This window comes from Meriones unguiculatus, chromosome 5 (genome assembly GCF_030254825.1).
Source record: "Meriones unguiculatus strain TT.TT164.6M chromosome 5, Bangor_MerUng_6.1, whole genome shotgun sequence".
Classification (NCBI taxonomy): Eukaryota; Metazoa; Chordata; class Mammalia; order Rodentia; family Muridae; genus Meriones; species Meriones unguiculatus.
Window position 1 is genome coordinate 124,593,073 of NC_083353.1, and position 72,089 is coordinate 124,665,161.

Genomic DNA, 72,089 nt, shown 5'->3' on the forward strand with positions numbered 1-72,089 from the left:
CAGAAGGATGTCTCCAGCTAGAAATCACAATGATATAAAATAAGTTTTAAAAGTTACAGTCCTGAACCACAAAGTGGAAGAAGGGTCTGCCACCTGGCAGTCCACACTGCTTGTTAGAGAAAAAAGCTGAGTCCACAAGACATCAGTTTTCTCCTTAATTGTGAACTATGATTTAGAAGAAAAGATGTGTTTGAGGGGAATAAATCCTAGTTTAATTTTATTTATTCATTTATCTATCTGTCTGTCTGTCTATCTATTTATATTTTATTTTATGTGCATCGGTGGTTTGCCTGTATGTATATCTGTGGGAGGGTGTTAGATCTTGGAGTTGGTATGGAATTTGAACCCATGTCCTCTGCAAGAGCAGTCAGTGCTCTTAATGGCTGAGCCATTTCTCCAGCCCTACCCCAGTGTAATTCTTATTCCTTATGATTTTTAATAACATGCTTCATGAAACAATAATAGAATAATAAAGGGTTTGGGGTTACTTTTTTCTTAAATTTCTGTAACAGTTGGTCAGATTTTTATTTATGTTCGGGGCCAAAATTTCTTTCCCCACATATTGTACATCAACTCTATCCTCCACTAGATAAATGGCTTTTGAGAAGGTAAACAAGACTGGTTTAGTTTCCATAGTAATTAAGAACTAATGTGACATGTTTTCAGCTGTTGTGCTGATGTCCAGTTTAGTTAGTTGCATGGGTCCAATGTTCAATCAGATATGAGTCCTTTTTTGAATTTATTTTTTATTTAACAGTTTATTCACTTTATATCCCAGCTGTAGCCCCCTCTCTCATCCGCTCCCAATTCTGCTCTCCCTTTCTCTTCTCCTCCCATGCCCCTTCCCCAGTCCACTGATAGGGGAGGGCCTCCTCCCCTTCCATCTGACCCTAGCCTATCAGGTCTCATCAGGACTGGTTGCATTGTCTTCCTCTGCAGCCTGGTAAGGCTGCTCACCCTTCAGGGGGAGGTGATCAAAGAGCCAGCCACTGCGTTTTGTCAGAGACAGTCCCTGTTCCTACTAGGTAACTCACTTGGAGACTGAACTGCCATGGGCTACATCTGTGCAGGGGTTCTAGGTTATCTCCACGCATGGTCCTTGTTTGGAATATCAGTCTCAGAAAAGACTCCTGAGCCTAGATTTCTTGGTTCTGTTGCTCTCCTTGTGGAGTTCCTGTCCCCTCCAGGTCTATCTCCCCTTTCTTACATAAGATTCCCTGCACTCTGCCCAAAGTTTAGCTATGAGTCTCAGCATCTGCTGTGATACCCTGCTGGGTAGTGTCTTTCAGAGGCCCTCTGTGGTATGCTCCTGTCTTGCTCCCTGTTTTCTCCATCTTCCAAGGTCTATTCCATTTGCCTTTCTGAATGAGGATTCAGCATGTTACCCAGGATCCTCCTTCTTGCTTAGCTTCTTTAGGCATAACAAATTTTAGTATGATTATCTTATGTTATATGTCTTTTATCCACTTATAAGTGAGTATATACCATGTGTGTCTTTCTGCATTTTTTACTTTGAAAGCATAATATGTTATATTATCTCAATAATTCATCTTTGAAACATTACTTAGTAATGTTCTAGTAATAGAAATGCAAAATACCTGCTATTAAAAGCTGACACATTTGGCAGTGGCAGATACATATGTATGCTTTTGCGTGTTCATTATTTGCTAGGCTGAAAGAAAGCCCCCTCCCTTGTTTCTACAAAGGTTTAAAGAGAATTTTAAGGAAGAAACTTTTACTTTTGATTTTATATCCAAAATTTTTATATATGCAAATATTTGTATGTATACACATTATAGTGAAACTTTAAAAACTGAGGCTAAAAGAAACAGATATTTATTGATAATGAGAAATGTTACCTTGACAGCAGTTTAGCAGTCTCTGCTCTGCTATTTGTTACTATAGTAATGGTGTTCACCCGATATAAACAGAAAGCAACTTTTCTTTGTTATCATGAGATTTTCCCTTGGAAGAACTTTGCTGTGACTTAACTATTTTTTATTTATTCACTAACTATGTATTCATTTATATTTATGCTTTAATATCTATTTTATATTTTATTATATTAAAATATATGAATGCATGCATATAAAAATTGGAATTCGACCTTGTCTGTGGCCCATAGTATTCATAAGACACTGGAAAGGTTGTCCAATCCCTGCATGGATTAGAAAAGATGTTTTCTTTTCCCTTTGGCAAAACCATTGTTGGTTTTCAGGGAGAGGGACGCATCTCTGAAGAACTAAATGTATATGATCTTCCTTTGCTTTTCATTTTCTTCCTTTTATCTCAGCTCTTCTGCTCTTAGCTTCTTCCTGGGTCAGTGGGAATTTTGTCTTAATGAAGCTCTGTTTGGTGGAAATTCAGGTTCAATAGGTAATTAACTTGGCATCATGCAGCCCTTGCCACATATAGCTCTTGGCTTGGAGATACAGATCTAGAGCCCTGGGCAGAGATTAAATTCTTTGTCAACTTAACCTGTGACTGTGTGTCTGTCAGCAAAATGTGCACTCTCCTTCCTTAGGTTACTTTGTTTGGTCAGTGATGGATATAATGACAGTAATTTGAATGGTAACTTCATTTGTGAAGGCCACAGAAGACTAAATATCTGGACATTAGAACGTACTTTTTTTTTTTTTTCCAGAGCTGAGGACCGAACCCAGGGCTTTGCGCTAGGCAAGCGCTCTACTACTAAGCTAAATTCCAACCCCTAGAATGTACTTCTTAAATAAAGGCTGAATAATAATTCGTGTTCCTCTATTTTAAATTTGGTCTGGAGAATGTACTTGACTAAGGAGTATTTTTCTTCCCTCGTTTTGCTTTGAGCAAGATAACATGCAGTTATACACTATTAAATTAATCTACATTCCCAAAGAATTTATTTGAAATACACTAGATTTTAAAGTGCATTAAGAATTGTAGGAGAGACAGAAGAGAGGATAGTATGTGTCAGAAACAGCCAAAACATTCTCATTTTTTCACAGGGATGTAGCAATGCTTCCATCTTGTTAAATGCAGGCCTAGGCTAGCCTTCACCTGCAGCAGCCCACCTGAATGCCCCTGGGAAAATTCAGTTCTCTCCTTTTTACTTACAATTCCTTGCCACTGCATTTTGGCAAGTCTTTAGTTTTAACAGACATTCATACGATAAACTGCCCAGCTGGAGGCATAGATGACTCTTGAAGTCTTTTTTCCTAAGCTCTTTTTTAAGACACTAAGTGTGCTTGCTGACTTTTCCTCGTACTCTTAGTGCCCCTGTGTCCCTGAGAAACTCAACAGTCAAAAACCAGATGGCTACTAGGAGTTCTCATTACGGTGAACATACCCGCACTGGTCTCTTTGCCATCAAAATTTGCTTCTCCCCTCTAAGTTAAGAGGAGATTGCCTTTGTTTCTAATGATAATGCCCTTCCTCCTCTGTGCCTAGATCCTCTCATGTTAAAATGAGCTTCTTTCAACCATCACTTAAAAATCCCTTAACTTCATCAACACACAAAGGATAGGAACGCATAAGAAATGCATCAGTCTATATTACAGTACTTGAAGTTCTCTGTTCATCTCAATGCAAAAATGTGGTTAAGTAAGTGGTCTAACCTAAGCCCTAGGGAGTCGCTTTATGTCTTCCGACTTCTCTGGGGGAGATAGAAAGAACTGTGTTTTACCTTAGACTGAAAGGGTGATGACAGACAGAAGAAAAGTTTCCATCCAGGTATTAACTGAGCTTACACAAAGGAGCATGTGTGACTCAAAGGTAGTTGTATCACGAGGAACGCATTGGGAGACTTTTGGTCAGTTACATCAATAGCATCCCCTGTGCAGAAAGTACTTATGAGATGCTATGTCACTGATTAATATTCTTGGTTGACTTCCAGGCAGAGTTGAGTCTCCTCAGTGATCTCTAACTATTTATACACCAGTGAGAAGGAGAATGGCCACATGAGCTCATTCCTCTCTCTGAGAGGGGATGAAGGGGATGGTAATGGGCTCGGTTAAATGGCATCTTATTTGGGTTATCTCAAGATGTCAGTGATAATGTTCAGTCAGATGAATCAACTACAAAGTAGAGCATGTAGAACGAGTCGTGTATAATCAGATGTCCTCCTAACGCAATAAACTAGTCTCAGTCATGTCAAACTGAGCACTTGGCAGCTCATGAGACAAAGGTTCTCCTTTTTTCTCTGTCAAAGTGCAGGTTTGTGTAAGGCAGAATGAGTGTGTGCAGTCGTGTACGTGTGGAGGAAGGTAGAGGAAAACTTTCGGTGTCCCTCTTCAGGCATCATGTATTTGTCTGTTTGTGTGTTTGTTTGTTTAGTTAGTTGTCTATTTATTATTTATTTATGAGAGACATGTTGTTTCACTGACCTGGAATTGTCAAGTAAGCAAGACTGGCTCACTGGTTCGCTTCAAGAGATCCATTTAGCTCTGCTTCTCTGGTGCTACGGTTACAGTTATGTCCCACCACTGATGAATGTTGTTGTTGTTTGTTTGTTTGTGTTTTTAATGTGTTCTGAGGATTGAATGGAGGTCCCCATGATCACATGGCAAGCACTTTAATTAATGCCCTGTCTCTCAGGCATGAGTTTCTTCTCTTTCTTTGCTTTTTTTGATGTTGTTCTCTTCTTCTATCCCTCGCAATCTCTTCCCCTCCCTCCCAGATCCCCTCTCTCTTTCTTTTATGCGATTTTCACTGTCACTGAAGACATTACACTGCTTTGTAGATTATACCTTCCACAAGTGTCTTTAGGTCACCATCAATCTCTTTATGTATCTATTTTATCCTGACCTTTTCCTATTGTACAGGTGTGCAGCATTGCTCACTTTTTAAACCTGTTCATTCCCTAAGTTCACATAAGATTTATTCTTACGCATCTCATTGCATTAAGTTTCAACCATAAACTGAAAACTGCTAGATTTATATCATACCATGGAGTCATTTTGCTTCACTGTAGATTATCATATAATCTTTAAGCTACAATGAGATATCTAACAATTAGAAAAAAATTGAAGATTTTCAGTGTACACACACATTTGATTTCCAGCAATCTTCCTCACTGATGTAACTAGACACTTTCATTTTCTAGTTACCCAGCAAAAGCTTCTCAGTATGAGCTGTGACTCCTTTTTGTCACAGACAGAATAATATAAGCAGCATTTCCATTTTTCTCTTCAAATTATTGAATCCTATCACTTTTCATTGACTTGACTTCATCAAACCAGTTCAAGTGACCACCATTTATCTTTCTGTATTATTTTACTTTACTTTTTACTACTATGCTCTCTTCTGCACTGTGATCTGCAGTACTTAGAACACCAAATAAATTTTGGAAAACTTAATTTATTCCATCCATCTTATCAAACTCATCCAATAATGTTCAATCCCAAAGCCAGAGCCCTCTCCAGCGTTTCCAAGACTGTATCCACTTCAATGATCTGCTGATTTTATCATCTAATATCCTTCAAATGATCCTTTCTACCTCCATGCTACCTTTTAAATGGTCTATCCATGCTTTTTCCCTGCAGGACATCTCTCCTGCTTCTTCTTCAGACTTTAATGCCTTCATTCCAATTGTGGTATCCAGCTCTTGGCCTCAATACTAATATATATTTGTCAGACTCAGTAAAAGTCATTACAAGGGCTTAATCTTCCCAGCTTTAGGGGCAACCATAATATCTCAACCATACTGTTGATGTCAGTGTTACACCATTTCTAAAAATTGCTTTCACAGATTTGTAGTTCTGACTCCGTGTCCTTTATTTGCAGGTCTCTACCTGGAACATTAGGCTGAGATCATCTTAGTCCTGAGCGTCTGATAAGAACTCCTCAGGAAAGAGCAGGAAAAATAATTTTCCATCACTATGTTTTGCCTATTCTAATACCATACCCCCCAATACCATCTATTCTTCCTTTCCTTCACCCCAGATTTCATACACTTGAAGGGATGCTGTGGAAATATGGACTCCTTCAACAGCAGGATGACCCCTGTGATGGTCTGAATGAGAAATATCCTTTAGACTCCTTTCTGAACACATGGCCCTGGGTGTGGTGCTGTTTTGGGGGAGTCCTGGGTCCTTTCAGATGTGCAACTTTGCTGGAAAAAATATGGCATGATAAGAAGGCTTTGAGGGTGTATGTCATCATTCCACTTTCTGCTCTTCCTTTGCTTCCTGTATTTCAGTGAGATGTCACAAGCCACCTTCCTGCTCATGAGGTCATACCATGCATTTCTTGACATTATGATTTCTAGTCCTCTGGACAGGTGTTTCATCATAGCAACAACAAAGTAAACAAGACAAGACCCAATTCTCATACTTGGCAACACTCTGCAGGTATAGTACGACATTTGGAAATTGATAAAGGACATTCTTACATTATGATATAAAAATATTGTACTTTACTAATATAAAAACTTTTATGAAAATGAAGGTTTTTCTTACATCATATCTGTCTTATTATTTTCATTAGTGTTTATCAATGTTAAGAGCCTGGATCTTCTAAGGATAAAATATTATATATACAAGGATAGATCTATTCCCTCCTTATTTGTAACCTCTCTTTTAACATCTTGCCTTTTCACCTTCTCTAAACTCACAAGCACTATATTGTATCTGATTTTAAATGAAATGCTTTCAGTTCCCATTTTCTCATTCAGTACATTATTGATTCTAAGTTTGTTATACTTAGGATTTATTGCATTAAACATGATATTTTTCCTATGTTTTTCAGTTTTTTTTTATCATGAATCTCCCCACCAAAAAGTTCTCAAATGAGCAAATGAGCACAACCGAGCATATCCATCTCTGCTTTTGATTGTTAATGTGATGTGACAATGCTTCTTCAAGCTCTTAACTGTGTCTGATAAAATAAAATTTCGCTCAAGTTAAGTTGCTTTTCCCCAAGTATTTGATGACAGATACAGAAAGAACTACAACGTATGCTATGTTGTATTTAATGATGTGCATCGGTTAAACCATCATCTGTGGTCTATGGTTCACTGTTTAAGAGCACCAGTTGCTCTTGTCAAGAACCTGAACATGACTTCTAACACACATGGTAGCTCACAGCTGACTGTAACTCTTGTCCCATGGAATACAATGTCTTTTTTGACATCCTTGGGAACCGGGCACACATGTTCTATACATACACATACTAGAGCAAATGCTTTTAAACATAACACACACAGAGAAATCTTTAAACTATCCTTGCATTTCTAGATGAAACCAATTTCATCATTCTATGTGACCTTCTTAGTGTGTTTTTAACTGTGATTTACAAAACTTGGTAGGGGAGTTTTCACCCATGTTCATCAAGTAAGTTTCTCCCTACGTTCATTTTTAATTATTGCCTTTTTGGGCTATTTTGATACCTGAGTAATATCTTTATACTTTCTCAGATAGACTGAGAAACAATGGTATCAGTTCTTCATGGAACAGCTTACATCTGTCCACACCTAGGGTTATCTGAATTTGCTTGTTATTGGTACTCTTGTGTATTGCTTTACATGTCTAAAAATTTGTTAATTGCATTGAAATTTTTTAGTGTTTTGGCACAAACATTTTTGAATTATCTCCAATGATTCTGTAAGGCAATGATTTCTAATATTCCTCTTCCTTTTTTCAGATTTTATTAATTATTTTTATTTTGGTGCATTCATTTTGGTTGTCAACTAGAAGATTGACTTTGTTGGTCTTCTGCATTGTTCTTTTAGTTTCTATTTATTTTCAGCTCAAACCTTCATTTTGTTTCTTTTTATGTTAGAATTTGTTTCTCCTGTTTCAAAACATTTAATTTGTTTGTGTTTAGTGTTCTTTTAAATATCCACCTTTAATATAGGCACTCACAACTGTAAACTTGCATTTAATGACTGCTTTTGATGAATATGAGACTCTAATGTTTGATTGTGAAACATTTCATCTTCTGTCTTCTCTAATAAGCTTTTGTTCCTTCATCATGTACTGTTAAATCCCCATGTTTTTCTAGCTCTCGCATTCCACTTCCCTTTAATTTTGATTTGACAAAATAGAAATATATATTAATATTTACATAATCCATCATGTTTTAAGCTCTAAATTATGATCATTTTGGAGTTATAAGTCATGTATTGAGACTGTTTATAGTGTTTTTTTATAATTACATTGTAATCCCAGACAGTTCTTTTTTTTTCTTTTTTTATTATTAGTTACATTTTATTAACTCTGTATCCCAACTGTATTCCCTTCCAAACCCTCCCTCACTCACTCATCTCCTCCCTGCCCCTTTCCAAGTACACTGATTGGGGAGGACCTCCTCCCCTTTCATCTGACCCTGTTTTATCAGGTATCTTCAGGACGGGCTAAAAGTCCTCCTCTGTGGCTTAGCAGGACTGCTCCTCCCTTGGTGGGTGGGAAGGTCAAAGAGCCTGCCATTGAGTTCCAGTCAGAAATAGTCCCAGTTCCCCTTACTATGGGAAACCAATTGGTTACTGAGCTACCACGGGCTTCGTCCAAGCAGAGGTTCTAGGTTATATCCATACATGGTCCTTGGTGGAGTGTGAGTCTCAGAAAAGACCCCTGTGCCCAGATATATTTGGTCCTTGTGGAGCTCCTATCCTTTCCATGTCATACTAATTCCCCCTTCTTTCATATGAGTCCCTGCACTCTGCTGAAGGTTTGGTTATGAGTCTTAGTATCTGCTTTGATATACTGCTAGGTAGAGTCTTTCAGGGGCCCTCTGTGGTAGGCTCCTGTCCTGTTATTTGTTTTCTCCTACTTTCAATGCACCTCCCATTTGTCTTTCTAAGTGAGGATTGATCATCTTACCCCAGGTCTTCCTTTCTTGTTTATCTTCTTTAGGTGTATAGATTTCATTATGTTTATCATATCTTATAGGTCTGTATGAATGAGTATATACCATGTGTGTCTTTTTCCTTTTGGGATACCTCACTCAGAATAATCTTTTCTAGATCCCACCATTTGCCTGCAAATTTCATGATTTCCTCATTTTTTTTTTAGGATTTTTTTATTTATTCTTTATTAATTACACTTTATTCACTTTGTATCCCCCCTGTGGTTCCCTTCCTCCTCCCATCCCAATCCCTCCCTTCCCTCACCCTCTGTATGCATGCCTCTCCCCAATTCCACTGATAGGGGAGGTCTTTTTCTTCTTTCTGATCCTAGTGAATTAGGTCTCATCAGGAGTGGCTGCATTGTCTTCCTCTGTGGCCTGGTAATGGTGCTTCCCCCTCAGGGGGAGGTAACTAAAGAGCAGGCCAATCAGTTCATGTCAGAGGCAGTCCCTGTTCCTATTCCAATGGAACCCACTTGGACACTGAACTGCCATGGGCTACATCTGTGCAGGGGTCTTAGGTTATCTCCATGCATACATAGTCCTTGGTTGGAGTATCAGTCTCTATCAGTCTCAAGAAAGACCTCTGTGTGCAGATTTTTTGGTTCTGTTGCTCTCCTTGTGGAGTTCCTGTCCTCTCCAGATCTTACTGTTTCCCACTTCTTTCCTAAGATTCCCTGATTTCCTCATTTTTGATTGCTGAGTAGTATTTCATTGTGTAAAAATACCCAATTTCTATATCCATTCCTCCATTGATGGACATCTGAGTTGTTTCCAGTTATTTCTGGCTATTACAAATAAACCTGCTACAAACATGGTTGAGCAAATAACCTTATTGTGTATTTGAGCAAATTTTGGATATATGCCTAGAAGTGGTATACCTGGATCTTGAGGAAGTGCTATTCCTAATTGCCCAGACAGTTCTTAATTATTTTTATTTTGTGTTTTGCAGGCATGTTTCTGTACACCACAACATTTCCTGGTGCTCACTGAGGTCAGAAGACGCTGGTGGATCCCTGGGACTGAACTTACAGACAATTGTGAGCCTCCATGCGGATGCTGAAAACTGAACTCAGATTATTTACAAGGCTGACACCTGCTCTTAACAGTTGAGCCATTATTTCTAGCCCCTGATTTGTTTTGTTATTGTTGCTTTTTTGTTTATTTATTAAAATTTTAACACCATCTTATATATTGCATTTGGGTATGTTCCTAAGTGTCTATAGATAATTATGCCCTTGAACTTCTGATTTTGTCTCCACTCCCACACGGTAGGTTCACAAGGCATGCAACATTGCTCTCAGTTCTACACAGAGTTTGGTCTGGGCAGCTTCAACTCTAACATGATAGACAGACTATTCCCTTTTAACGTCTGTTTGTCTTCCAGTTACCCACTTAGTCAGGAAAGTGAATTGTATATAAACTCATCTCACACTTCTCCAGTTCCAGATAATGGTATGCTGGAGTGAATATTTTTACATGAACCTGGAGCTGCATCTAACACCAAGAAACTTCAGCAGCATGTAGACCAGACATGTGCTCCATGAAATAGAGTCAGCAGTCATCTCCCATTATTCTGCCCTATCTAAGGCATGCCAAAATTCTGGTTTTGACACCAAAATTAATAAAAAGAAGCCCCCCCACCAAGTAAAACTATTCTTACTCTTCTTTGCTTCAGATGTTTTGAGCTCATAACTTTTCATGATCCAAAGAAACAAATCTTTAAGTATGTAAGGAAAAAAGAGAAAAAAGGAAGTTAACATCAAGAAGAGCAACAGAAACAAAAAAATGTAGGCACAAGCTTCTTTTCTGCAATTGAGATTCCAAACAAGGACCAGGCATGGAGATAACCTGCACAAATATAGCCCATGGCTGGTCAGTGTCCAGGTGGATTTCCTAGTAAGGAGAACAGGGACTGTTTCTGACATAAACTCAGTGGCTGGTTCTTTGATCACCTCCTCCTGGGATGCAGCTTTGCCAGGCCACAGAGGAAGATGATGAAGCCAGTCCTAATGAGACCTGATAGACTAGGATCAGATGGAAGGTAAGGAGGACCTCCCTTAACAGTGGACTGGAGGGAGGGGCATGGGAGGAGAAAAGGGAGGAAGGGCGGGATTGGGAGGGAAGAAGGGAGGAGATTACAGCTGGGGTATAAAGTGAAAAAAATTGTATTAAATTTAAAAAATAAATTAATTAAGAAAATAAGTTAACATCAGAGACTACCGTCACTATACAAAAGCATTGAAGGGAAGCAATGCAAATTAAGGCCTTAATAGGTATGGTAAACTAGAGCCCATTTCATGCCAGCGTGATATGCAAATTGCCATTCAGCATGAGGTACAGTTGTTATATAATGCTGAAACTGGCGGTCAAAGAAAATACATAGTATAAGCAAATGAATTTGATTCTTATAAAAAATAAAACACCTTTTCCCAACATAATTATACTCTCCTTCTGTGTCTGTCTGTCTGTCTGTTTGTCTCTCTGTGTGTGTGTGTGTGTGTGTATTGCTAGAATATAACATGTCATATATGTGGAGGTTCAGGGACCACTTGTGGAAGTCTGTTCTCTCTACTGTGTGGGATGGAACTCCCAGTTCACCATGGTTGTCATCCACCTGAATGCAATTCTTGGCATAAAAATTCCACTTGTTTTGTCAAAGGCACTGATATCTTAAGACTTCTATCCTTTTATTAAAAAGTCAACATGGCTAACCACATTTTGGTTCACATGCCAATTTGTACTGTTTTCCAATTCTCTATGTCTGCACATGGTGGACACTCGCCTTTTCAACATTGTGATGATCTGTTCTCAGATGGCTACCGTAGTTAAATGTCCAGCTGTGGACTCAGGTTTCAAATTACTGCAAAAATGGAGTGAGATGATTTAGAAGGTACATTCTTTCCTCTGTATACTGTGGCTAATACCCTTCTAAAGACTGGCCTTGTCATGCTCCATATCTTGAATGTTGGAATTTACAGATAATCTTGAAGTAATTCCCTTTGCAAGTTACTTACATATACTGGAAAACTGAGAAACATCTGAAAATTGAATTTGTTTTGTTTGCTGTTAGTATCTTTAAATTATTTGAATATGCTATTAATGTATTTCATTTGCCAGCTTTTAAAGCCGCCAACTGAGTTTTTTTTTTTTAAATAATAATTGTTTTCTTTTGGCAACACAGCTGAACAAACATACAGACTGCTTGCTAATTAAAGCCTACTTACATTTTGTTTATCTTTTTAAATCATGTGTCCATCTTTAGGAAGAAATCTTTCTAATTTAGGGTGGAGGAGTAACTGCCATTAATTTCATGAAGACGGCTTCCCCCTCCCCCCATATATCAATCCCAAATTAATACAATAGGGGCTCTGCACCCTGAGTGGTTGCACATTGATCCTGACCAGCTTGTTTACAGTGTTTTGGCAAGTTGCTGATGTACTTCTCCCTGGAGACAGAGCAGGGGTTAATTGCTGTTAAACTCTCAGTGCCAAGTGATGGTTCAGCCTCTCTGCTACATTAAAGATGACACTAATAAGGAAAGAGGGCCGTGGATTGCTCTATGTTGAAAATTGGACCAGCAGTGGCAGAATCTTGGAGCAGAGCTGATGTAATAGGAAGGCCATAATGTAATTATAACCGCTGAACATGTGTCATAGCAAGTTAAACGATACATTAATGAATCAAAACAGGTGATGAAGTGTGGCTCTTTCTGCAGATAGAGGTGCTTTCAAGGTGAGATCGCCATTAATTTAATCATCTGTAATATGGACATTCTTCAAAGCACAAATGAAATCCACCTTGATGCTTTCTCACAAGCAGATTCTTGAGTTTCAAACAGATAAGATAAAGGAAACAAAGCAAAAGTGAACTGAGCTCAGTGAAAACTCATTCTTTGCTTAATTTTGAACAACAGGTTTTACATTATAAGGTGAACGCTTGCCCAAGGCCTCCTTCTTGTCCCAGTAGACAACCTGATCATTTTAATACAGAGGGCCAGCCAGGAACTCACATGGGAGCACAGAAATGTAAAGCCAAACAAAATAATCGCTTCTTTCAAATGGGCCATTGCATCTTATATAAAATATTAGGGCCACGATTGTTGCAATGTCACAATGTTTCTGAAATCTATCTTATTATGACACAATTGATTTTGTTAGTTTTTTAAAGCATTTGAAATGCTTTGAAAATTTATTTTCCAATTTAATTTTTATGTTATTTTTAAAATTCATAAACAATACTAGAGTTGACTTATTGTCCAAAAATTTGGAATTTTATGCCTTGTTCTTTACAAATAAAATATTATTGTGATGGTTTTTAAATTTTAAAAACATTCTAGAAATCTAATAATGAAATGATTTTATTCTCATTTGACATTTAAGGTCTCAAGATTATTTTCTAAGAGTAAATAAAGTCATTCTAGCTTTAAAAGATCCTGTGAAAGTGAAATGATAAACATTAAACAATCTGTAAGAAGAATCATTTTCAAATGTTGAGGCTAATTTATGTTAATTTCTAACATGAAATATAAACTTCAATTTTTGTTTTCACATGTGCTATTTTCTTTAATTGATTACTGTTGTATGATATTTACTAAGTTAATATATGCAATAATTAAAAAATGCTTAATTCTTTATTTAGAGAATACTATTATCATGAGAAGCAAAAAGATAAATGAACAAATTAAAAAAAATCAAATGAAATAATCAATTCGCACCTGAATTTTGAATGCTGTTAGTCACCACTCCGCTTTCCCTCTGGTGCTCCAGTTTTGCTTAACATTCATGTATATCCTCAAGAGAGTCAAGCAGATTTGGGTAGCAGCTGTTGATGATCACCAACGGCATTAATAACAATAAAAACTACCCGTTGCAGCAGAGTTCATCAACAAGCAAAAGTTAGCTTCATAATAGTCATTTGTGACACATGTTGGCTGCTTTATATCTGACACCGAAACCCAGAAATTAAAAGCGTGGCTTGAAAACTGCTAAAAACAATTAGCATTTGTATCAGGCAGGCAAGATTGCTCAGTGGATAGAGGCCTCAGCACAGAGGCCTGAAGGGCTGTGTTCTATCCCAGAATCCCACCAGGTGGCAGGAGACCTTCACATGAATGCTTTGCACATGAACACCTGTGCACTTGTCCAATAAGTATTTTTAGAAAGGATCCCAAGCAAATATAAAAATATCCTGTTATTTTTTTCATGCAGTCACTGTGTTTTTATCTGTTTACTCTTTCCTAGTTAGAGACAAACAAAAGTCTTATTTGTGTTGGCTGGGTTTATCTCCCAAGATCCCTGACTTCATGTAAGAGATAGCTCTTTTTAGTGTTGAGTGGTACTGTGGAAGTCTGTAAAAGCTAGTCTTACACTTGACTAAAGGGACGAGGGTGAGAGTCACTGAGGACCAGTTCCCTGTGACTTCATGTTCCACTGTGTTCAAGTGTGGACAGCTCTTAGAAAGCCTATGCATTCTTCCACTAAGGCTCGCCTAGAGCAGAGATTGAACTCAATCTTGACATTCATCGAAATCAACATATACTTTTTAAACTGTGTGCAGTGTTTGGAAAATAAGAGCTCCAGATAACAAATATCTCTTATGCATTAAGGCACATGTCTAAAATCCTAGTAAAAACAAACAAACAAACAAACTGAAGCAGGTGTTTCTGAATTCTAGTCTAGTTTAGCTATACAGTAGACTCAGCACTAGCCTGGGCCAGGCAGTGTGTTATTAGATTGAAAAACTCCTTTTTCTTTTTTAATTTTTAGGTTCCTACGAGACAAGGTTTCTCTGTGTAACTCTGGAACTTTCTGTAAAACAGGCTGGCCTCAAACTGGAGAGATCTTCCTGCTTCTGCTTCCCAAGCACTGAAACAAAAGATATGCATCACAACTGCCACGGGGCAAGATTCCAAAGAGGTTCTGTTAATATAATATTTTTAATATTATTTTTAATAATATTTTTAAAAATCTTTAAGAAATGTATGTGTTTTGTGGTTTGTTGTTATTTATATGGGTGATATCAGAGAAATTTATTAAATTAAGCAAATATAAGAATGCTTATTGGACTCAAATTCTACGGGATAAAGTTCACTCCCATTACCTATTGTCCTGTGTAGCCAATGTTCCTGTCTATTGGATACATATTATCTTCTTTGATTGTTAAATTTGAGCATGAAACTGCAGGCCACTGGAATTAAATATATTGCAAACATTTGCACCACTAGTTAAACTGAGGAAGGAGGGTTGGACCTCAGTCTGTGATTCCAGAGCAAGCCTGCATTCAAAAGAAAAAAAAAAAAAAATAACAAGAAGCACACGCAATTAAAGCTGCAGGACTCACAGTTATTGACACAGTTCGTGCGTAAGTTCTTCTTGGTACAATGGCCCTTGGAACTTCAAATGAACAGAAATTACAGTGTGCACACTTCTGAGACATAAGAACTGGAAGTCCGCAGTGACCCTGTCCTATTTCTAGGTAACTGTCCCGTTATCTAACCAAAAGCAACCTCCAGGGTCTGATTATTTTAAAGTTTGGCACTATGCTCACCTATTTTTCATCCTATTAAGCATTAATTATGCAAGCATTTTATGCTGTTAAAAAGTATGCTTGCTGTGAATATTCACAATTAACTCTTCAAATGTTCAGTTAACTTTTGAAGTCCCTAGTGGAAAGGTAACAAAAAAATATTAATGGGAAATGAAGAATTCTCTAATAAACAAACAAAGTTCTGGTTGACATATGAACAATGCGTCAAGCGAATTTCTTTTCTTCAGGGCAAGATTTGGTTTGAGGAGATGGACAAAGACTGGAGGGAAAAAAGAGATCAAAGAGACAGAGATAAAGATAAATATAACATGTAGAGGGACAGTTTTAAGTAAAATACTAGAGCTTGCCTTTAAAGAACTGGCTACATGATAAACAGCAGGAGAGCATGAACATAGTAATGCTGAATAATATCATTGATAGTGGTAGAATTTAGAATGCTGTTGATAAACGGAAATAAAAACTGAGTTGAGAGATTGCAGGCCATCATCAAAACTTATATCTTATCTTGAAAAGATAAAAGCCAACAAAAGATTATTTATAAAAGAAGGACGTGCTAGGTTTTGAATTCCAGTTAGAGATAACCTTCAATGAAGAGGAGAATGGGAAATTGTTCCTCAGGAATAGGGAGGATCATACTAGGGAGATGAGAAGTTAAGAAATATGGGATATGACTAAGAAGTCAAACATGGATCTGACAAAGAAACTGCCTTAGAAGATACTAAAGGTATTAAAGGCAGAACTTATATGATATGCTTGATTAGTTGTAGGGGAACAGAAAATAAAGAATCATATTTGACTCTTATGCCTTCCCCTCCCCCCCATAGGAAATTTTTTATTCTTTCTCGAGGATAAGGAAACATGCAAATTAGAAACAAAAAGGGAGACACAATGGAAGTGGCATAGGTATCCAAAAGCCTTTTCTGGTATATATTGAGGCCTCACAGGCAAGCTTTTCCTAGTGTTCACTGGCAGCTTTGGGTGAGTCAGGTATCTATGACTGTTAGAGATAGGACTAACACCCAAAGATATTAGCACCATCGGACAGATAGGCAGCTGAAACTATGACTGTATAGAGAATTAATGTCAAATGACAGGATGCAACATATTACTTAAAATTATCAGCTGTGTGTGCTGGTGCACTCCTTTAATCCCAGCACTCAGGAGTTAGAGGCAGGTGGATCTTGTTTGAGATCAAAGCCAGCCTTGACTACAAAGTGAGTCCAAGACAACCAAGGCTACATGGAAAAACCCTGCCTTGAAATACCAGCCCATCCTGAAAAAAGAAAAATATCCTAGATTTTAATGATAAATTTTAAAATACAACAGAATAGCTCTAGAAGCAGCTCAATAGTGAGTGGTGAGGCACATTGGATTTGGTGAAAAATATTCTGTATTAGTTGTAATAGGATTTGAACTTTATGACCATTAGAATTAGGATACAGTGGTTCTAATATGGGATTAACAGAATGGAGAAGATTGTTTCAAATAGTAATGCAAGTATAAAAGATAAGAACTAATGGAATAGATTATTACTAAGTGAGATTATTACTAGGGTCTCTTCTCATGTGTTGATTTAGTTTAACGCATCCCTCAACCTCATCATAGAAGATTCTTTTCATAGTAGGTAGAGATTAAGACGGAGATCTAGAGATGTGAGCATGAAGACAGCAAGAGAATTCTCAACTCTAAATGGGACATGTGTTTAGATCCCTTCATCTGCTGCTTAGGGATCATCATGGAAAAGTATTAAGAACCATGTTCAGTGATGCAGTATTTCTAGACCTGATAATTCCACTGCACAAACAAACTCTCAGCAACCACCACTGGTTGCACAAGATCTGTACAAAGTCAAGCCATTAGTAGTCATAGGATAACCATACAAAAATCTACAGACCTCAAGAAGCTAAACAACAGGAGAGCCCTAGGGAGAATGCTTAAAACTCCTTCATTACGGCAAACAGGATAGACCAGAAGCAGTGGAAGAGAGGGAAGAGGATGGGAGCCTACCCTAGAGGTCCTATGAGAGGCTCTACTCAACAGGGGATAGAAGCAGATTCTGAGACTCTTAGTTACACCTTGGGCAGGGATCGGGAGTTTTAATGGAAGAAGAGGGGAGTGAGAGATAGAAGGACCTGGAAAGGACAGGGGCTCCACAACGCTAAAATATCTGAGACCAATAAAGCTAAAATATCTGATCCAAGTGGGCCCTACAAAGACTGATGCATCAACCAGGGACCATGCATAGAGAGGACCTAGACCCCTGCTCAGATGTAGCCAAAAGACAGTTCAACTCCTTGTGGGTTTCTGAGTAAGGGGAGCAGGAGTTGCCTCTGTCATTCTTCACTTGCCCCTGGTGCTGAGGCCTTGCCAAACCACAGAGGGAGAGAATCCAAGCAGTCCTGATGAGACTTGATACCTGGGGTCAGATGGCAGGGGAGGAGGATTTTCCCATTAGGTGGACTATCCTATGTCACCCTGTGCATTTATGTAAGTTGCCTTAACTTATAAGGGTTGCTCCAAAATAAAGTTGGTAGGTGTAATAGGTCACTTAAACCAACTCCTGAACTATTGCTTATTACTGCTGACTGTAAAGATAACCATATCTCAAAAAAAAATCCATTGAACAACTTAGTGTTAATATCATTTGCTTCATTTTTTTTTACTGACTTGTTTTTTTTTTTTTTTTTTTTGGATGATATTCAGAGTGCTATTAAAGTTTTCAGAATTTTACTGCAGATTAATGATTCACATATATATATATATATATATATATTGTTCTTGGTGTTACTGTGTAAATAAGTTGTTAAGAAGTTACGTATAGGGATAATATTAAAGGAAAGCAAAGATTAATCTAAAATAGAAATTGTATCCATGCATTTTCTTTTTTCATGCATTTCTCCAGATGTTGACATTTGACTAATAGCTTGATTGCAGCTGCACCAGTTCTGCCTCTTCCTATATATTTAAATATTTAAATATTTAAATATTCCCCATTGTTTCCCCCTAAATATTTTCATTTCTCTAATTGGGCTTTGTTGTCTGACCATGCTTTAAGACAGAATAGGTGGTTTTACCCAGAGAAGTCTTTTAAAATGTATAGAACTCTCTGATAAAGAAAATTGATACTCTTGGAAGACAACTGACATGCTAATATTTCATTCATCAGCTATTTCAGGATTAAGGAATTTATAATTTTTGAGCAAGGCTCCACATCAGCTGCCTCTAGAATAAGACAATATGCTTTCTCTCCTTACTGGGCCTAATTCCCTAGTAACCTTATTGAAAATGTGCATGGGCTACAAAACTAAAGATTAACTGTCCAGGGACCTGCTTCCTGGAGCTTATTTGAAGATTAAATCAAATGGCAGGCGATATATATTTGGTAATACGGCTTTGATGCAGCCTTTTCCCACCTAGTGTAAGTGTAATAAAGGGCACTGGCACGTTATAGCCACTTAAAAAAGAAAAGATTTTTTTCTAAATGTGAAATAGTTTGGTACTATGCTGAGATGAGATTGAATAATTTATTTCTCTGTAACTGAAAGTATCTTCTGCATTTGAAACACACAATGAAGGCTCTCTAATTACACATTTTCCATAATTTCAAACGGTTCGGCCTTTTAAAAGGTGATTATTATCCATTATCTATTTATTTCATAACAAATGACAGAGATGGTGTTAAAGATGAGTTTAAAATGCCAACTGAGAGGCTGCAACATTTTAATTAAATGGAAGGCAGTCAAATATATATTTAACCACATAGCTTTTAGATTGAGCATTAGTAAATGGATTTTTCTTTAAGAAATTAGAGGAAGATAAATGAAGATGTTCTGTGCTTAAAAATACTATATTTAGAATTCTGCCACAGAGACCATGAAGCACCGTTTGTCCCCACAGTAGACATGTGAGGAACAAGTGACATTCTTACATAAAATCCATATTGGTGATGTATTTAATTACAGAGCTGATTGAAATTGACAGCCTCCGTGACCCGCGTTTGCACTTGTGACTGATGGGTGACTCCACACTGGCTACTTTTAAACCAATTCACATAGTGCTCAATACCATAACATCATCCTGTCAAATAGAAGGCTACATTTTTATAAGGATGGCGATCCCAGGGTGTGAATGCTTAATTAAAGTGAGATGGAGATGAATGGTATAAAAACACCTGTACAACTGTTAAACAGGGACAGTATTGCTAGACAGCAATGCTAACAGCAATCAATATGTTCGCCCAGACATTTCCTCTCAGAGAGTCCTCTTTCCTGAAGAAATCTCATCCTTGAATAGTCTTCGTGGTTTAAAAGGAAAAAGCATCCTCAGAACCTGGAATTGTGACCTCTAAAGCATTTTTATTTTTATTTTATTTTATTTTTTGCTATGATGACTATCTTTACAAGAATCAAGGAAAATTAGATCAAAGTGGAATCCCAATGGTCTGGGACCTTTGAACCTCTGTTTTTTGTGACTTTGTATGCTTCTTTATTATTGAGCTACAGGCATGTTCATCAAGGTGACGTTTTGTGGAAGAGTATTAATCTGTCTTTATTATAGAACAGTGACATGTCTTTCCATCCCAAGTATGGTGTACTTTTACAGACATTGAGTTCTGGTGTCTAGACATCTGTTATTACATAGCTCAAGTCCTTGTCAATGGAGGAATTAAGATCAGAGCTCTTATTATGGAAAGCTACATTAGACACTTTCAGAGCTGCATTTGATACCAATAAAAATATAATGACAAGAGCTATTGTTTTCTTGTTGTTACTGCTGCTGCTGTTTTATTTTCTTTTGTGTTTTGGACTCTGGCTACAAGCCACACTCTAAAAAACAACCTTAGAATCAGTGATTTAGAGCATATATATGTAACGACATATTCTTGTATTTGATTGAAGCATGTTGACACTAACCAAGACACGGTGATGATATCAAAAATCTCATACACTTTTGAGGGACTAAAGTAAATGGTATTACTTGACTCCAACCCCAACTTGAGTAACTCTCTAAAATAAAAACCCAGAGTTTGCTTCTCAAAATAATGTTTACCTCATTAGAGCAGCAATTCAGAAAACACTGAGTTGATTTTGGACTTGCATCTTCTAAAAAAACAGTAATTTTCTGTAATATTCTCTCACTCTTTGTTTAAGGTAAAAACCCATACCAAAACCAAATATCTCATTTTAATGAATAGTTCTGTGGCAAAATATGTAGGAATTATGTAATTTTTACTAAACATAAAAATAAAAAAATTTTTGTACCAGCTTCTTATGTACTCAGAAATAGTCCACTAATAGATGTTTTATGTATACAAATCCCTTCCTGCAAATGTTTTTATATATAAACTTTTATTTTTATTCTAGTATATTCCTAACAAATTCTGATATCATAAACATAATTCAAAAATAAAATTTATTAAATTTTTAAATTGCATTTCTAATTATTCAACAAATTTCTTTCATGTAAATAATAAAATATACACAGTGAATAGAAAAATTAGTAGAATTCACCAGAGGATTAAAGAGTTAAATTCACAATAAAATTTTTCAGAAGTAAATGGAAAAAAAAAGTTAAAACACTTTAAGAGTCTAACAAAGTTAGAACCAAAAAATTATTTCAAGAATATAAAATACCTCCAGCTGTTTACTTTTTAGTTTGTTTTTTCTTTGTTTCAAGAGTCTACACAGCAGGGGATTGAAGCAGATGCAGACACTCACAGCCAACCTTTGGACAGAGAACCAGGAATCTTCTGGAAGAAGGAGGAGATAGAAGGACCCAGGGAGGAAAGGAGCCACACGAGGAGACCCACAAAGCCGGAAACAAGCTGGGCCCAGGGCCCACTGAAGAGATTGATGAATCAAACAAGGACCATACATGGAGAGGACCTAGACCCCCCGTTCAGATATAGCCTATAGACAGTCTCCACATGGTCACCTAGTAAGGGGAGAAGAGACAGTCTCGGACATGAACTAGGATACCTGATCCTTGATCACTTCTCGCTGGTGGGGTGACAGAGCCAGCCCACAGAAAAAGAGGATCCAGGAAGTCCTGCTGGGACCTGACAGCCTAGGGTCAGTCAGTAGGGGAGGAGGACTTCCCCAATCAGTGGACCAGGGAAGAGGGATAGGGGAGGAAGAAGGAGGAAGGGTGGGACCAAGAGGAGATGAGGGAGGGGGCAACAACTGGGGTTCAGAGTAAGTAAACTGTAACAAAACAACAACAATTTAAAAAGAATCTAAAATACGTTAATATTGAAGTATATCATAACCGTATAATTATACATATGTAATATATTTAGTATAATATTGTTTTCATGAATAATTTTTGATTGTAAGATAAAAACTTACATTTTATCATTAAAGATAATTGTTATAAATTAATTTTATGTAGCAGTTGTAATAATTGTTTGGAGCAATACAAATTTGAAAAATAAGATTGTATTTAATTCCATGGTTGCTGGGAATTTTAATTCAGATAGACAGTAAAATTTTAATTTGTCTTTTTACTGTGAATTGAAGTTGTGACTTTTATTTTGACTTTAATATTGCAACTATATTTAATTTTCTCTCAATAGTTAAACTTGAATCTCTGAAATAAACTCAAATTAGTAACAGCATATGATTTTTTATGCTATTGGATGAATAGGAAAGGTTAGATAATTTTTTTTTGTTAATATAGTTGTCAGGGTATTTTTTTTTATCAAGATAATCTTCATCTTATAGAATGAGTCTTGTTTTCTCTTCTGTTCTCTTGAAAAATTTAAGGCAGAGTGAAATGATTTCTCTGAAAAATCAATTGGATCTGAAGATTATATTAATGGGGAATTACATTTTCTCCATTTATCATCTTAATATTCCCTGACTGGATAGTTAAAAGTCCCTTTTCTCAGAATTCTTTGCTGTTGGGCCCATAGTTTGTACATTCTCTAAGTTTTCTAGGTAATTAGACATAAAATCTGTTATCTTTTCATTGTTCATTTCATATCCATAAATTTTATATTACTCTCTCTTCTCTTGATAAAATTGTTTCTCTTTTCATTATTTTTGTGTGGTAAGTCTTAAAATTTCATATGACTTTTTCACCTTTACAACACACACTTTTATCATCACTGCTTTGTATTTATGAATACCTTAAATGAGAGTATTAATTTTTATTCACTTCTCTGTCTCTCTGTCTCTCTGTCTCTCTCTCTCTCTCTCTCTCTCTCTCTCTCTCTCTCTGGTTAAATTGCTGGCTCTGTTTCATCTGTTATGAAAGACGCTATAGTAGCAATGTTTTAAGACATGGTTTCTATGTAGACAAGGTTATCCTTGAACCCACAAAAATAAACCTTACCTCTCCTTTGAGTGTTGGATCTGGAGGCATGTGCTAGAAACACCTGTATTTATAAGTTTAGTTATAAAGTGTTAAACACTTCCAAATAGCTTTACTTAAAGATTTGAGAACCTATGTTTAATTTTGTTTTCTTCAGTGCTTGGTATGAAAGCCAAGACCTGCAGAGGATGGAGGTCCTCTGCAGAAAAGGGAGCACTACACTATTGTCAGAATCATTTATATATAACTATCTTATTACTTTGAGTTCACATATTTTAGTTACATATACTTTTATTTTGACCTTTGAATTAAAAAAATTCTTCATTTCAGACATTCAGTAATTATTCATTTAACTTTTATTTATTGATATCTCACCTTATGTTACTGTGATGTGGTATATAGTTTCTGTTATCTCTCTTAGAGATTGCTGAATTATAGATACTGACAATTCAGTGCAATGATCCATGGGAGAAATAATTATGTTATCTAAGCCGTAGAGATGTCCAAACTGAAAGACAACACAAGCAAAGATGGATGAGGGAGGATTACAAATGCATCCTATTAATTTTCAGTAGTTAGTCAGGTTTAGATTTCGGGGTTGGTGTTCTGAGTCTCATAGAGGAAGAGCTATGAAGAAAGAGCACTCAAGCCTGGGAGGTCTATGCAGATTGTCCCTCCCGCATGACTGCTGTACATTCAAGCACAGCCACCCTACCAAGTGAGCAGCAGGACAGCCAGGGCTGCAAAACAAAGTCCAGGCTTAAGAACAGATGAAACAGATGAAACTCTAGTAAGGGAGCGGGCTTTCTCTGACATGAACTCAGTGGCTGGCTCTTAGATCACCTACCCCTGGGAGGGTGCAGCCTTGCTAGGCCACAAAGGAAGACAAGTCCTGATGAGACCTGATAGGCTAGGGTCAGATGGAAGGGGAGGAGGTTCGCCCTTATCAATAGACTAGGGGAGGAGCATAGGGTGAGAAGAAAGATGGATAGTGGAATTGGGAGGAGACAAGGGAGGAGGCCACAGCCAGGATACAAATTGGATAAATTATAATAAATGATAATAAAAAAAACAAACACACATACACACACAAGACACATGTGTACATGCATGTGTGCACACACATGACACACATACCTTTACACAAATGCACACACATATGTGTGAGAGAGAGACAGAGTAAGTGATACAAAGAGAGAGAGAGAGAGAGAGAGAGAGAGAGAGAGATGTTTCTAGAAATCTTAGGAATTTTTCCGTAAGGTAAGAGACTCCCAGGAACAGAGGATATTTTACAAAGTAATAGCTGTCACAATTCTGACAAAGAATTCACAAATTCTCAAGGACAAAGAGAATTGTGTGCTCATCAGTCAGAGAACAAGCACCTACTAATAGGTAAACTGTCCATGGTGGACTGGACATATGTCCTCAGAAGTAAGAAGAGGTGGGAATCAGCCCTGGATTGAAGCTATGATGAATGTCTCCAAGTGAGTTTAAAAGAAAAAGAAAAAACAAAACAAAACAACAAAAAAAAACCTCAAAATTTTAAGTGGAGTTAGTAAAATCAAGACTTCTAAAAATAATGTAAAATGATATCTTGCATCAGCCAGAACTTCCAAAAATCAGTAGAAAATTTGAGCTTATCAATTAAGGAAAAACAGGCAAAAAGCTTCGCAAGTGGTAGTATAACTACAAAAGTCAATAAAAACTAAAAAGTCAATAAAGTCAAGAATTGTAAACATAATTATAATTGTTTATGTAAGACATAAAAAAACATTTATGTATTTACAGTTACTCTATGTGCCAAAAATTACAGGGTTAGAGGCATGTGACTTAAAATGTAAAATACCTAAACTCAATGCAAATACATTAAGGAGGTTAAACAATTATTAAATAGGTAATTAATAAGTTAATAACTTTAATACAGACTTATAATTACTTAAATTTTTATACTTCCAATATTTAATTAATATGTCTCAGTTTCCTTGGCATGCAAGCATGAATTTAAATTTATGTTCACATCTGTAGTCCATCTTTAACATTTTTTCTGAACTCAACCACTTATTTGACAGGTATCTAAATGCTGTTACAATGCCTTCTCTGAATAGATGAATAAAAATGGTGAAGTTGGACTGTCAAATAGAAATTATTTTACAAAGTGTATTCAAAAAAATTGTTCTTGCAGGAGAGGTTTGTCTTGATTGGAACAGAGAGTTTTGTTGGAAGATCTCTTTGTAATAGAACACTGCGAGGATAGTTCTTAATTTTCCAGGTAAGACTCTAAAGACAGTCACTAGATTCATGTCTGTGAGGCACCGAGACAAAATAGAGTAGAAGGATATGGGTATCGCAGCAGATGCTGAGACTCATAGTCAAGCTCTGGACAGAGTGCAGAGAGTCTTTTGGAAGAAGGTGGGTATAAAAGGATCCGGAGGCGACAGGATTCCCACAAAGAGACCAACAAAGCTAAAAAATGCTGGGCCCAGGGAGGACTGCAGAGACTGCAACAATTAAGGACTGTGCATAGAGATGACCTAGATCCCCTGCTCAGTTGTAGCCTATAGACAGCTCAGTCCCCATGTGGGTTCCCTAGTAAGAGGGGAAAAGATAGTCTCTAACAAGAACTGGGTTGCCTGCTCCTTGATCACTTCTCCCTGGTGGGGTGGCCGAGCCAGCCGACAGAGAAAGAGGATCCAGGCAGTCCTGATGGGACCCGATAGACCAGGGTCAGAGAGTAGATGAGGACTTCTGCTATCAGTGGACTAGAGAAGAGGGATAGGGAAGATGAGGGAGACAGGTTGGGACCAGGAGCAGATGAGGGAGGAGGCTACAACTTAGATACAAAGTGAATAAATTGTTAGTAATAATAGAATAATATATAATATATAATTATATATAATTTAATATATAATTATATATAATTGCATTATATTATAATTATTATAAATAAAATTCTATAAAATTATAATTACAATTATTATGTTGTTATTATTATGAAAAGAAAATGAAGATGAGGATAAGAAGAAGAAAATTTCTCTTGGTTCATATCCATTTCTCTGTTTTCTCCGCTTGTTTTATTGCTGGGAGTCAATGAACCTATGCTAGGCACAGTTTGAGATCAATGTCTTTTTTAAGAATGAGTCTCTGCTCTATTCTTTCTTCAGATGTTGGTCTGCAGTGTTTTAGAACAAACCTAATTTGGATATCGTTATTATTTTTAATAAGTTTCTATTCTGACCTAAACTCCGCATGTAGTCAAGATTTCCAGTTGAGTAGCACAGTCCTGATAGTTGTTGATCCCGACATTAATCATCCTCTATACTCTTCCTTTACCCTTTGGTTTTGCTTTCTAAGATCAACAGCAGTTTTTCCTATACAGTTTCTTCTTCACTTCCATAATCTCCCTGACTTTGCAAGTGTATTAAAGAGTTGTCAATGGCAACTATCCTAAAGTGCACACATATGCTTCCTATTGCCCACCTAGCCACAAATGTCTTTACATGTTCAAATTCCAAAGAAAATAGAAACCCAACTGTCTTCTTCCATCAAGTCCAACTGTCTCCTGTTGTTGTACATTAGGGATCAACTAAAATTACTCTTCTTATGATAAAAACTACTTAAATAAATATTTCATTATATGAATTTCAATTTTATCATTTTTTTACCCATTTTACTGTAACTTTAACTACTTTAATTTTCTTTAATTAGCTATTGGGTTCCTCATATCCTGGTTTTGTTGCTTCTCAAATAATAATTTATTTTTGAATACATATATATAAAAGCTATTATCTTCAGGGTCTCTTATGATTTCTAAATCTTCAACTGCCTAATTATCAGGCCTTTTTTTCCCCTGTCAAGACAGAGTTTTTCTGTGTGGTTCCAGTTGTCCTGGAACTTATTAAATAGAATAGAATGTCCTTGAACTATGAAATCCATCCATCTCTGACTCCCAAATTCTGGGACTAAAAGTATGTACCACAAAGCCCAGCTTAATCACACTGTTTAAAGTACCTATGTGCTCTGAACTTTATATCTATACACTGAGTAAATTAATATATCTCAAAGACACAGGTCTCATTCCAAAAGTCTAGTTAGATCATAGTGAACAAGCGCAGTAACCAGAGCCAACATATATGATTACTAACAAAATCAGAGGTTATATTAATCGTTCGGCAACCAGAGGGGGAGGAAAAACAGAGGAAGGATAAGGAAGCACAACCCAGAGAAGTTTAAGAAGTAATATTTCAGTTCAAGAATAAGCGGGGGGGGGGGGTAAATATAATTCCCATATTTGGTGTGTTGCTGATTGTCTTCAGGCCAAGAAAATCTATCTGTACTATTTTTTTATTATTATTATTATTATATAGAAACATCCTGTCCTTAGACATACTCCAAAGCTAACCATAAGCATTGAGCCTTCTGCTCAGTCTTCATGCACTAAAGTAATTGAGTTAAGTCTTTGAGTCATTACTGGGCTAGTTTCAGGACGCCTGGGGTTCCACAGACCATCAGCAATGCTCTTGTTACTAGCCCTGGAGTCACCAGTCAGCTGACTGCTACTACATTTCTCTTTTAACATCTGCATCTTGGAGCACAGACTCAAAGCTCCCGCATGGTTGCTGCAAATATTGGTCTTCACTGGAAGTGATAGTGAATGGGAAGCACGAGGAAGAATAACTTTAAAATGTAAGTAATGAGTAAACATGTTCTACACATCATTTTTGATGATCCATATTGTAGCTAAAACAGGACTTGTATTCTTTTTATTTTATTTTATTTTTTATTAATTACAGTTTATTCACTTTGTATTCCCCCATAAGCCCCTCCCTCCTCCCCTCCTGATCCCACCCTCCTACCCCCATCTTTACACATGCCCCTCCCAAGTCCACTGATAGGGGAGGTCCTCCTGTCCTACCTTCTGATCTTAGTCTATCAGAACCCATCAGGAATGGCTGCATTGTCATCTTCTGTGGCCTGGTAAGGCTGCTGTCCCCTCAGGGGGAGGTGATCAAAGAGCAGGCCAATCAGATTATGTCAGAGGCAGTCACTCTTCCCATTACTATGTAACCCACTTGGCTGCTAAGCTTTCATGGGCCACATCTGTGCAGGGGTTCTAGGTTATCTCCATGCATGTTCCTTGGTTGGAATATGAGTCCCTGGGGAGACCCCTGTGTTCAAATTTTCTGGTTCTGTTGTTCTCCTTGTGGGATTCCTGTCCTCTGAAAGGCTCTGCCCTATAGACTATCAAAGCAGACACTGAAACTTAAGGCCAAGTGATGGGCAAAGTGCATGTAATCTTAAGTAAGAAGTGGGAAAAAGTAAGATCTGGAGAAGACAAGACTTGTATTCTTAATTCAACCTTTCCTCAAGTTATCAACTTCTTTGACTATTAGAAAATATAACAAAAAATCTAATAGAACCCTTTCCACCGTATGGTGGCTTTCACTGCAACTTTGTAGTAATGGCTTAAGTCAGCTCATCTCCCTCCTTCGTTTATTTAATTATTTAATTACTTCATTATTTATTTTATTTGTGTCTGATGTTTTGAGGTAGTCAAATCCGTGTTACAGAACATAACTTTAGGTCAGAAGTCAAATTTGGAAATTTGTTTCTCCTTCTGACTTGGGGTATGATGATAGAAATCAGGTTGCCAGGCCTGTGTAAAGGGCAATGCATGTATTTCATTTTAGTTAAACAACGAGTACATGGGTGAATAATGGCTATTTCACCTTTAGTTTGAGGCAGTCGCTTTGTCATTATGTGGGTGTTGCTGTGCAAACAATCTTGACCCAAATGCTGTTAGGGTACTGTGGATAATCATGATAAAAAGGGCGACACCGGACAGCACTCTGAGGGTGCCCCTCCTTTTCTTTCCTACTAAGAATTATGAGTTCAGCACGAACACTAGCCATTCCAGAATCCCTGAGGACCTTTTTTCTGATGTGTTTAAAATTTTCCCGACACCGGAAAAACAACAGTTGAATGACGACCAGATGGCAATTTGGCTGGAAGCGAGAGGAGCAGTGAAGCATTACTGGCAAATTAGAGATTTAAATATTTCCTCCAAGCAGATCAACCTAACGGTCTGGGACAGGATCACTCGATGACTCTATATCAAGCTTATTTATCTCTTTATAAGGAAGTTTTGGGCTCCTTGATATCCCGATTTGGGATAGATATGACTGGTAGATTAAACAGTACTATTTTCTTTTCAGGTATTATATCTCAGAAGTACCAGGGTGAATCCTTCGTAATCTTCGCGTCTCAGGAGCAAGAAGGGTAACGCCGAAGCGCATACTGCAACCTTGGAAACAAGCTTGTACTCTCTCTTCAGGAGAGTAAAAGACGTTGAAAATCCCCCAATTGTTCCTTACCTTGTCATCTTTTTTCTTTTCTTTCTTTTCTTTTTTTTTAAGGATTATGGGATCAAGGGAGTTTTCATGTCCTGAGACATAATTCTGGTCTTAAAAATTTCTGAAAAGACTCTTTGATGTTAGAGATAATTGCCACAATCAGGTTTTATAAGAATTGATGGGAAATGTGTCAGCACCTGAGGCTTTTCCAGGGTTTATGGCTTAGATTTGGGTTTTCACACTTTTAATGATATTGTATTGTCCAAATGATTGACTTAATGGAGGGAGTGAATTGAGAGTAAGGCCCATCATTCTTTTTCCTGCATGGCATAGAACTAAAAAATATGTTGACTAGATTCAAACTACTTTGTAAGAAATTGAATGCTTTAGTTCACCTCTCTGAGTTATTGGCTTAGTTAAATTAATACATACTTTGCGGGCATCGTAGCATTTTATAGGCCATATAAAACTGATGAGAAAATACCAATTAAGCACTATCGAAATTATTAAAAGTGAGTATTGTATTTACTTTGTGATATTGATACAAATAAATGAATAAATTTGCATGTAGTATGTACATTTTATTCCGTGTAAAATTCTAGAGGTGGTAACTATTTTTAATTAAAGGGACTACAAAATAAAAACTACACACAAAATTAATTAATTAATTACCCCAAAATTATGTCTTTACATTATGTGTCTAAAATCTATTTCAAAAACAAGCATCTTGGAAACAAATGTAATTCTGTTCCTCATGCTATGTTGGCAGTTATCATTGCTTAAATTCTGATTCAATCATGATTACAAAAACCGACTACTTGAATATGGATAACCGCACAATAATATGTAGTCAAGTCTGAAAGTTATCTTTATTATTAAAATGTTCTAAAAGTTATTTCCTAATTCATTGCATGTATATGTATATACAGTGATTTATGGAAGAATACACACCTCATTATATTGCAAAACTATTGGCTACATTTATTGAGATATGAATTACGTTAAACTCATTTCGTTCTCATGCCCTGCATTTTTATGGTTGAGAATGTCTCTATTAATTATGCAGGTCTGGGGTGGTGAACACCGTGTCCATGTCTACCTTGCAGAATATTTAACTTGGACCACTGAAAACAGAATAAGACTCTAGACTGGCCTAGCCTATAACATGACTGGTAATGCACAAGAAATGTTTTATGCAACTTATTATAAGGATGCAAAGACAACTGGCCTTAGTTGTTGATAGTTGATATACTGCAACCATCAAGGCTGTGTTTTTTGATATCCATCTGATTATCTAATGAAAGAAACTCTAGCAACAAATATAATATGGAGGACTTTAAAATGACAGGGGGTGGGCGTCGTTATTACTTGTCATTTGCATCTCTTTACTCATAATATGTAAATCCAATGTTATCATATTATCTTCCAGGTACTTTGACCAACACATTCCTTATTACTTCAGCATGTCAGTGTGGTATTCGCCACTTCCATGGGAGAGTTGGAACTCACATATTCGCCTAGTAGTTGAATGAGAAAAAAATAAGAGTAAGCACCTTAGGAAAACTGGAAACTGAACATTGTACCACTCATCTATAGAATATTTAACTTTAGCCACTTGGGTCAAGATGTAGAAAAACACAGACTTCCATATGTATAAACACGGTTTGATCTGGGACTCGTGGGGATTAATTTTTTTTTTTTTCTCTCACCACAGTCTTGAAAGAGATGAGGCATTATCCACTGGAGACATTTCATGTCTGGTGCTGTAAACATGGTCAAAGTCCACAACCAGGAACATCATAGATCTTATGAAAAAAAAATGATGTTTGCTCAATGGTAATGCTATCTGCACTTTCTTCCAAATACCTATGTTGTATCCATGGATTTCTGCTGATGCTCACCGTAGTTAAAGGAGGTGTCTCATCGGAACCACAAAACAACTGAAGCTCTCTCTTATTACAAAAAAAGTGTTTCATGTAGAGACGCATTACTAGTCAAAGTGAGAAGAATAGGCAATTGTGATTGTTCAGCCATAAATGGTACATCTATTCCACACAAATACAAAACCATCCCACTGAAGCTCAGAGAACTTTAAAGAAGAAGGGTAAGAGTAATAAAGGAGCCAAAGTTTATGGAGAAGTTCTGTGAAAGGCAGGCCTCTAGACACGACATTCCTGTTCCTGAATGAATACACATTGCCATGCTGCCTGCACAAAACCCGCACAGGACCAAGGCAGCAAGAACATGTGGGAAGGTGCCCACAAAATAGTGGGGGCTATTGGCATGACTGGATTCTTCAAGAATAAATAAAAAATAGATTTAAAAAAGAAATGGTAGAAGGGTTGGAGCTATGGGAATGTCTTGTGTATAGCATGAGCCTGATTTCAGATCCTCAGCACCCAGATTGTCACGTTAAACCTTGATTGTCACCTTCACACACCTGAGAAGATGGAATCTCCATTGAAGAATTGGAACCATTAGATTGACCTATTTGAATGTATGTGGTCTATTTTCTTGGTTGGTAACTTATGTAGAAGGGCTTAATCTTAGGTGGTACCATCTTTAAGAAAGTGGTCTGTGCTGTAGAAGAAAGCTAGCTGACCCTAAGATAAAGATGGCCAACACGCCACTAAGCAATATTCCTCCATAGCTTCTGTTTCAATTTACATTTGAGCTCCCATTCTAAATTCCTCACTGATATGTCCTGTCTTAGAAATGTAAGCCTTCTGAACTTTTACCTTGAAAAGGTATTGAGTACTTAGTCCTTAATGAGCTGTTCTGTGATAGCTAGGAAGATAAAAATGTTGGGTGAAAATGAAGAGAATAGATATTTAGCAGATGATATCTGCAACAGTGTTGGTATGTGTCTTGAAGTATGTCAGGGCCCTTCATATAAATAGTTGAGCTAAGAATCTATGAAAATGAAACCTTGTGTGCCTCGTGGACTGATGAATGAAAATCAGGTTGTGCTGAAAATCAGTTATAATCAGTAGAGGCCACACACCAATCATTTGAGATAGAGTTATTCTAAGAACTATTTTCTTATTGCTGGACAAGGGAGGCAAACCTACACATCAAGACTGAAGCAGAACTTCTCATACAATGTATAAGAATCTCCCACAAGGTCCTTATTTTGGGGGCATGAAGAGGTTTTGAGGGAACATCTGAGGTTTGGTACAATTTGGCAAGGTTTTGTCATAAGGAGTCGTTTGTTGCTGTGTTCTCTGAGCAGCATAGTAGCCTTTGGTTTTACACTAAGTCCCAGACCTGTCTATTGTCAGGTTTTTGGCCACGTGAGCAGTGTTTGGAAAGGGTTCCATCTCATGGAGTTGGCCCTACATATAAGCAATAAAACAATAATTTGTTATCCCCAGAAGTTTTGTGCCACTATTGTCCTAGTATTTCTGGAATTTAGAGCACCATTGTAGATCTAAGGGTTCACAGCTGGGTTGATATTCACAGTTCTGTTTTGGTAACATGCAGAGTATCGTACATGCCAAAAACACTAGTCAGTATGGGTAAAGGATCTCGGTAGATACCAGCTCAAGTTTTCTGTGTTCAGTATGTTATAAAGATGCTGTCTTCAGCAATAGGGCCTTAACATCAGTTTGTGTAGGGCAACAGGCTTGGCAATAGGCTGGGTGGTTTAATGGTTCCCATGAGGCACCTTTGGCCAGCAACTCAATTATATGTAGCTTATTCCCAGAAATAGAGGATAGAGGCTTCATTTGGTGTTGAGAGATCCAGCATGTGTGTGTGTGTGTGTGGGGGGGCTCTGTCTCCCTTGTTATTTTTTTTTTTAGAATTAGATTTTTTATGTATTTTTATTTATTACACTTTATTCAATTTGCATCCCCATACCTCCCTTCCTCCTCCCCTCAAAATCCCACCCTCCCTCTTCCCCACCCATGTCCCTTCCCCAGTCCACTAAAAAGGGAGGTCCTCCTCCCCTTGCCTCTGATCCTTGTTTATCAGGTATCATCAGGAGTGGCTGCATTATCTTCTTCTGTGGCCTGGTAAGGCTGCTCCCCCCTCAGGGGGAGACGTAATTAAAGAGCAGGCCAATAAGTTCATATCAGAGACAGTCCCTGTCCCCATTACTATAGAGGTCACTTGGATACTGAACTGCCATAGGCTACTTCTGTGCAGGGGTTCCAGGCCATCTCCAAGAGTGGTCCTTGGCTGGAGTATCAGTTTCAGAAAAGACCCCTGTGCCCAGACTTTTAGGATCTGTTGCTGTCCTTGTGGAGCTCCTGTTCTCTCCAGCTCTTACTATCTCCCACCTCTTTCATAAAATTCTCTGTACTCTGCCCCAAGTTTGGCTATGAGTCTCAGCATCTGCCTCAATACCTTGCAGGGTAGAGCCTTTCAGAGGGACTCTGTGGTAGGCTCCTGTCCTGTTCCCTCTTTTCTGCCTCCTCCGATGTCCATCCTCTTTGTCTTTCTGAATGGGGATTGAGCATCTTAGCCAGAGTCCTCCTTCCTGATTAGCTTCCTTAGGTGTACAGATTTTAGTATGTTTATCCTATAATATATGTCTAGTATCCACTTATGAGTGAGTATATACCCTGTGTGTCTTTCTGCTTCTGGGATACCTTACTCAGTATGATCTTTTCCAGTTCCCACCATTTACCTCCAAATACTTGCAAACCGAATACAAGAACACATCAATGACATCATCAACTATGACTAAGTAGGCTCCCTTGTTATTTGATGATTCCATTTAGATATCTTCAGTTAAAACTAGATATACATATATTATATGTAATATAAATATAATATATATATTATATATAATATATATATATAATCTTTCTCATATAGCTCTTCAAATGGCCCTTAGTATTGATGCCCCTTCTGTATTCTCTCTCACACCTCAATTAAAACAACCTCCACATTTAATCACCTCATTCTGGTGACATCCCTCCCCCACATAACAATCTATTCTATTACACCTTCCTATGTCTCTAATCTGCAATATTCAGATTCAGACTCAATATAATCTCCATCAAAATACCAACATAATTCTTAACAGAAATTAAAAGGACAATTTTAAACTTCATATGAAAACACACACACACACACACACACACACACATACACACACAATGAAGAAGAGTAAAATAGCTTAAACCAGTGGTTATCGAACTTTCTAATGACTCTTTAACAGAGAACCTCATGTTGAGGTGACTTCCAACAATGAAATTATTTTCGTTCCTATTTCAAGTCTGTAATTAAGCTGCTGTATGTAAATACCTGTATTTTGTGATGGTCTTAGTTGACACCTGTGAAAAGTACCTCCAAGGTTGAAGAGGTCACCACCCACAGGTTAAGAACTTCTGGCTTTAACAATCGTGAATAATAAAAGAACTGCTTCTAGCTTGTTTCCTGTTTTCTTCTTTTGATGTCCTTCCTCTTTGCCTTTTGGGATGGGGATTGAGCATTTTAGTCGAGGTCCTCTCTCTTGATTAGTTTCTTTAGATGTACAGATTTTAGTAGGTTTATCCTATATAGAAACCCACCACAGAGGACCTCTGAAAGGCTCTGCCCTGCAGACTATCAAAGCAGAAGCTGAGACTTATGGCCAACTGTTGGGCAGAGTGCATGGAATCTTATGTAAGAAGTAGGAAATAGTAAGATCTGGAGAGGACAGGAACTCTACAAGGAGAGCAACAGAACCAGAAATTTGAACACAGGGGTCTTCCCAGAGACTCATACTCCAACCAAGTACCAGGCATGGGGATAACCTAGAACCCCTGAACGGATGTAGCCCATGGCAATTTAGTGTCCAAGTGGGTTACATAGTAATGGGAAGAGGGACTGCCTCTGACATAATCTGTTTGGCTTGTTCTTTGATCACCTCCCCCTGAGGGGGTAGCAGCCTTACCAGGCCACAGAAGATGATAATGCAGCCACTCCCGATGAGATCTGATAGACTAAGATCAGAAGGAAGGAGAGGAGGACCCCTCATATCAGTGGACTTGGGGAGGGGCATGTGTAAAGAAAGGGGTAGGAGGGTGGGATCAGGAGGAGGGAGGGGCTGATGGGGGAATATAAAGTGAATAAAGTGTAATTAATAAAAATAAAAAAATGACTTTAAAAAATAAAAGAACTGCTGGAGGTATCATCATTCCTTATCTGAAATTGTACTGCAGAGCTATAGTAATAAAAACAACATTATATTAAAATGAAATATACATGTCAATAAATGGAATCCCATTGAGGACCCAGACCCAAGTCTGCACACACCTAGGCAGACTTTAATTTTTATAAAGATGCCAGAAATCCACACTAGGAAAAAGAAAAGACAGATCCATACTTATCACCCTGTACAAGAGTCAACTCTAAATCAATCAAAGATCTCAGCATAAGACCAAATACATTGAATCTCACAAAAAAAGAAAATGAGGAATAATTCTGAAGTCATTAGCACAGTAAAAGACCTCCTGAACAGAAAGCAGATAGCACAGGCAATAGAGCAACAAAATAACAACTAATAAATGGAACCTTGTGATATATAAAGGCTTCCGTATGAGAATGGACAACACCTTTCAGACAAAGCAGTAAGCTACCGAATGGGAAAAGATTTTCACCAAGTATATATCCAACAGATGGCTATTATATAAAATATATAAAGATCTCAAAAACTGAGTACAAAAACAAACAAATAAACAACCCATCAAATAACCCAATTAAGAATGGAGTACATCTTATCCATGGTCCTTCTTCTTGTTTAGCTTCTTTAGGTATATATTACAGTATGTTTATCCTATGTTTATATGTATGTTTATCCTATATTTTATGTGTAATATCCATTTGTGAGTGAATATGAACCATGTGTGCATTCCTGCTTCTGGGATACCTCATTAATCCTCACTCAGAAAGGCAAACAGGATGGACATCCAAAGAGAGAGAAAACAGGGAACAGGACAGGAGCCTACAAGAAAGGGCCTTTGACTCTACCTAGTGGGGTATCAGAGCAAATGCAGAGACTCATAGCCAAATTTTGGGCAGAATGCAGCGAATCTTTGAAAGAAAGGGAAGATAGAAAGAGCTAGAGAGGACAGGAGCACTACAAGGAGAGCAACAGAAACGAAAAATCTGGGCCCTGGGGTCTTTTGTGACACTGATACTCCAACCTTGTATAGAGATAACCTAGAACCCCTGCACAGATGTAGCCTATAGCAGCTCAGACTCGAAGTGGGTTCCTGAGTAATGAAAACAGGGACTGTCTCTGACATGAACTCAGTGGCTGGATCTTTGATTATCTCCCCGTGAAGGGGGAGCAGCCTTACCAGGCCACAAAGGAAGACAATGCAGCCAATCCTGATGAGACCTTATAGACTAGGTCCAGAGATAAGGAGAGGAGGAAGTCCCTTATCAGTGGACTAGAGAAGGTACATGGGAGGAGATAAGAAAGTGAGAGTGGGACAGTGATGGGATGAGGAAAGGGGCTACAGCTGGGATACAAAGTGAATGAACTTTTGAAGTTTTTTTTTTGGTTTTTTTTTTTTGTTTGTTTGTTTGTTTTTTCAAACAATTCTTTCACTTGCTTGGTTAGAGTCACACTAAGGTATTTGATGTTATTAGTGGCTATTTGAAAGGGTGTTGTTTCCCTAATTTCTTTATCAGCCTTTGATATACAAGAGGGCTTCTGATTTTTTTTTTTTTTTTTAGTTAATTTTGCATCCAGTCATTTTGCTGAATATATTTATCAGCTGAAGGAGTTCTCTGGTTGAATTTCTGGGGTCACTCATCTATACTATCATATCATCTGCGAACAGTCATAGTTTGACTATGGGCTTGTCTATCTTGTTGATTTTATCAAAGAACCAGCTCTTGGTTTCATTGATTCTTTGAACTGTTTTGTTTCTAATTTATTGATTACTGCCCTGAGCTTGAATATTTACAGCCATCTACTCCTCTGGGTGTATCTGCTTCTTTTTTTTACTAGGGCTTTCAGGTGAACTATTAAGTAGCTTGTATGTGATGTTTCAAATGTCTTCTTGAAGGCACTTAGTGCTATGAAATTTTCTCTTAGCACTGCTTTCATTGTGTCCCATAAGTTTGGGAATTGTACCTTTATTTTCAATGAATTCTAGGAAGTCTTTAATTTTTTTCTTTATTTCTTCCCTAATCCAGATGTCATTTAGTAGCAAGTTGTTCATTTTCCATGGATGTTTAGGCTTTTTGCTATTCTTGTTATTGTTGAGGTCCAGCTTTAGATCATGGTGGTCAGATAGGATACAAGGGATTATTTCAATCTTCTTGTATCTGCTGAGAAATTGAAGAAGATATCAGAAAATGGAAAGATCTCCCATGTTCATGGATTGGTAGGATTAACATAGTGAAAATGGCCATCATGCCAAAAGCAATCTACAGATTCATTGCAATTCCCATCAAATACCAACACAATTCTTTTCAGACCTTGAAAGAAAAATTCTCAACTTCATATGGAAAAAGAAAAACCCTAGAATTGCTAAAATGATTCTTTACATCAAGAGATCAACTGGAGGTATCTCCATCCCTGATTTCAAGCTGTACTAGACAGCAATAGTAAAAAAAAAAAAAACAAAAAACAAAAAACAAAAAACAACTGCATGGTATTGGCATAGAAACAGAATGGTGGATCAATGGAACCAAATAGAAGACCCAGATATAAACCCACACACCTATGGATACTTGATTTTTTAACAAAGAAACCAAAACCATTCAATGGAAAAAAGACAGCATCTTCAACAAATGGTGCTGGTCCAACTAGATGTCTTCATGCAGAAAAATGCAATTAGAACCATATTTATCACCCTGCATAAAACTAAAGTTCAAGTTAATCAAAGACCTCAACATAAAACCAGATACACTAAATCACTTAGAAGAAAAAGTGTGGAAAAGCCTAGAATAAATTGGCACAGGAGACAACTTCCTGAACAGAACACCAACAGCATAGGCTCTAAGATCAACAATCAATAAATGGGACCTCATAAAACTGAAAAGCTTCTGTAAAGCATAAGACAATGTTGTCAGAACAAAACGACAGTCTACAGACTGGGAAAGGATCTTCACCAACCATATATCTGACAGAGGGCTAATATCCCAGATATCTAAAGAACTAAAGTAGTAAATAGCAACAAACCAAGTAATCCAATTAAAAATGGGTTACAGAGCTAAACAGAGAATTCTCTGTAGAGGAATAGAGAATGGCAGAAAAACACTTAGAAATGCTCAACGTCCTTAGCCATCAGGGAGATTCAAATCAAAATGACCCTGGCATTTCACCTTACGGCCATCAGAATGTCTAAGATCAAAAACTCAAGTGACATCACAGAGGTTGTGGAGAAAGCAGAACCTTGATCCATTGCTGGTAGGAATGTAAACTCATACAACCATTTTGGAAATCAATCTGGCATTTTCACAGACAATTAAGAATACTTCCTCCTCACGATCTAGCTATACTACTCCTAGATATATATCCAAATGATGCTCAAGTGTACAACAAGGACATTTGTTCATCCCTGGTCATAGCAGCTTTATTCATAACAGCCAGAACCTGGAAACAACACAGATGTCCCTCAACAGAGGAATGGATAGAGAAATTGTGGTACTTTTACACAATGGGATACTACTCAACAATTAAAAAACAAGGAAATCATGAAATTTGCAGGTAAATGTTGGGATCTAGAAAAGATCATCCTGAGTGAGGTATCCCAGAAGCAGAAAGATACATATGGTATATATCACTCATAAGTGGATACTAGACCTAAAAGATAAGATAAACCTACCAAAATCTGCACACCTAAAGAAGCTAAACAAGAACGAGGACCCAGGGTAAGATGATCAGTCCTCACTTTGAAAGACAAATGGGATGGACATTGGATGTAGGAGCAAGTAACAGGACAGGAGCCTACCACAGAAGGGTCTGAAAGACTCTACCTAGCAGTGTATCAAAGCAGATATTAAGACTCATAACCAAACCTTCGGCAGAGTGCATGGAATCAAAGGCGGGGGGGGTAGTTACTATGACCTGGAGAGGACAAGAGTTCCACAAGGACCAAATATATCTGGGCACAGGGGTCTTTTATGAGACTGATTCACCAACCAAGGACCATTCATGGGTATAACCTAGAACCTCTGCTAGATATAGCCCATGGCGTCTCAGTATCAAAGTGGGTACCCTAGTAAGGGGAACAGGGACTGTGTCTGACATGAACTCAGTGGCTTTGACCACCACTCTGCCCACGAGGGAGGAACTGCCTTGCTAAGCCTCAGAGGAGGACATTGTAGCCAGTCCTGATGAGACCTGATAAGCTAGGTCAGATGGAAATGGAGGAGAACTTCCCCTATCAGTGGACTTGGAAAGGGGCAGGGAGGAGATGAGAGATGAAGGGAGGGATTAGGAGGGAATGGGGGAGAGGTCCACAGCTGGGATACAAAGTAAATAAACTGTAAATAATATAAAAAATAAAATTATTAGAAAAACAAAGTGAATAAACTGTATTTAATAAAAAATAAATAAATAATAAAAAAGAATGAAGTACAGGTTCTCAAAAGTAGGAGATAAAAGTTGTTATTGTTCAACTCCTTAGTCACCAGGCACATGAAAGCCAAAACTACCTTCCTTGAGATTCCATCTTATACTTGTTGCCTGCCAGAATGACCATTCTCAATAAAAAAAATTATAGCTCATGCTGTCAAGCATTTGGCATAAAAGGATCACTCATCTATTGCTAAGAGGAGTACACATTTATCAGCCACTATGGAAATCCTTGTGGTGTTTCTTCAGAAAGCTTGGAATAGATCCACCTCAAGTTCAAGAATTACCACTCTTGGAGAAATACCCCAAAGGACACTACATAATAATACAGAGCCACTTGCTCAAACATGTTAATTCCTGCTTTAATCAAAATAGGAAGAAATTTAAAACAGCCTAGATATCTATCAATAGATGAATGGATAAAGAGAATGCTACATTTATACAATGGACAATATCCACCTGTTAAGAATTAAATTCTGAAATTCACAGGTAAATACATGGGCCTAGGGGAAAAAACAAAACAAAACAAAACAAAAAACCAAAACATCCTGACCCAATACCCAAAAGGCAAATATGATATTTGTTGGTTTTTTTTTTTTTTGTGGTTTAAAATGTTGAATTTTATTTTATGTTATTTTTTTGTTTTGTTTTGTTTTTATATGTGAATGTTATCTCTTAATTTTTTAGGAAACAGTCTACAACCCATTTAACCACAGAAACCAGGTTTTTTTTTATACAAGACCTTCAAAGTAAAGCAATCCTCAGGCTCTCATATTCTATTAATTAATTAATTAATTAATTAAACTATCTATCTTATTTATTTACTAGTTTTTATTTTTTATTATTTATTACAATTTATTCACTTTGTATGCCAGCCACAGCCCCCTCCCTCGTCTTCTCCCAATCCCTCCTTCCCTCCAACGTCCATCCCCTATGCCCATTTCATATTAATATAGGCTTGAGCAATGAAATTCTACCTATACTGACAGTAATATGATGGCACTAGCTACTGTTTCTGAAATATAACTGAGAAATCCAGTTAAGAGAGAAATTTATATTAAAAATCTATTCTCATAATAGATCATGAAAACATCTACTATTTAATAGAAGGTCAGTCCACATGTCAATGAGAAGAAATACTTAGGAGCAACTGAGAAATTAGCAGATACTATTATCAAGATAAACATAATGTACAGAAAGCATTTGTTGAGCTGAACAGCTGAGATTTATCATAGGATTCAAGGCTATAAAGAGCTAAGTATTGATCAATGCAATCCAATCTATTAACAGGCTACAGAAGAAAACAAAAATCACTGGAAGCAATCAAGAAGCAATGAAAAATCATTTTGCAAAAATGAACAATTATGATATTTTGAGAAAAGTAGAAAATAGAAGAACTGTGTCAATTTTATAGAGAATTTCTGAACATAGGTTGATGGTTAATATACAATATACCTAATGATAAAGGACTGGATGCCTCTTTCTTGTCCTTTAGGGTCGGGAATAACAAAGGATGTCAACTTTCATGACCATTATTTAATATAGTCCCGAAAACTCTAGTCAACAAAGCAATGCAAGACAAAGAAATTAATAGGCATATACCAGAAAGGGGGAAAAATAAAAGCAGCTCTCTTTATTAACATGTGACAGTATTATACATTCATAAAGTCCCAAAGAATCTACCAATAAAATTAACAATCAGCTGAGTTCAGCAAGGTCAAGGAATAAAAGATGTATAAAAATATTTTAAAAATGATAAAATGTTTTTATAACCTACTGATAAACACAGAAACAGCAACATTAAACTGCTATGCCATCGTAACCACTAAAAATGAGCCAGGTATAAAGTCAACAAAAATGCATTCTGCAAATGACCCAGAGATGATGAAAGCTAAGATCTCAGCTAATTCCTGGTTACTTGAGAGTCATATGGATGAAGAAAAAGGTACAACATTGATAAGCAATTTAGTCAGGATAAAGTATTTCTAGACCTGGAGCTGATTCCTTGGTTAGGAGTGAGTCCTGCCCTTGAGAGGAGCCTAGCTTGCATCCCAGGTCCCAACACAGGTGGCTCCCAAAGTCCTGGAACTTCAGCTCCATGTTCTGGCCTCTTCAAGTGCTTGCACTCACGTGAACGTTGCCCTCCAGCGCACAAATGTGCACAGTTGTCCAAATAAGATACATCTTTAAAGATTATATTTAAAAGTAAATATATTAATTGTATTTTAAAAAATATGTTAAAATAAAAAATTTAGAACAGTAAAAAACTGGAAAAGGAAAAAAAATGCTAGAAAGAAAATATATTTCATGCAGAAGTTAAACAAAGTGTCTTTGTCAGATGCAATTAGGCATAAAAGTGAAACAGAAAAGGCTGTCCTTAAGTAGGCCCACACAGGTGGGCCTGACTAAATTTCAGGAAATCCAGAACACCTTGTTCCAGAATATTTTAATAAAAGGTAGTGTTAGAACATTTGGGGGAAATTATCTCTGACGTACAAATTCTATTTTATGTAACATTTAACTCAAAATAGGTCATAGACTTAAGTATAGATTTAAAACCTATAAAATATTTTGAACAGAGTAGAGAAAAATATTAATGCTCTAGAGTGAAGCAACCTGCTTAGTTTTACATGAAAAATATGTTCCTTAAAAGAAAATGAATGCTTTGGAATCCATAGAAATCAAAACTTTAATAGTTTAAGGTTAATTATAAAACTTTCCATATGAGGTAATTGTTATTGTCACTTGGGGTAACATTACAATGAATCTACACGAAGTTTGGGACAGATGAACATTTTGGTAAAAATACTTCTAGTCAAGTAACAATTGGTATTTTTCTATTTGTTGTGTTAACATTCTTCATTTGTACATTGCCTTTTTAGTTGTACAAATGTGTTTTGTTTCTTAATCAAATTAATTGCAAATATTTTGAGATACTCTAAATAGGTCTCTTGAAAAAATAGTTAATTGTTAGTGTACAAAAGCAACACTTAATTTGTGTTGATTTTCACATGCAAAGTGTTACATTGTTAAATCTACTACTATGAATTGTTGTGAAAACACATTTTTTTTTTGTGCACATGTGTTGAATGTCTTAATTTAGCCACACATGGAATGGTTTGAACTTCAATCAATCACCAAATCTCTGCACAGAAAGGGTCACAACTCCCTACGTGTATTTATGGAGCTCCCAAGTGGCTCTGATATATTGGATTATGGATGTTCCCTAAAACGGCTTTAAATAATTTTCAAACAGTTGAATGGGATTTTCCACTCATACTAAAACGTCCACAGTTTATAATAAACCATAAAAATCAGATTTTGTTTGTTCTTTGTTTTGGCTCATCAAGCATAAAAACAAATGAATAACTCCAGGAATTTTTATAGGCTCACCATGCAGAGTATTTAGTGCAATTTGTGTCAAAAAGTACAAACAGAAGTCAAAACCCTCAAATTTAAATAACGAGACACAAATTGTGTGTTCTGACTTGTCACTTGCACATTTTTTAGGTAGATGACAGGAGCTCTGTGGGTGGAAAATGATGTTATTTTTAGAAAATTGAAAGCTTTTCACTAGTTTGTTGAGAAGTTGAGAACCATTTATCTTGTATTACTTGATGCTTCTTTCTGTTTTGGGCCAGGCTGATGTACCTAAAAAAAGAAGGATGACTCTAAGTCCTGCAAAGGCTGGAAAATATAACTGTTTATGGATAATAAAGTCCTTCCATTAACTGACAACTACAGGTTTTGATAAGAGAGTATTAGTTACGTTGGGCTGATTTCAGAATCAATACTTATCATTATTGCTATGTTTGAGGTTCTTGTGAGGATGGAGAAAGGATGATTTAGTAAGAAGTGCCCTGGAGAAGAGAACAAATGATCATCTTCAATCAAACCTTGGACTTTCAGGGTGGTCCTCTCCTCAGCAGCTCAGAATGGTAAAAACTAGGAAACACAGAGCAATAGAAGCATCCATCTTCCTGCTTTTCGATTTCACCAGTTCTCCTCTGCACCCATGCCTTCAGATTGCCATTAATGGCTCCATTGATAAACCCAGGAAAAAACAATGTGTTGGGAATGAGTGCAAGTTGGGGGTTGAATAAATAACAGAATTGTAAGGAGTGAGGGACAGAAAGGCTCAGTTTGACTGACAGAAGTTTTGCTTTTGCAAATGAACGGTAATGACACACATAATCTGTAGGAAGGTTTCAGCAATAGAAAGAATGGTAACAGGATTTCTCCTTCCTTTAACCAATACAGCTGTTAGGGAAGGGAGCAAAGTGAATATAAACCCCCTTCCAAAACAGCAAATGAGGTACAAAAAATAAATTACTGAAACTACTAGGTAGTACAGATTAGATAGAAGGAAAAAAAGAGAATACTTTAAAAAGATCAGAGAGTGATGGACTACTCCACATTCTTGGGAGATTTTAATTAAATAAACAAAGGGAAATTTTAAAAAGTAAGTTTAGATGAGAAAACTCTTTGTGTTGGGACACACCTTCATTATCATCACAGCAATCATCTTGACTCAGCTTATCCGTAGGTTTTCTTTTATTTTCTCTTTTGTTTTCCTCACCTTTCTTTTTCATATTAATTTTCAGAGAATGCTATTGCCATATAGTGTGCATTCTTTTCACAACTGGGTGTCTCTCAGGACATTCTTTAGAATTAAGTGCTATTTGCATTCACGGATTTTTGGATGCTGTGACAGAATATCAGACCTCTTCAACCAGTTCATAAAACACATCAATTTTTTTTTCTCACTGTTCTGGAAGGTGACGTGTCCTAGATGAAGTTCCCAGTATATTTATTGGCTGTGTAAAGAGACCACGAGTACCCACGCTTAGACAGTCATGATGCCATATGTATACAGAAAGGGTCTGGGGTCCTTTCCCAAGGGGAAAATCTCCTTCTTAAAAATACATAAATAAATAATAAATAAATAAAAAAATAAATAAATAAATAAGACACAGACTGTGTAAACATATAATTCTAACTTATTTTTCTGTAGTTTACAAAGTAACATGTTTACTTATGCATGTGTGTGATTGTGATTGTGTGTGTGTGTGTTTATGGTGTGTGTGGGTACTCTATAGTCACACAAGTACAAACCCATGCAGGCACAATGGAGGCTAAAGGACATTGTCACATCAGTGTTCCCATTCTATTATTCCCCTCTCCTCTCTTTTTGATATAATTTCTCTCATGGAACTGGGCTGGCAGCCAGCAGCATCAATGGTACTCTTCTCTCTATCCCCTACAGAACTGGGGTTACAAACAGGCATGAGGCCATACCCAGTTCAGTGCATGGATATTGAATATTTAACTTAAATCTTTTTGCTTGCACAGTCAAAGCACTTACTGGATCAGCCATCTTGTCATCCTTAATAACTGCATTCATATACTTATTCATTTTTGGTTCATATTCCCATTTGTCAAGCCCAATACAACTCCTCCCTTCTTTTTGTGATGCATTCTTTCATCCCCATAATTTCTCATATCGTATGTTATATTATCTTCTCAATGTCCATCCATTATAGCCTCCTTCAATTTATTAATTCTCCTATATTCTGGGTTCTTTTCAATAGTTACCATAACCTACATAATATGTATTTAATAGTTGAAAGCCATGGTGCAAATGAAGCTCCTACTTGAGTTCCAGGCCAGTGGCAAACCACTACCTCAAAAACCAGCTTTGGGCAGAGTGCAGGGTATCTTATTAAAGAAGAGGAAGCTAAAAAGACCCTGGAGGGAACAGGAGCTCCACAAGGAGAGAAAAAAAAAATCTATGCACAGGGAACTTTTCTGAAACTGATACTCCAAAGAAGGACCATCCATGGAGATAACCTAGAACCCCTTCACAGATGTAGTCAGAGCAGCTCAGCCTCCAAGTAGGCTCCCTAGTAATGGGAACAGGGACTGTCTCTGACATGAACTCAATGGCCTGCTCTTTGATCACCTCCCCATGAGGTGGGGTGCAGCCTTACCAGGAACGCAGAGGAAAACAATGAATCCATTCCTGATGAGACTTGATAGACAAGGAACAGATGGAAAGGGAGGAAGACCTCCCCTATCAGTGGACTGGGGGAGGGACAAGGGTGGAGAAGAGGGAAGGAGGATGGGATTGGGAAGGGAGGAGGCAGTGGGCTACAGTTGGGATACAAAGTGAATAAACTGTAATTGATAATAAATAAATAAATTTAAAAATATCAGCTACAGGCAAGACCCAGAATCAAATACTTTCAAGTAAGAGAAAAAGAGGCAGGAAGAAGAAAAACAGACAGAAGAGAGGCAACAATTCACACTCTCTCTATATATCAGGGGATCTAGTCCCCTGATAGGGGAGGACCTCCTCTCCTTCTATCTGATCCTAGCATATCAGGTCTCATTAGGGCTGGCTTCATCATCTTCCTCTGTGGCCTGGCAGGACTGCAACCCACAAGGGGAGGTGATCAAAGAGCTGGCCACTGAGTTCATGTCAGAGACCGCCCCTGTACCCCTTACTAGGGAACAAACTTGGAAACTGAGCTGCCATGGGCTTCCGCTGAACAGGGGTCTATGTCCTCTCCATGCATGGTCCTTGGTTGGAGTATAAATTCCTTCAGGTCCCCCTAGGCCCCAGTTTTTTGGTTCTGTTTTTTTCACTGTGGAGTTTCTATCCCCTCCAGGTCTTTCTAACTCCCTTTCCTTCCATACAAATTCTGGAATTCCGGCATTCTGCCCCAAATTTGGCTATGAGTCTCAGTATCTCCTTCGATACCCAGGTGGATAGAGTCTTTCAGAGGTCCTCTGTGGAAAGCTCCTGAAATGTTCTTTTTCTTCTCTTACTTCAGGTGTCTATCCTGTTTGCCCTTCCGAATGAGGGTTAAGCATCTTCCCTACAGTCTTCCTTGTTGTTTAGCTTCTTTAGGACTATAGATTTTAGTATGTTTATCCTATATTTATATGAGCATTATCCACTTATAAGTGAGTGGATCGATGAAATTGAAACAAAGACCCAGAAATAAACTCCCACACCTATGGAAACTTAATTATTGACAAAGAAGAGAAAACCTTCAATGGAGAAAAGATAGCATCTTCAACAAATGGTGCTGGTCTAACTGGATATCTACACATAGAAAAATGCAAATAGAGACATATTTATAACCCTTCACAGAGTTAAAGTCTAAGTGGATCAAAGACCTCAACATAAAACCAGACACACTACATCTTTTAAAAGAAAAAGTGGGGAAGAGCTTTGAATTCATTGGCACAGGAGACAACTTCCTGAACAGAACACCAACAGTTCAGGCTCTAAGATAAACAATTAATAAATGGGACCTTGTAAAACTGAAAAGAAAAGGACACTGTCATTAGCTATATTTTTTTTAAAGGAAAGAATACAATTAAAAAATTTGAAATGATAAATACATTGTTTAACAAAGAAGTTTCACTCCTGTATATATGGTAAAGATGAGAAATCTATGGCCATACAGAAACAGGTACATGCATGTTTATAATAATGTTATTCATAATTAACAAAAGGTAGAATCAGATTTATAAATATTTTATTTAACGTTTTAAGACAGGTCTCACTAAGCAGCCCTTGCTAGGCTGGAACTCCCTATGTAGACAGGGCTGACTTTGAGCTCATAGAGCTCTGCCTGCTTCTGCCTCCTTAATTTAATGGATTGTTACCATATCCCGAGAGACTGAATTTTGATCAATGGAAAAATGACTATAAAAATTGTCATGGATCTATACCACACTTTTATCTATAAAAATGAATAAATTATTATTATGCATTACTGTCTGGGTAAATCCGTGAAACATTTCAGTAAATGAAATAAAATAATGAGAAGACAGTCCATTATATGATACTTTTTCATATAAATGTTTTGTAAAGCAGGGAAATCTACACTGGCAGGATGTCATTAATGAGTGACCATGCTTCATGTGGGTGCCACAGTGCAGGAAGAAAATAGGTTTGGGATTTCCTTTGAGGAGGTAAAATATTTCTATGACTGACTATGGTGAATGTTTCATATTTCTATGGAATACACCAAAACATGAACCATAGGAAAGGAACAGGTTAAGGGTATAGAATATGAATTATTCAACTGAAATAATTTCATAGATTTAAAGTTGAAAATCATTTACTTTTCAACCAGCATGGATAGCTCAAGGCACTGCAAAAGTACTTTCCTTATCTTGATAAAACATCAGACAAATTCATTTTAAAATGTTAACCTTTACACCAGCCACAGCATAATCTGAAATTATGAATCTGTCCATACTGAAAGATATAAAATATTTGTCAGTAGTTATAAACATTTTTAGAGGCAAATACATTATCTCTCTCAAAGTTAAAAAGTTGATACAAAAGTTCAAATAATTTCAGTGGGTTAGATGTCATTATGTGAACATCCCTGTCAGCAATTACTGGGTATAAAAATATGAAAACAAGTATAATTTGTCTAAAACAGACATTCTTCCTTTGAAAGGTACTGTAAATGCTTCTTTAGTTGTCTTCATTCCGGGAGAGTTTGGAAGTAGAATCAGCCAGGAGAGTGTCAAACATTCCCTTCTCTCTCTGAAGCTAAAAGTTAATTGAGCTTTAATATCAAATAAACAGCTTTTACCTTCAACATTAATAAACCCCAAAGACAGTTTCTATTCATTTTGTATGATTAAAGTCCCATTAGGAATATAAATGTATTAATTTATAGATACAGATACTAATTGCTTAAATACTGAGTTGAAAACCAGGCGCTAATATGCATGGAATAATTGATTCTTGCTGCAGAAGGAAGCCATAATAAAGAATTTGAAATTACTGTCACATTTCACCTAACTAGCAAAACCTTAGAATATTTTTAAAATATTCTGAAATAAAATGTCTTGGGGCTTTCTTTCTGAGAATGAATGTGGTTTGAAAAGATCAAATAATATGTCAAATACAGGTTTCAATATCAGAGATAATGAATAAAATTAAAGTAGGTCAATTTAAGTCATTTATTTTTCAGGAGAAAAACCCCATCATAATCACTACTGGTTATGATATAATTAAAAGCAAAAATTGATATTTACCCTAGAAAGCACAGTTGCTAAATATTAAAAAATCATTAAAACAAGGGGATGTGATCATCTTTTAATTTTAATGTTCAGTTTTTTATTAGGATACCAGCCATTTCTAGTTAATTACCATGTAAATATGATAATATGATTATCATTGCAATAAGGCAAAGTACCATAGACAGGAAAATGGAGTTCCTTTGTTTTTCTATTGAGGTTTTGGCTGTCTGGTCTTCTGTAGGCTTAGTCCAGTGGTTTCTAGCATGCATTGAAAGCCTTGGTGGAATACTTGTTTCCTCTGTAGTAATATATAACTTCAAAAAGATGCTATGCATTCCATGATTTATCTAAAGTACTTTCAAAATAGCTGAACAGATAAGGGCAGAACATTTCACAAAAAGCATTCACAAGGCTCTGCTTTTGATCCCAGCACAGGGCCCTATGGAAAGCATAAATTAATGTTAAGTAGAGCTAGGCCTCTTTATTGGTGCAGTGCTATGATCCAACCACTCAGAACCTGAGACAGGAGGATTACAAGTTTAAGATATGCCTTTGCAATTTTCCAAGATTCTGTCTGAAAAATAAAAAGTGATTAAAGTGGGTCTGGAAAGCTCACTTTGTGTGTGAAGTACTGGCTGTGCAAGCATGAAGTCCTGAGCTTGTATCCAATGTATCCGTACTTAGCTCTTTGCAGTACTGCGAATCTGTGACTCCAGTTCTATTGTGGTGGATACAGGGAAATGCTGAGGGCTTGCAATCCAGCTGGTCTTAGCCAAGCTGGTGTGCCTCAGGCTCACTGAGTGACTGTGTCTCAAACAACAAGGTGGGGAGTAGCAGAGAATTCTGACATCACTTTTGGCTTTTACATAGGCATATATCCACAGGAGAGCACTCCTGCATATCCACGCATACAATGCACACACACACACACACACACACACACAGAGGAGGAGGAGGAAATGATTAAAAGGTTGAGATACAGTTCAGTGATAGGACATAACTTAGCTCTAGGTTTGACACCTATCCCCAACGGAAAATAATTTCATACAATAATTTTAAATATATAATATTCTTAAAATATAATATCTGCTTATAAGTGAATACAAACCATGTGTGTCTTTCTGGGTCTGGGTTACCTCACTCAGGATGATATTTTCTAACTCTATCCATTTGCCTGCAAATTTCGTGATTCCCTTCTTCTTGATGTCTGAGTAGTATTCCATAGATCCGCAGGGATAAAGATAGAGCAGAGATGGGGGAAATGTCCAACCAGCCTGACCCACCCTGAGTTCCACTCTATGGGAGGAAATCAACCCCAGACACTATTAATGACACTCTGCTGTGCTTGTATACAGGCGCCTACCATGGCTGTCTTCTGATAAGCTACACCAGACAATAGAACGAAACGAAGGCTGAAACTCACAGTCCAACACTGTGCAGAGCGCAGGGAGCCTTGTGGAAGAATGTGTGTGTTTGGAGAAGGGAAGCATAAAAGGAACCTTGGGACAGGAGATCCACAACAGCATCAACTAACCTAGGCCCAGTGGGGAGCTTGTAGAGACTGAAGCCTCAACCAAAGACCATGCATGGATTGGTCCTAGGCCCCTCCACATATGGACCAGATGGGCAGCTCTGGTTTTGTGTGGGCTGTTTAATAAGGGGAGTGTTGGCTGGTTTTGACATGGATTCTGCTGAATGATTTTCAATCTCTTCACCCCGGTATGGCTGCCTTGCCAGGTCACAAGGGAAGAGAATGCATTAAGTCCTTATTCAACCTGATGTGCTGGGGTAGGTTAGTAGGGTGGCTACCCTTTTCTGAGGGGGAGGTGAAGGGAGAATGGGGGAAGAAGCAGGGATGGTGAGACTGGAGGACAGGAGGGATGGGGCTACATTTGGGATGGAAAGTGAATCACTAAATAATTTTTTTAAGAAGAAATAACTTTTAAGAAGAACTTTTTTTTTTTTTTTTTTTCAATGCAGTTTATTCAGGAACATTGAACAATCCTCGGACCCCGGGGAAAGCCAGCCCACAGCTTAAATAGCCTCTGGGTAGCCAACCCAGGCGTGCCACGGGGGCAATGCAGATAGGTCCACATACATGGAAGCAAGCCAGATCCTCGGCCTTAGCCAAATGTGGAGTTGTTCGTGACAGAGAGCACTCACCATCGGGAAGGTGGAAGGCGGAAACCAGCTCCATCTTTAAGGCATAGCATTCCGCATCTCTCTACAGTTCCCCCTTTTTGTTTTAGACGCATCAGGCAAGAGTAGAGGTCTGATCTCTGATATTAGAAATAAATTGGGACTTTGTACCGATGTTCATTTAGGTGTCATCCACCCAAGGAGCATCAGACCCGTCCGATACCTTTTTCTCAGAGGCGGGACCTGGGGCATCAACCCGCATGCAATCAGACATGCTCTTCTCTGGGTCCAAAGCGGCTGACCCTGAGTGCAGTGCTTAGCCTCGCATCCTGAGCGTATCATTTTAGCTTTTTATGGTATCCAACCATGCTTGGGGAGAATGTCCTGCTTCAATGGCTGTAAAGGCCTGAATGATCATGGCTGCATCACACTGTTGTGAGACTCTAATCTTGCATATATACCACAGGCAAACCAAGGAGACCAACACCAGAAGGCCTGCTAACACTCCCATGCCCGCCCATTCCTTCAGATGATTCATGGCTGCAGCAATCCATGTTGATAATCCTGTGGCTAGTCCTGCGTCCACTCCGGTAGAATTTACTGTGACAATGGCCACAAGTAAGAGCTGGAGAGGACAGGGTCTCCACAAGGAGAGCAACAGAACAAGAAAATTTGAACATAGGGAACTTCCCAGAGACTCATACTCCAACCAAGGACTATTCATGGAGATAACCTAGAACCCCTGCACAGATGTAGCTCAGGGCAGTTCAGAGTCCAATTGGGTTACATAGTAATGTGAAGAGGGACTGCCTCTGACATAATCTGATTGGCCTGCTCTTTGATCACCTCCCTCTGGGGGGGGGGGGGAGCAGCCTTACCAGGCCACAGTAGAGGACAATACAGCCACTTTTGATGTGAACTGACAGACTAAGATCAGAAAGGAGAGGAGAACCTCCCCTATTAGTGGACTTGGGGAGTGGCATGCAAGCAGAGGGAGGAGGGAGGGTGGGATTGGGATGGGAGGAGGGAGGGGCTTATGGGGGGATGCAGAATGAATAAAGTGTAATTGATAAAAAATTTAAGAAAAAAGGGAAAAAAATAATTTAAGAACCTTAAATGACTTTCAAAATTGGAGGAAAACATGGAGTTAGTCAATTGGCATGGAGCACGTCTCGCCCCTGGGGGCAATGGTCTCCTGAACCTACTCAGACCTCGGACACCACCACTGCTAGTTCTAGAACTGACGCAGGATGTTCCAACGAGGGGTTAAGGCTTCTCATAATATTTCCTATAAGCCCACACCTGTTTGTCTATATCCCCCATTTTTATTCATTATTAGCCAGATAGAGCCAAGTAATTGTGGTAATGATACTTGCTTTTTTGCCCAATGCTGGAATGCTAGTGAATTTAGGTATGCCCTGGTTACTCGCATGCCTCACTGGGTGCCTATGCCCATTGATGCCCCTCACGCTATGACTCTCTTCAGACAGAAAAGGGATCTTGGAACTAAGAAGAACTTTTTTAAGAAGTTTACAGATATGTAAGACGTTTTCACTCCTTCTAATCAACATGTGCTTTCTTCCAAAAAAGTAACTATCAGGATGATTCTTTTCCTTGTGGATGTTTTACTTTTCTGTTTCACTTGTTCAAAAAACAAAAAACAAAACAAACAAACAAACAAAAAACAAAGCCAAAAACCACATATATGACACTGCTTGGGTGATCAAGAACCAGAGAGGAAGATAACTCAGAGAGCTGGGGTAAAATCAAATAACATTCATCAAAAATAAATAAACAAACAAATAAAATGAATAAATAAATGGACAATAAAATGACTCCTAATGATAGTTTGTTGTACTCATATATCAGGTCTTTATTCAGCCACCATCAGAGAAGATTCCTCCTGTCAGAGATGGAAACAAATAAAGAGACCAATAGCCAGACATTACAGAGAAAGAGAGAGAGAGTATTGGCACACAGAGCTCTAAATGACATGAAATTCCCTCTCAGAACACAGGGAACCTTAGAGCTCAGGAAACCTCTTGAAGAAGGAGGTTGGAAGTCTGTGAAATACTAAGGAGATGGAGAATAACAGAAGAATAATTTCTTAATTAACAGAAAGCTCATTATGTACTCACAGAGACTCTAAAAGCAAGCACAGGGCTGATGTGGGTCCATACCAGGTCGACTGCATATAATGCTTTATGTCACATATATAATATATATGTGTGTGTGTGTGTATAATATATATTATGTCACATATATTATATATATGTGTGTATAATATATATATATAATATATATTATTATATTATATTTATAAAATAACTTTCAATTTCTTATTTTTTATGTGACTCCTGAATGTGTGAACAAGCAGATTGGATCTTTTATTCTTGAGCCTTCTCTTGGGGCTCATTTACTTCTATTGGTTTGTGCAGGGTGGTAAGTACAGGCCTATTTGCATTTTTCTATATGCAAACATCCAATTAGACCAGCACCATTTGTTGAAGATGCTATCTTTTTTCCATTGTATGGTTTTGACTTCTTTGTTGAAAATCAAGTGCCCATAGAATTGTGGGTTTATTTCTCAGTCTTCAATTATGCTCCATTGAACAACCTTTCTGTTAATATTACACTACCATGCAGTTTTTATTACGATTGCTCTGTAGTATAGCTTGAGATCAGGGATAGTGATACTACTACAAGTTCTTTTATTGTATAGAAGTGTTTTGGCTATCCTGAGTCTTTTATTTTTCCATATTAGGTTGATAGTTGCTCCTTCTAGGTCTGTAAAGAATTGTGTTGAAATTTTGATAGAGTTTTGGCTGGGGCCATTTTTACTACTATCTCAATCCTACTGATCCACGAGCATGGGAAATCTTTCCACCTTCTAAAATCTTCTTCAACGTCTTTCTTCAAAGATTTGAAATTCTTGTCGTACAGGTCTTTCAATTACTTGGTTAGTAACACCCAGATATTTTAAATTATTTGTTGCTATTTTGAAGGGTGTTGTTTCCCTAATTTCTTTCTTAGCCCTTTTGTCGTTTGTATAAAGGAGGACTACTGACTTTTTTGAGTTAATTTTGTATTCCGACACTAAGCTGAAGGTGTTAATCAGCTGTCAGAGTTCTCTGATAGAATCTTGGGGATCACTTACACATACTATCATATCATCTGTGAATAGTGATACTTTGATTTCTTTTCTTCCAATTTCTGTCCCCTTGATCTCTTTCACTTGTAACCAATCAATAACTTAGAAACCCACAGTCTCCACTGGTTTCCAGTGTGCACGGGGCTGGCTGCAGGCAGCACCATTAGGAAGCATCCTCCATGTCCACATCCTCCTGTAACTGCTGTACCATTTTCTCCTCCAGCTGCTTTCCTTTGCCTGCAAGAGGAGCCCATACCTCCAGCTAGAACTTCAAGTACTGTATTGAAGAGATAAGGTGAGAGTGGGCAGCCTTGCCTTGTCCCTGATTTTATGGGGAGAACTCATTGGCATAGGAGGCAACTTCCTTAATAGAACACGAATGGCTGAAGGGAGGGTGCCAGACTGTCACTCAACAGGGGAAATAGAATAGACAGCAGAAGTTGATGAAGAGAGGGAACTGGACAGGAGGTGGAATGGGGATGGAAACAAGGGTGGAGATCAGATGTGGGAGAACTGGGATTGGAGGTGAGAGGGCTAGGAACAAGAAGAGAAACTGAGGGGAGACATCTCTTTGTCAACAACCCACCCACAAAACCTTTGATCCAAAAATTGCCTGCCTACAAAAAGTGCAGGGATAATTGAGGGAAAGTCCAACCAATAATTGGTCCAACCTGAGACTCACCCCATGGTAGAGACCCAGCCCCTGACACTTATTAATGATACTGTGTTATGGTTGTAGACAGGAGCCTAACTTGACTGTAGTCAGGAAGACTCCCACCAGCAGGTGATTGGGACAGATGCTGGGAATTTTAGCCAAGCATGGGGCAGAGCTCCAAAGGTCCCGTGGAAGTGTTGGGTAAAAGGTAAAGGGCCTGGAAGGGACCTGAATCTCAAAAGAAGACCAACAGAGACACCTAACCCAGTCCCATGGGGACTTTCAGAGACTGAGACATCAACTAAGGAGCATGCATGATCTCTGAACAGGAGCCCTGAACACATGTAGGGGATGAGCAGGGGAGGGAGGAGCTGTTTCTAGCATGGACTCTCTTGCCTGCTTTTGGATAACTTCATCTGGTAGGGCCGCCTTGCCTGGCCTCAGGAGATGAAGGTATGCTCAGTCATTATGTGACTTGATTTGCTTGGGAAAGTTGATATGGGAGCTCTCCTTTTCTTGGGGGGAAAAAGGAGGAAAAGAGGGGAAGGAGGTGATTGGGTGAAGAGGAGGGATGGAGCAACCTTCCAGTGTAAAATAGATAAAAAATAAAGAAAGCAATGTGTATGGAGGCAGTTGCATAAATAACTGAGAAATGAAAATGAATAAACACTGTGTTAGAAATCTATGGCCTTGGGAGATGGCTGGGCAGGTAAACACTCATTTGCCAAATCCAATAATCTGATTTACATGGTGAAAAGAGAAAAAAAATATTCCTCCAGATTGTTTGTGGCAGCCTTTTTGGAGTTAATGGCAAATTTGGAGTTAATGGCATCTAAGCAGTGGAATTCGGCCTCTTGGCTTTGGCTATTTTCCAAAGTCCAGTTTCTCATGGACTGACCTTGGTGGTCCTATGGCAGACTGCTCTGACCCTGAGAAACTCTGTGCAACCATAGTAACCAGACAGCAGGCTCTGTGTAACCTTGAGTGATCTCTCCTAATGTTTTGACCAAGTAAAGCTCCTACGTGAGAAACTGCTTGTACTTTTTTGCCTACTTAAGTGTTAACCTGACGTCCATTAAATTGACACCTGGATCAGCATGTAGACTTGGTGTCCTTCTCTGTGTCGCCCTGTCTCTCTCTCTCTCTCTCTCTCTCTCTCTCTCTCAGCCCTCTCAGGTGGTATTCAGGTGTCTCTGCTGGCCGGTGACAATTGTTCTTTGACCTCCACATACATTGTGGCATGGACACATTCACCACATACATAAATAAGTAGTAAAAATTTACATTTAATTATTTTGATCCCATGACCATCTTCCATTTGGATATAAAATTATGAGTTTATTTCTGTTCATCAGCAAAAGGCTGAACTTCAGCTAACAGGGGAACGCTGAGGGTTGTAGCCACTGATGAAACAGTGGCTTTGCTGTAGACAGTGACACATACTTTGCGGTAAATGTGTTGCTGAGGCGGTGTGCAACAAGTGTTTTGTTTAATCTGTTAGAATCACCCCAGAAGAGAATATTGCCATCCCACATACAATGGTCTTTGAATAGAGCTTGAGGGAGTTCACCTGATTTCTTGAATGTGTCTGCAAGGCATCTGTGCTAATAAAATTTTGTCAGCTTGACACAAGCCAGAGACACCTGGAAAGAGTGAGCCTCAATTGAGGCATTTACCTCCATAGGGTTGGACTTTGGGCATGTGTTTTCTTGTCTGCTGATTGATGGAGGAGTGCCCAGCTCACTTTGAGTGTTTCTATTCCTGGGCAAGTGGCACTTGGCCACATAAGAATGGTTGTTTTAAGCTCCCGGGACGTAATCTGTAAGTACCATTTCTCCACGGTCTCTGCTTCTGTCCTTGCGTCTAGGTTCCTGCTTTGAGTTCCTGTCCTGGTTCACCTCAGCACTGGGCAGTGGCCTGGGAGTGCAAGATGAAACAAACACTTTCTTCCACAAGTTAGTTTTAGCCAGGGCTTCTATCACAACAAAGGAAATTAAATTAATTCAGCAGTTCTTTATTAGGCTCCGACACCACATGGATAATAATCGATTGCAGCTGCTTCTTCTAGATGATGTGTGGCAGAAATATGAGTTGCTCAAACTTAGATCCCTTTCTGCTAATGCTACATGATATTTTTTAATCAACTTCTATTACTGTAGCATGGTCAAGCAATTTATTATACTGAAAATGACTTTAATGGATCAGGTTATATCAAGCATTATGTGAAGTTTTATTTATTATAATAATGCAAGCTGATTGCAGAAGAGAATAAGTTCTACTCTACCTGTTTACTTCAATTATTTTGTAGTAAATAGAAACCCACTTCTTTAAACTCTCCTTAACAGGTAATATTGGATTCTATCTGAAAGTTAAGTAAATTAAGTCTAACTGCTGTGATTATGTTTTTTTTTTTTTTTTAATTATTTACTTATTCTTTGGAGTGTTGTTCTCAGCATCCCAGTTTGGCCTGGGGCACACTGCATATTCTAGGATGGCCTCAACAATGCTCCCAGCAATCCTCCTGTTTCTCTGTTGCTGGAATTGCTAGCCTGTACCACACCTGACCTGGTTTAATTTCCCATCATTGCATCAGGTGTCTGTTTGTTGATTTATCCTGATGAGAGTGGTCATGGGGTGTCTCCTCACATTTCACTGCCATGCTGCCTTTGTTGCCTATTTTGCTTTGAGCAATTTTATTCATTTACTCTGTGAAACACCCAGAGGATGACAGACTGTTTAAATGTAAAATTTCTACTTTGCTGGTGAACAATATTAAGTTATTTTATGAGATGGTTGTGCACATTATTTCTGACCAGCATTGTGTGTCCTGTCCACTCACTAAAATGTGTCCCCCATTTGAATTGTTAGTAAAGAACTATGCTTCAAGTGAAGTGAATATTTGTACTAGGCAGCAATGCTTTGCTACTTGAATTTTTATTTATCATTCACTGATCTCTTACTTAGAAACTTCCTACTTTGTCTACTTTGGTAAGGTACAGATTTAGTTAATTTACCTATTTTCTGTTGAGATAATTTCTCCTAATAGAAATTAATATGTATATGTGTATTTTCATACAGAAAAGGAAAAAGAGAGGAGGTAGACAGTACTTCAGGGAGGAGAGACAGTAAAAAGAGAAAAAGGAAAGTAAAAGAGAAGGGTATGGAAAAGAAGGGAGAGAAAGGGATCAGGGGCAGAGAGAAAGAAAGGGGACGAAAGGGAAATGATTGGAGGAAAAGGAAGTTAGATTAAAAACGAAGAAGGGGAGGAGACACAGAGAGGAAGAGAAGGAGCAGTAAGAGAAGACAGGGGAAGGGAGAAAAAGGAAATACAAACGATCAATGAAAGACAGAAGGAGAAAAAGGAAAGAACTGGGATTACAAAATCCAAATTATTTTGAGGGAAAAGTTTTATCCCCATTTGGTTTTTAACTTATGGATTTTTGTTTCATCAAATTTTAGGCTATTTCATTAGAATTTTAAATAAATATCCTTAGACAAATGACATGTTTCTTACATATTTAGTTTCTTCTTATCGGAAATAATTTCCATTAATGTTATTGCCTTTTGCTGATCAGATAAGAATGTACATTTTAGTATGCTTGCTTTGTATAAATGAATTTAACAAGTTATCCTATTGCTTTCAATAATTTAGCTCAAATTACAGATACTTGGTAAAATCTGATTCCAAATATATGAATAATAAATTTGACTAAATTCAGTTTTTAATTTTGACAACCAGTTTGCTGACATATACAAATGGTTTCCTTTAGAACTAAAGTAAATTCTTTAACAAAAAAAAAATTTAAAAATTAAATTGTCTTAATAAGATTTTCAAAAAATTAAATGACTCTGGCATTTATTTTATTAAAGAAAAACACACTTATTTGATTAGGAAAGTTCTTTCTTGTAACTAGTGTCCACTTACAAATATGTATGAGAAACAATGTGCTTTTTTACTTGGATGTATGGAAAAGTGATTAGCAGAGTCTTAAAATATGGCAGCTGCAGAAATACATCTAAAATTCTGCCTAATGTTTTCTAATTATTTTTAATTTACATTATTAGTCATTTTTCTCCTTCAAGAGAGTAGTTCCTCTTGAATGCTAATGTTAAACAATTTGATTCTGAAGTTATTAATTTAATAAAAATGTATTATTATTATTATTTCACTAGTTGTACTCAGTTTATTAATACATATTTTTCATTCCAAGAACAGTAATTTTCCTTATTACTGACCTATGTCTACATGTCTTTTATTATCAACACTTCTCGGATCAGTCTAGGTGAAAATTCCTTTCTTCCTTGCATAAAAAGAAAATGTACAAAAATTAAATTTAACAGAGACAATTGATGAAGTAATGATCCTTGAATAGGAAAAACTCCAGAACCAGACAAGGGCTGGAAAGTTTGATTCCATCATGCAGGCATGTAATCCTTATGAACAGAAAATGAAAATGAGCCACAGGAACACATGATTGATTATGGGTCTGCCTTTTCCTCATTTGGACATGCTTTGGTCAGTTGACTGCTTGCAAATGACTGAAGCTCAGATAAAGTAACTGGCTGAATCTCAGCCAGCTGAAAGAGGAGTATATTCCCATGTTGGCTGTGGTTCTTTTTATAGGAACTCAAGTATGGAGGCATGATTAGGAAAAGCCTTTTTTTTCACATCACTCTTCCATTCATTTATTATTTTTATTCTGTTTAATGTCAGTGGATTTCTTCAATGTTTCTGTTGAAGTCTATCATCAAGGTATATTGGCCCCATCACAAGAATGGGAAGAAAGTTATATCCATTTCACTGTAGCATCCAAAACATATGGTAAGCTAAAGGAATTAGGTAGGGTCTCCTTGCTTAACCTTGATCTTGAATTCTTTTTTATTTCAACCATCAAATTTTAGCCTTCCTATGGATTGATAATATATACAAAACAAATGCAATTTCATATTCTGGCTTATCCTGAAATAATTACAAAATAAAGCATTGTCTAATAACTTCTTACTACTTTATGTACTTGTTTAATTTTCAAAATATTAATTTATAATTTTAACATAGTTCATGAAAATACCCAATGCTGAGTATTACAAAACATGTGAATAGGTTCTAAGCTCTCCCACATCTGCTTTTATAAGGCTCTTGGAAATTTGAACTCAGTCCTTACACCTGGGTCTAACACCCTGTGTCTCTCTAATTATTTTTAAACAAACATACTCAGGGCAAATGGCTCTAGACTCATAGGCTTTTCAGTCTGCTTTATTTTCCAGTTTTAGGTTAAAATGCAAGCAGGCCTATAGGCAGCTAGAGAGCCATCTATGAGAAAATACACAAGGACTATAGTTTCCAAAGTATAAAGAAGAGGTTTGTATACTTTGCTATTTTGATTTGAATTGATAGATTATTACCAGACATTAAAGTTACTACATTCCCTTATTCATAATATCATTTATTGGTTAATGTATATTGGAAAATGTCATTGATATTTAGCCATTGAAATATAAATTTGGAATATGATGATGAGTTTTCCTTTAAAATATTTTGTTTTCCCAACCTAAACTCCTTTTATCAAGGATCATACATCCTTTTCTTTTCTTCTATGGAGGTATGATGAGACAAAATTAAATATTTTCATTTTCAGAATTTAATTTTCTCTATCAACCCTTGCTTTCAAATTGGCTTTCCTCTGTCTTTCTGGTGTTATTTTCTTCACAAAAGTATTTAAGCTGATTTGTTGTTATTCCTTGGTGAGGCCAGGCATTTTCTATTCTCCAGTTCTTTTCCACTAAAATTGATTTTTAACCACCCAAAGATAAACTGTGACATCCTACCATTCGGCTCTTCCAGTTGTTCCAATTTCTTCTTCTGAATGGCTGAGTGGGCAAGAGAGATGATTCAGATCATGAGGGGGAAGAAAATGATTCAGTCTCTCATGAATCTTTAACTTGGAATTTGTCCAATTCTAGAGGTGAAGGCATTTCTTCCCACCTAATTGTTCTGCTTTCCCCAGATAGTTTCATCCTTTATCTACTGGAAAAAACTCAACTCATTGCAAACAAAGAAAAGTTTAAAAGCTTGTAAGATTTTTTGAGTCATAGTCTTGATGTCAACCTAAAAGAAAATGCCCCTCAAGGTGATCTAAGATATTTTTTAAATAAATTTTTATTTTTTATATTAATTACAGTTTATTTACTTTGTATCCCAGCTGTAGCCCCCTCCCTTATTCCCTCCCAACTCTACCCTCTCTCTCTTATATCCTCCCTGCCCCTCTCTAAGTCTACTGATAGGGGATGTCCTTCTCCCTTTCCATCTGAACCTAGCTTATCAGGTCTCCTCAGGACTAGCGGCAATGTCCTCCTCTGTGGCCTAGCTAGGCTGCTCCTCCCACAGGGAGTGTGGAGGTCAAAGAGCTAGCCACAGAGTTCATGCCAGGGACAGTCCCTGTTCCCCTTACTAGGGAATCCCACATGGATACTGAACTGCCATGGGCTACATCTGAGCAGCCTAGGCATATACCACACCTAGGCATATATCCAAAAGATGCTCAAGTACATAACAATGATATCTGTTCAACCATGTTTGTAGCATCTTTATTCGTAATAGCCAGAACCTGGAAACAAACCCATATGTCCTTCAACAGAGGAATGGATACAGAAATTGAGGTACATTTACACAATGGAATACTTCTCAGCAATAAAAACAAGGAAATCATGAAATTTGCAGGCAAGTGGTGGGATCTTGCAAAGATCATCCTGAGTGAGGCATCCCAGAAACAGAAAGACACACATGGTACATACTCACTTATGAGTGGACACTAGACCTGTAAGATATTTTTATGTTTTATTTTCAATTTATATATTCACTTTATGCCACAATTGTAACCCTTCCTACTCTCATCCCATTCCTATCCTCCCCCCTTTCCCCCCTCTCCCTTCCCCTTTCCTCAAAAAAGGTAACTTGTATTTTAACTTAAAGATTTTCTGATAACCTATTATTTACAACATACATTCTGTTTTTCACTATCCAAAGTGACATAGTGTAAGAAAAAAAAAAAATTGGCCCAGTGTCAGAAAGCTTCAGGCTTTTTCCAACATCAATAATTAATCAGAATTTTAGAAACTGTCATGGATCTAGTCTTGTAGCAATGAATGTGTTTAGATAAAAAGTGTGTAGCTTTGCCTTTAAAATTGCTCATATTTAAAGGAATGGATTAAGTTTGATACCTTGTAAATTCTTTTGGTGAGTCACTTGATAAAACCACCAGCTTGCTCTTCCCCAACATGTAAACTTTACCCTTGTAAACTTTATTGCCTATAGGCAGTGCACCTTGGTCACTCCAGAGCATCACCCTCCTCCCTCAGTCTTCATACCCTGTCCTCAACAAGAACGATTTACTATCTGTGAGCATCATTTTGTCTGTTACAGTCATCTGCTTTGTTGAATTCTAAAGAAAAGAACGTTTGGGGGAATGTTTCTCACTCACAGCATGATGCTCATGAGACTCATCCAAGTTGCTATGTGAAACTAGCTTATTTCTCAGGAACATACTATACGTTTGGATGCAGCAACCTCTCTACTCATTCACCAGATGTAGCCCATGGCAGCTCAGTCTCCAAGTAGATTGCCTAGTAAGGGGAACAGGGGCTGTCTCTGACATGAACTCAGTGGCTGGCTCTTTGACCACCTCAACCTGAGCTGGGGGCAGCCTTGCCCGGCCACAATGGAGGACAATGCAGCCAGTCCTGATGAGACATGATAACCTAAGGTCAGAGGGAAGGGGAAGAGGCCCCCATCTGTGGACTTGGAGAGGGGCATAGGAGGAGATGAGGAAGGGAGCGTGGGATTGGGAGGGAATGAGGGAGGGGGCTACAGCTGGGACACAGAGTGAATAAACTGTAATTAATAAAAAAATTAAAAATTAATTAAAAAGACAGTTTAAGTTCAGCATAACTGTTAGTAAGCAATGCTTGTCAAATTTTCTGTTAAAATTTACTTTTAATTTCTTTATGGTAAGTCTGTAAAAATGAAATTTCTGCGTCATTTGGTACACATATAGTTTTAAACTTCCTAAAACACTGTAAATAATATCTACGGGTAGCTAAATAGTTTTTCTTTCCTGTAAGAACATGCACATGTTTAGATGCATAACAACTTCTCTTACATTCAGTACAGCCAGTATTTTTTTTGCCTCCAAAAGGCTTATTTTTATTTTTTAATACAGGTATGAACATTCATATTTGTGCTGATACCACTGGAGTTGGACAAGCAACTTGTATTCCTTGGATCTCAAGTTACAGGTTGTTATTTTGTTGTGAGACACCTGATGTGGGTGCTGGGCTATGAGCGCCAATCCTTTGAAAGAGCAGCAAGTACTGTTAACACCTGAGCCATGGTTTCAGCCCCCATCACCAGGATTCTAGTGTTCTACATACTGACAGGCCTATAATGGTTCCTCATTAGATGTCCATCTACATTTTTTTATTTCTTTTTTTAATATTTTTTTATTTATTACACTTAATTCACTTTGTATCCCAGCTGTAAGCCCACCCTTGTTCCCTCCCACCCTCCCTCGCTCCCTCATCTCCTCCTATGCTCCTCCCCAGTCCACTGACAGTAGAGATCCTCCTCCCATTCCATCTGACCCTAGCCTATCAGGTCTCATCAGGACTATGTTTCATAGTGTTCCTTAAGGAACAAGACAGGAGCCTTCCACAGAGGGCCTCTGAATGTCTCTACCCAGCAGGGTATTAAAGCCAATGCTGAGACTCATAACCAAACTTTGGGCAGAGTACAGAAAATCTTATGAAAGAAGGGGGAGATAGAAAGGCCTGGAAGGGTCTGGAGCTCCACAAGAACAACAGAAGCAAAATATCTGGGTTTAGAGGTCTTTTCTGAAACTGATACTCCAACCAAAGACCATTCATGGAGATAACCTGGACCTCCTGTCCATATTCATTTTTATGATGTGCTTGCAACTTTTATGTCTTCAGTGACATGTTTGCATCTTGATTTGAACATTTTCTCTTTGTAATTGGAAAATTGAACACTTTGCCTTTCTATAATTGTGTGTTATTTGAAATGTACCTTTCCATTCAATATGTTCCTTTTAAAATTATTTTCACAGTACCTAGCAAGCTGGATTAGTGAGAAAAATCCTTCCCACCGAGTTTCATTGTTGCAACTTCCCTGAGCCCCACATGGTAGAAGGAGAGAACTGACTTCTGTGATTTGTTCTCTGACTTTCATACACAACACACACACACACACACAAATACACACACACACACACACACGAGATACCAAAATAAGAATTCAATAAAATAATTCAATTATGTATTGTTAAAAAGCCCTAATTTTGATGATATTTAAAACTGAATTTATTTCTGTGGGTTGTATTTTTGGTATCATACATAAAGAAGATTTTTAATTTTTCAAATAAAAGACTTTACCAATTGTATGTTTTCTGTTGGGTGTTCATAATTTTGTGATTTTAAAATAGATCCATGGTAAAACGTTGAGTCTCCTTTAAGTTTGTTTTGAAGTTTGTGTGAGCATTATATTGAAGTTCTCTTTTTATAAAATCATGTTTTATTTTGTTTCAAGAATGTGTAATTGCTGTTAAAATATTTATTGAATGTTCATCCTCATTGTGCTTGTATTATTTTCAAATAACAGTTGTATTTATGTTGCTCTGTTTCCAAATGGATTTAAATTAATTTATTATTACCTGTAATAATGGAACAAAATAAACTTTGTTTTCTTATGTTTTGAAGATATTTTTAGTTTTTTATTTCTTCATAACTTCCTCAGCATGTCGTTTTAGTCTCCTAAACTTGATTCTGAATGCATTCATCTGTTCTCTCATAAGCTGTTTCCACGGTTTTGCTTGCAAACCACCACTTTGGAATGTTTCAGAAGCAATTTGGTCTGATTTTCTGGTAATAAGATTTTTTAACGTTTTTTTCCCTAGTTAGTATACTCTACATCTTATATTAATCTGCTAATTATCAAACGTCTCAAGAACTCAGCTAACTTCTCCTCCACCCCCCATTCGCACCCCACTCTTCATTATTTATCAAGCATGGCTGCTTCTTCATCATGTGCAACTCTTTAATTATTCCTTCCAACATTTCCATAACTCTAAAAAATTCCTCCAACATTTATTAAAGATTATTTACCATGAAAGAAATTTGTTTAGTGACAGAATCATATTTGTATATAATTAATGGCAAATGAACAAAAATTTAAAATACAAAACTTTGATGTCCACAAGAATAAAGGGTTTAGGGGAACAAGAGTGAGGGAGGGAGAAAGAAATGAAGGGAAGAAGAGAGGAAGACACACAAACAAACACACACACACAAAGAGAGAGTGAGAGACAGAGAATCTGAGACAGACAGACAGACAGACACACATACACACACAGTGAGAGGGAAGAAGACAGAGAAAGATTTATGAGCCAGGTAAGGTTGTATCTGTAATTGGAGAGGTGAAATAGGATCATGACTCAAAGGGCAGCTTGAAGAAGTACATTGTAATGTTTTATCTCTGAAAAAAAAGCAAACAAACAAAACTGTATTTATGCTCCAGTTAGGTTTGGTTAGGGTGAATGCTGAATGATAAATGCTGAAGAAGCAATGGACAGATAGCGCTTTCATTCTGGATATCGCAGATGTGTAGATTATGAAGATATTTTCTGTTGTGTTTTTATTAAACCAACCAAGACAGAGGAGCCACATAATGTCTGATCTAAGTTATATTATTCCTATGCCAAGTTAATAGTATTCAGTGACTTTAATAAGGTTATGTAAGACAATAAATTGTGTTGTAAACAGCCTAATATTTATTACAGAAGCAAAACCAAGTAAGTAATCAGAAAATATACAATTATATAAACTCAAAGATCTATACTACTTTTTGACAAGCATTATTCAACGTTATCAGAATGTAAGATATTTTGGCAATTTTGCATTACATATAAAGTTGACATTAAATAGTAGGAATTTAAAATAAATTATGAATAAAGTTAAATAACTAGCTAAATTTATAGACAGTAACATTGTTCTGTTTTTACTAAATCCTGAGTAAGACTCCCTAACCAAATCAATGCTGTTATCCAGGTTCATGTTCAAGAGGGTATGGAATGAAACTATAAAATCCAAATTATGGCCAATTGTGACTCATGTGTAAAAATCATGCAATTTTCCTTCAGTAATTGGAAGTACAATTGAAGAAATATTGTTTTATTTCTAACAAAGCAAAAAAATAATATATTTGATGACACCAAACTCATTTTGAGTGTTTAAAATGATTCCAGAGTTTTAAAGTGAGATATTTTGTTATATCTCCATCCAAAGAAATGTAAATAAAGTGTTCCATATATATGCAATTTTCTGCAGGGATAGACAAATCTTTCCAGTGATTAAAAATCTCATTTGCATAGACATATTCAAATACAATTATGCATATGAAATTAATATTTTCTTTTAATTATTCAATTTATTTCACAGTTCACATATGTAGAAATTGTACAATTTTTTGCTACCACTCTGCTTTTGGTTTTTGTGTATCCCCATGCATTCACCAGGCTGTATTACTTTCAATTTCTAAACAGTGTGGTCTTCTTATGTATTCTTTAAGTTTAAATTATTTTCCTCATCACTTTTACTTAATTTAAAGATTTTAATTTTAGGTTTATTCATCTGTAAATGTGTGTGCCATTGTGTGGGTGTGAGCATGTGAGCTGATTGCCTCCAGAGGCCAGAAGAGCACATCGGATGCCCTGGGGTGGAGTAACAAGTAGTTGTTAGCTGCCTGGTGTGGTGTTGGGACCTGAACTGGGGTCCTGAGCTATAGAGTCTTAATCATCCTCTCTCCAGGCCCACTCATTGGTTTTCCAATTGGTTTTTAGGATAATTTCACCAGACTTATTGTTCAGGGATATAGGACTTCCTGTATCAATTTATTTGAATAGATGTGTTGGAAACTTTAAATCTCCTCCTCCTGGCTTCTGAAAGCAGAGCTTACAAGCATGATGTCTCTAATCTGTTTTTAACTTGTTTAGTTTTGCAGTCGCTAATTTCTACTGTATGGATCCCACATGTTTTTTAGCATATACTTCATATTCCTGTGTGAAGGGTGTCTGTGTCAAGAGAATAATAACTTATCCTATATTGAATATATTTTATATTTTTAATATAAAACACATTATCACATTACTCTTATGACAACCAGCTACTTAACCTTGCTTTAAAAAGACAGTGACTGAGGCAGAACACACACACACAAATAAAGAGCTTACTTATAGAGATTATAAAAATAGATGCTAAGCACATGCTGATTTCTGTAGAACTGATACCCACTGGTTATGCTGGTTTGTGAGTTGTTAATTATTTTAAATTAATGAACCATGAAATGATTATCAATCTAGGAAACGAGTACAAAAAAATTTCAAGTGAAAGGACAATTATTATAAAAGAGACTGAGGGGAGTGGAAAGAATTCCACAGCTGGCATACAAAGTGAATAAAGTGTAATTTTTAATTAAATATTTAATTAAAATAAATAAATAAATGCCAAAAATGATTTTTCAAGATGAAAAGTTAAAACAAAAATTAAGATGTTCTCCAAGGTTAATGAGAAATAAATTTCATAAGAAAGTCATATGTCACTATTAAAATAAATATACCCACAGTATCTGTTCTATGTAATGTAAATGAAGTCCAATTTGTATGAGTGACTTAATCTATCTGGAATCCACATCACCGTGTTTGGCTTAGATTCAGTTTCTGAAATGTATGTGCTTGTTCCCTGTCATCATTCCAAATTAACAGTTTTTGTTATAATTTTGATGATGAGTAAATGTAAAGGATGTAATATACAAACAAAATTTTAATGTAAATATGTAATGTTAATCAGGGATCAAATATATTTTCATCTTGATACATCTAAATGTCGTCACGAGCCTATTCAGTTAGTATCAATGGATATTAAGGTAAACATTAGTGGTAAACAATTTGGTGCTCTGTCTTTTAAAATTGTCAGGGGTAAAAAAATAACCAGTATGGTAAGTACAAAATTAAAAACCAGCCATGTATTATCACATATTTTCAGAAGATCAAAATAATGAAAATTATTTTGTATAATATTGGCACGAAGTGTGTATAATCAAGAGAACATTGGGACAAAGCAGGACCTGTGTGAGCTTCAGTGAATTAGTATTGAACGTGATCTGTTCACAAACTACCTGGGCATCTTTATGAGATTTTTAAGTGATGAGGAAATTGGGGTAAAGCGGTAGACTTTTAATGGCTGGGAATCCAGTTGCCAGGAGGGCATGGCCACAATCATTTCAGTTCAAATATTTTATAACATTATCAATACCTCTTGTGGATTTTAATCTAGCTTTTAATACAACTACTTTTAGGATGAAGGACTTTACATATGAAGAGTAACGCTTCCAAGAATGGTCAATAAGGACTTTAAATACTTCACATTTCCATAAAAGCCAGGGGAATGGTTGTAAAAATTTACCAAGATGCACATTTTTTTTTTCAGAATTCTAAAATCAACTCTAAGAGTTTCCATCATCTGAAACAAAAATTCTGAACAACTTTAAATAAGAATCATAAGTTTGATTAGTTTTTCTCTGTCCGCCAAGTCATCTCCCTTTTAACTCTATGAGAGCTTCAAATACCTGTAGCCTCAACAACATACTAGCTGTGAAAATAAAAACTTGGACCGCCACAGTAGAAACTGTGTGTGTTTGTGTGCCCCTGTGTATGTGTGCACACGTGTGTGCGTGTGTATAGATCCCGCAATGTTCCTTATCTTAAGGCTTGTGACTACTGGGCCAGGATACGGCTCACTGGAAAGCTGCCTTCCCCTGGTGAGGGTGTTTGACCTGATGTGGAACCCTGGGAGGGATAAACCTCAACAGTCGCGTGTGATTTTTAGCTAATATCATGGTGGCCTGGTGAAGCTAATTTTCTGCTGACTTTTTTCATACTTTCCACAGAATTATCCCTCTTCAGTCAGAAGCTCTACAACATGTTTTCATCAGCCAACGGTTATGCAATCAAGTTATGCAATTAAGCGGTATAAATGACATGCAAGCACAATGCACAACTTATTTAGTGCATACTTCAATAATATATAGATGCTGTCACATTACTGAACTTGTTCCATTAACTCTCTACGTCCATTTTTGTAACAAATGTTTTCTTTTTTTAGTTATTTTATTATTAATTTATTTAATTTACAGCTCAGTCATAGGCCCCTCCCTCCTCTCCTTCCAGTCCCACCCTTCCTCCGTCGTCCCCTCTCCCCTTTTCTTCAGAATAGGGAGTGCCCCCCTATCCAGACACACCAGCTCATCTATTCACATGAGGCCTGAGTTTGTCTTCCTCCCCTGTGGCCTGGTAGGGAAGTCCCATCAGGGGGAAGTGATCAAAAAGCAGACTTTTTTTCTTTTCTTTTCTTTTAGATTTATTTTAGTATTTATGTGTATGTGTGTATATTTGAATGCCTGTGTACGCGTGCATGTGAGTGACAAGAGAGGTCAGAAGAAGACATGTGATACCCTGAAGATGGATACAGACAGTTGTGAGACACACATAATTGGTGCTGGCAACAGCACCCAGGTCCACTGCAAGAGCCAAAGCTGCTCTTAGTCCCAGAGGCATCTCCCCAGATCTCTGATAACAGTGTTCAGTAACAGAATACACCTTTGATAATAGTCTGTACCATTCAGTGATTGCTTGAGTTTATTTTCCATGTGTAGTTGAAATTGTGTATTTCCTACAGATGAGTCTCCACTGATTTTTCTTCCCTGAACCACTCACCTTAACAATGACATCACTTTCCTAAGATTCTATATAAGTATGTCTTTCTGTGCATGACATTTCATTTAACATAACTATCACCCAGATTCATCCAAATGGTTGCAAGTGGGAAGCTCCCATCATTTACTTCCTAAACTGAAGTCGCCTGTGGACTTCTTTTTTTATTAATTTACTTTATTATTAATTACAGTTTATCCACTTTGTATCCCAACTGTAGCCCCCTCCTTTATCCCCACCCAATCCCACCCTCTTTCCCTCTTCTTCTCCTATGCTCCTCCCCATGTCCACTGATAGGGGAGGTCCTCCTCCCCTTCTCTCTGATCCTATCTTTCAGTTCTCATCAGGACTGGCTGCATTGTCTTCCTCTGTGGCCTGGTAAAGCTGCTTCCCCCCCAGGGGGAGAGGTGATCAAAGAGCTTGACACTGAGTTCATGTCAGAGACAGTCCCTGTTCCCATTACTAGGGAACACACTTGGAGACTGAGCTGCCATGGGCAGGAGTTCTAGGTTATCTCCATGCATGGTGCTTTTGTTGGCATATCAGTCTCAGAAAAGACCCCTAGGCCTAGATTTTTTGGTTCCGTTACTCTCCTTGTGAAGCTCCTGTCCCTTCCTGATCTTTCTTTCTCCCCCTTCTTTCATAAGATTCTCTGCACTCACTCTCCCCAAAGTTTGGCTAGGAGTCTCAGCATCTGCTTTGATACTCTGCTGGGTAGAGTTTTTCAGGGACCCTCTGTGGTAGGCTGCTGTCTTGTTTCTTGTTTTCTCCCTCTTCTGACGTCCATTCTATTTGCCTTTTTGAGTGAGTATTTCTTTATATATTCATTAATTGTTGGTTAATCTCACATAGGTTGATTTTCTATTTTGGCTATTGTAAATAATACTAAAAGATACATAGATCTTTAGACACATTTAACATTCTGATTTTGATTTCAACTCCATTGTGTATTTTGATTGTATTTACTTCCTAACATCTCTCCACCTCTTATCCCTTTAGCTACTTTCCTTCCTTTGCTCAGCTCAGCTCTGCTTTACACACCACACACACACACACACACACACTATATATATATATATATATATATATAATTTTATATTAAATACAGGATCTACCAGTAGCAGAAAAAAAGTTCCATGTGTTTAAATTTATTTTGAGGAATCATCATACTGTCTTCCAAAATGCTGACATATTTATACCAAGGTATAGAAGGACTCTCTGCCTCTGTGTTCCTTGTGTAGTGCTGACCTACTGTATTTGTCTTTAAACAATTTTTCTTATAACACTATTGTGCCTTATAATCTAAATCTCTGAAAGTCAGTGAGAGTAAACACTTTTCATGTATTATTTGAATATTTGAACATCTTCTTTTGACAAATGACACACCACAGCCTGGCTGTTTTATCAGCCATTGTTCTGACTTATTTGTGTTTTTTGTTTTGCCACTGTGTTCTTCAGGTTCCTTACATATTTGAAGTTTTAAGATATTACCTATTACCTTCTTTTCTATAGGATATACTTCTACTGTGATGGTGGTTTATATTGATTTTTAGAGAAGTTTATTTTAATAAAATTTCATTTCTCATTTTTGCTTTATCAACTTTATTTTATGCATCATAAAATACATAGTCATTTCCGGAGCAGGACATGAAGGTTTTTTTTTTTTTTTTTGAATGTGTGTGTGTGTGCTTTTCTGTGTTATTTTCATATTTTTATGTCTTAGAATAAAATATTGAAATCATTTTAATTTATTTTTATGTTATATGAGAAAATAACAGAACTGCATTGTTTTCACATGGATATCTAGTTTTTAAAATAATATATACCAAGGATTATTGATCCTTTCTCTATTGTGTGCCTTTGATAATAAGGTACTACTCTGAATCTAAATTTAGCAGAAACTAATTAAGAAACTGAATGGCAACAATAGTTTATACTTTGGTTCTTTTAATAATTCATAAGCTGTTAATTTTGAACTGAAAATCCACAAATCACAACAAGGACATTCAGACATCCTCTGAATTGACATATTCTCAAAGAGACACATTTAAGAAATGGTAACCTCAATGGTTTGCAGAATTCCAAATACATGAAGATCACCTTATAAAGTCAAAGGGATTTGGAATAAATGGATTCATAAGGCAACTAAAGGAAATTAAATAAGTGAACTAGAACAAGGAATGGATGGAAATATAGAGAGCTACTCTGAGTTATCTGAGTCATCAATATGAGGGAAAGAAGTTAAAAAGAGTGTATAGAAAGACAACAGGATGGACATTGAGAGAAGGACAATACAGGAAACAGGACAGGAGTCAACCACAGAGGGTCTCTGAAAGACTCTACCCAGCATTGTATCAAAGCAGATGCAGAGACTCTTAACCAAACTTTGGGCAGAGTGCAGGGAATCCTATGAAAGAAAGGGGAGATAGTGGGGAGGACAGGAGCGCCACAAGGAGAGCAATAGAACTAAAATATCTGGGCACAGGGTTTTTTTCTGAGATTGATACTCCAACCAAGGACCATACGTGGAGGTAACCTAGAACCCCTGCACAGATGTAGCCCATGGCAGCTCAGTATCCAAGTTGTTAACCTAGTGAGGGGAACAGGGACTGTCTCTGTCAAGAACTCAGTGGAGTCCTTTTATTTTATTTTATTTTTATGCGTTGTAGAGTTTATTACTAGTAGGAAA